Source organism: Trichogramma pretiosum, unplaced genomic scaffold (assembly GCF_000599845.2).
Source record: "Trichogramma pretiosum strain Unisexual culture from Peru unplaced genomic scaffold, Tpre_2.0 scaffold20, whole genome shotgun sequence".
Lineage (NCBI taxonomy): Eukaryota > Metazoa > Arthropoda > Insecta > Hymenoptera > Trichogrammatidae > Trichogramma > Trichogramma pretiosum.
Window position 1 is genome coordinate 2,314,085 of NW_019641696.1, and position 72,089 is coordinate 2,386,173.

Here is a 72,089-nt window from a genome sequence, read left to right on the forward strand (position 1 = left end):
CATTTTCTTTGTTCAGAGTGATAGTTGGACTCCGCTTCAGAATGCAGTCCGGCATGCTATCTATCGAGGCGAAAATAGCCAAACTTTTGCCATCGGGCAAGATTGACGAGCAAAGCCAAATTTGGAGGGGACAAAATTATCAGTCATGTGACTTCGATAAACTCGTTGAATATGAGGACTATGTAAAGCTAACGGAGTTGGTGAGATCGTTCGTCCTGGACGACGTCGAGCTCGGCAACGATTACGTATTGACAGGCGTCAAATTCGTCTACGAAAATGGCTTCAACAAGTTGGCGGCTCGGGGCCATAAATTTAATTTTAAGAACGGAACGATCGACGAAACGACGGGAGAAATTTGGCTAGTCAATGGTAACTCCAAACCCGAAAGGGAATACAGGTATGAATTTCCTTCTGAGCATTAAAAAAAAATCGATTTCACACCTGAAAAGTAAATGTACTTTTATTTGAGTAGCGAATTTTTGCTGGATAACCTAGACGACCCGAATTATACAGGCTATTTTGAAGTCGATTCGCACAATGGAGGCATTGAAAACAAAAAAATTGGTAAATTGCCATCGAAAATTGGAAAATTGATTTTGCTGACATAGCTATTTTAAAATTAAAATTCTCTTTTTAGTACAATTCGTACAACTAATGACGACCAACTCGAAAACTAAAGTGGGCCAAAGTGTAGTGCCCTTCATTCACATATTACCAGTTCTACCAGAACAGTTGCTACCTCTGTCAGGAGTGGGACTGATTCATACGGGTAATAAAAAATCCGCCGGCTATCTGGCCCTTAAGGTCATAGGTTACGACTTTGAACCTCACATTTCACAGCCACGATCTTATAAATCTTCACATGGATAGAAATAAAGAATAAATAATTCATCGAAGGATACATATGATTTTTTTCAGAATTTTTTCCTACACCTACATTCAGAGGCAAAAACTTGTCGTTTTTCTTAAATATTTCAGAGAGCTCTGAAAAAAAAGGTGAAAGGCGGTTTGGTACAATTTTGTTCAAAAAGTATTCTTATAACGCAAATGCTAGAATACAAAATATCTCGGGCTGTACGAGTACTCGAAAAAACTCGACTCGTCGAGTTCGAATTTTTTTCCTCGAGTTCGAGTCAAGTACTCGATTTTTTGAGTACTCGAGCTTTTTCGGGTACTCGTGTTTTTTTCGAGTAAGGAGAAATTTTTTTAATACCCGTACGAGTTCCGTAGCTCCACCGTAGACAAAGAAATAGCGAAAAGTGAATTCAGCGCAGCGAAAAAATCTCTGATTTTTAATTATTTATAGCTAATTAACGCTACCTACCCAAGTAAAAGTAAGGATGGAGACATAATCCGCAAGTAAGGAGACATTATTTAAGCCCACCCCCGATCGAAAATATTAACGTTTAGAAAACATTCCGCTAATTTAACAAGTCTCAGCTCCACAGCAGCAGCAGCAGCAGCAGCAGCAGAACAGCAATTGGCCGCCGTGTGCGTTCGTTAGTTCGTTAAGCTTTGCTACAAGGCAGCAACAGCAGCAGCAGCACGCGGTAGGCGGCAGGCGGCAGGCGGCTGCACAGCGGCGGCAGTTTTTCTTATGCTACTGCCTACTACACTATATACACTATACGTATCACGGCGCAGCTAAGCAGCCGAGCCGTCAGTTATTTCCCGTGTGCGCTGCTGAACGCGCGAGTCTTGATTTTTCGCACGACTCTCTTTCGTATGTGGATTAGCGTGCGATGATAATCGTGTCACATTTATTATGACGTGCAACCCTTTTGTGTTTTGATGTAAAAAATGTAAAGGGCGGGTGTGGTCGAGATTCGGCCTCGTGATCAATGTGAGTAAGTAAGTGTCGGTGTCGCGAAGTGATTTACCTAACTTGTAGATCGATGCAGGAAAATTCTGCATCTCGCTAGTGAGTGCGTTTATTCGCATCCCCATTGGGATTCTTGATTTTCGAATTGATCTACTCCCGCAGAATACGAAGTGTGAGTAAAACCAACAAAATAGTGTCGTTTCACTGTTTAAGCGGCCCGGCCATTCGAAGGACATAGTTTCGTTCTCATTTTTCGAAAAAGGCCACTCCGAGTCGCAAAAGTTCCGAGTTCGAAGATTCAAAAAGCGACAAACGGTCGCGCGAGGATTTTCACGAAATTCGCGCGCCCACTACTACAGTGTGATTCGGGGATTCGTGCCGAGAGAGTCGAACACGACTCATTCAAAACGTCGTTCGAAATTTCAACCTACATAACCGTAACCGCCGACACTGCAAATTGTTGCAAACAGGAGCGCGATCGATTTGCTTACACCGAGTGATCAACGGTAAAGGCCGTGTCTGTGTCTTTGTGCGTGCGTGTGTGTGTGTGTGTGTGTGTGATGTATTATGTGTGAGTTCGCGAGTGTGTAACAATAGCAGGTACAACATATTTATAAATACATAGTGTAAACGAGCTACATGTGTCGATTTTTGCGAATGCACATTACGGGCAAACGCACAGTGAAGTGTGACTTAGCCTGAAAATCGGAGTCTCTCTTTCGCTCTACTCGCAAACTCTTCTCTCTCTCTCTCTCTCTCTCTCTCGGCCACTGCGAAATTCAGCGCTCGAACTTCTCGGAATTTCGTACTTCTCGACGAGACAAATATTGTACGAAGCTGTTGCTGCATTGTCACTCGTGAATCACGAAGATATGCGTAGGTGTGTAATTCTTGTACATCTCATTGGTAAATGCCTGTAAAAATCGATCGAACGTGATTTTCGAAAAAGTAACGTTAAATATCGTCGATCGCGAATACATTTTGCCCAGTATGAGTGCGGTGCTCGTGAATACGAGAAAATAGCTGCGAATTCCTTGCTGTGCGGGAGCGAGCAAAATTTGAATTTCGATCTTGATAGTCGGCATACTGTAACGAGTCCGCGCGACTTTGACCTTGAGAGTTGAGACGCAGAGAGATGAGTCTTCCCGCGCGCATCGCTGCAACAGCACCCGCATTCGCGTTCGCGAATATATCACGTACCATAACGTCGCGAGAATTCGAAAAATAGCTGGAAACGTCGGTTCGCGTTCCTGCGTCGTCTCTTCACCGGAAGTTATGGTTTTAATATTTATAATCTTATACCGACATGCGTCGATCGATTTTCACGAAGAAGAAAAAAAATCAAACGCACGTAATCCATTCGTTCGCGTTGTATCGATGTATACTCGGAACCTATCGACCCAGATTCTGCTGTCGTTTTTTCGTCAACGCGCAATCCCTAAAAGAGCACACGCATTGAGCGACGAACTAAATACAATGTATCATTACAGTTAGTTTTATGCCTCCGACTTATTGTTCCGTTGACTATGCAGACTCCATTAGAGCTTTTTTTTCTCTCTTTCTCTAAACATCGTTAGACGTACACTGTAACGAGTTACGTAAATGATCCTTTTTTCGTTTCTCTTTTCAAAAATGCCATTTCGTCATTCGCGCTCGCGAGACAATGGCAAAAAACGTCATTCTCGTGAACTATGATATTTCTATTGAATGAACTTAATATCAACTCGATAAAAAAAAACAGCGTGTACTTAAATTTTTTTCTACCGTTCTTCGATTTCCAATTTTTTCTTCGGCGCAACATCGTTGACGTTAATAATCTATTCATTACGTACCTCGCGGGCTTTCTCATATCGGTGAAAAAACGCTTATCCCATAATATCGCCAGCTAAATGCACGGAATTAGAAAAGTATCGTGTCGCTCGACGCACCCGACAAAAAACTCATGAATGAGTCCTTTATTAAGTCACTTCTCACACGTTCATCGGTCACGCGTGGAAAGTAGATCCCTTTCGTTTTTTTTTCATTCGCCATTCGCTCGAAGATGCGTCCCACTGATACGTTTCTGTTCGTATATGGAAAGTCGATCAAAATTGATCCTTTGTAGCACAAGCGAACCTTCTAAACGCTCGTCTCGCAAATTTCGGCATACTTATCCTCTCGCACGTGTATAGTACTTTCAATTCTAATTTCGGTACACTTCTTCGCGCGCGCGCGCGGGAGGCAGAAAAAAAAGAATTTGAAACGAGGATCGTTCGTTGATTGTTTTTAATTTGTGCGTAAAAAAAAACACAAAAAAGGGAACTCCAAAGTGCATAATTTACGATTTCATCCGAGTGAAAAGCCAATTAAAACGCCATACGCTCTTTTAAAAAGAATATAACATATCGCGAGCTCGTAATAATACGAACACACACACAACCCACAAAGCAATCATCACATCAGTAAAATGTACAAAAAATAATCTTCCTCCCTCGACAGCTACAGCTCCAGCCACAGCAGCAGCAGCTACAACTTCAGAAGCAGCGACGGCGGCGGCAGTGTCGAAGACGCATCTCCAGCTGGAGGCATATTGCACTGAAATACGATCAGCCTCGTGTGTTGTGTGCCAGAGTGTATTCGTGTTCGTGTTCGTGTGTTTGTGCTGCATTGTAAAAAGTGTCCGTGCGTGTATGTGTGCGCGCCTCTCTATATATGCCATCTCTCGACTTTGTGAAGCGTCGTGCGTGCACGGATATATATATACGTATAAAATAAAAGCGCGCGCGCGCGGCTCAACATTTTCAAGGTGAGATGATGATGATGTATACTGTGTATACAAAGAAGAAAGAAGACGAAGAAGAAGAGCGGCAGTAGCTGCATCCATAACGTAACGCTAAAGCTAGAGCGAGTGAGAGAGAGAAGATTCAATAGGCGCAGTCATGGCTTACGTTGTCTGGCGGGTGCTCATGAAAAAGTACTCCAAAGTACGCCTCGGTCTACGCAATTTTCCGGTGAGTACATATACACTGCACATTTATGGTGTACGCGCAGCTTCGCGGGCCCACGTGCACACGATATATATAGTAATAAAAATATATGTACGTACTCGAACTGCACTTTCACTAGTAGCTCGGGAGAGCTTTAACAGCGTATCGAACTTATGCGCGGACAAGTCTCGCGCCGGTTTATTGCCCTTTACCCTTTTTTGTTTTATTATTCCTTGGCTTTTATTTTTCGTGATACGATGCTGGGAACAGGCGTCATTGCTCGATTTCAAGCATTGTGGTACGTGTGCACGTATATAGGTAATTGACGCTGATACTCCTTATACATATATGCCTTGTCTTTTCTCGACGTAGACGCGCGAGACGTGTGATGAGACGAGAAAAGAGCGACTCCGATAGGACGCGATCCGTACAGTGTGCCGCCTTTTCGTCTTCATATTTTTCCTTCCAGCGGCAGCAGCAACGCGAGCAGCAAATGAGATGATACAAACACGATATACAGACGCGCTTTTAGAATATGTATTATGTATAATATCCAGGCAGCGGGTCTCGGCGTAATTAATTTCATCGCCTTGTTATATACAGCGTTGGATGCATCTGCACGCAACGTCAAGGCGAGAATTTTTTTTATCAGTTCAATTTTTTTTTTGCTTCCTCTCTTTCTCTCGCACGCGCGTCGCTTCGATTGTATGCGCGAAAATGCAAAAAAATACAAGACTCACGGGGTGCTTCCAAGGCAATTTCATTTTTTTCCTTCTTATTTACGATATTAAAACCGTATTGTTTCACGCGCGCGTGTTACTTTGTAAATAGACTTTCGAGTTTATGATAATTTTAATTGTTCAAGATAGTCGTAAAGCTTTTGACTGCAGCAGCGGCCAATTGTTGTGTAACGCAGTGTGTCGCGTTCCGTTGCTTCACAGCTCTTTTCTCTTTCTGCGAGCTGTGCAAATTTCTCATGTGTTCGTCGTCGTAATTTTTTTCCCCCTTTTTTATTTTTCATAAACAAACGCGATGACAGCCTTATCACATTTTTTTCAACGAGAACACTTACATCTCAACTTGAGGTCCGTTTAACTCTAAAAAGACTACTCATAGTCTCGCGCTGATTTGAATAAAAGTCGTGTAAAAAGTAACTGTGCGAAAACAGAGCGCCTCCCAGCGCGTTGCATATATATACCAGTGGTCAAATTCTCATATGCATATAAGTACCCGAGCATCGCTGCACGGACATACAGAGCCGCGCGCGCAAAACGCCTCGGTTTGATTTTACGATTCAACCAAGCTGTTTTTCAAATGCTCTCGCGCGAGCGCGAAAGAGAGCCGTGAATTACGTGTTGCGCTACTACCGCTTAGCACGCCTCAAATCAGATGTAAAATACTCTCTCTCTTGCTCGTCCGCTCGTCGGACGGATGATTAACCGACTGTGAGATATGTGTGCGAAGCGCAGCGGTGCGCGAGATGCAAATGATAGGTGCCCTATGGGAGTAGTAGTAGTAGTAGTTTTATATTATACGCGCGGCTTGTATGCCTTCCTTGTGTGCCGCTAAAGCCAAGGGCTCTAAGACGTGAGCTCTGAACGTGTGTATACGCAGTGCTTCGGGTGAAGAAACGATTAAAAATTCGTTATTATTAGTTGTTTCTGAATCCGAGCTCGCGTTTGTCTAATAGTGTGGCTCGAAATCGAACTACAAATTTTGAATTGACTCGAGTTTACCGCCTACATTGTAAAATGTTTGAACTGCATGCAAGCTCGCAGGACGCACAACTGCGAAATACGCCTGCCTTCATCGGTTACAATTTACTACATTTTCTCACGCAATTGTCCAAATCTATCGGAGAAAATTTGTAACCACAAATACAATTGGTATTATTTTCATCTTAATTATTTTTGAAAAATGAATCCCCTAAAAATTCGAGATTATGTTGAATCAACAATCTTATAAATTATACGAATGTCTCGGTAATCAATTGCGTCGTAGCTTGGGGAATAATTTTACCCTCGTGGCAGCATCGACTTTTACAGTGCCACGTTCAAAATATTATATCATCGTCTGTTAAATAATATTAAGCGTCGCATAAACATAATTTCACATTTGCCCTCGTATATCGGGCGATACGTGTTTACATTATTGCTTATATCGCCACGGGTCTTATTGTCAGTCCAGCGCCTCGTGACGAGTCGTTCGGTTTAGTACACGTTACGACGCCATAGTGTGTCGTTTGTGAGTAGTGCTGTATATTCCAATGGCCGATTTTCAAGATATGCTGCGTGACTTGGTGCAACAGATTAACCTGCCCGACAACATGGAGGTGGAGGAGGAGGTAAGAAGAGACATCGACTCACAGGAATCGTCAGCTTCGCCAACGCCACTTGAAAATGCTCAAAAAATGCTAAGCTACGCTCTGACCTACAACCGAATGAACGATGTCGAAGCAGAATCGACAGCTTCGCCAACGCCAAATGAAAATGCTCAAAAAATGCTAAGCTACGCTCTGACCTACAACCGAATGAACGATGTCGAAGCAGCGCTGAAACTAGGCGCCGATCCAAACTGGGCCAACGCCAAAGGACTGAGACCTCTGCACATCATCTGCAACAGAAAAGTGGACGACGGTTCGATCGAGGAATTCTTCAAGCTCTGCGATGATATGCGGAAGCCGGTGAACGTCGATGCCCCGGACGAATTACTTCAGCCACCGCTGCAATACGCTCTGTTTCATGGACTCAGATATGCGAGCAAATATCTGCTGAGCCGAAATGCCGATCCGAATTGGCGGAACACGGACGGACTGACAGCTCTGCACTTCATGTGTGAGAGAAAGGGCGACGACGCGGACGATTTGATGACGTATCTCTTCGAGATCTGCGACAATCGCAAGAAGACGGTGATGATCAACGCCCGGGACAAGTTCGACCGGACACCGCTGTACTACGCCCTGCTGCGCAACCAAAAAAAGATGGCCAAGCTGCTGCTGAAAAGAGGCGCCCATCCGAATCTGCCCGATAAGGATGGCTTCACTCCTGTGCACGTCGTTTGCACTAGGAACGACGACGAGCTTCTACGATTGTTCCTCGATAATTCGACGCAACCGGTGCCGCTCGACCGTCGGGACAGACTCGGTCAGACGCCGCTGCACTACGCCGTGTCTCGCGGCTGCAAGAGCCTGATCAAGCCGATGCTGGAGGGAGGCGCCGATCCGTGTCTGGCCAACGCGAAGGGATCGACTCCGCTGCATCTCGTTTGCCACCGAGAAGACGTCGACGACGCCGATCTCGTGGAGCATTTCTTCGAGGTCTGCTGCGACCTGCGAAAGTCGGTGAATATCAACGCTCGGGACGGCGCGGGTGGCACACCGCTGCACTGGGCTGTGTATCACGGCCACGCGAGGCTGGCCAAGCTGTTGCTGGCGCAAGACGCCGACCCGAACCTGGCCAACGACGAGGACGAGACGCCTCTGTTCGTCGTTTGCAACCGGAAGACCGACGACGAGAACTTGGCCAAGATTTTACTCGACAGCTACAGATTCGAGCTGTTGCAGATCAACTCGCGGGACAGGGCGGGTAACGCGCCGCTGCTTTTGGCTCTGGCTCGTGGCCACGCGCAGCTGGCCTCGCTGCTGCTGGAAAACTGGGCGGATCCGAACGCGTGCGACCTCGCGGGAGACTCGGCTCTGCACGTCATCGTCAAGCGAAAAGACGACGACCATGCGCTGGTGGAGCGTTTCTTCGAGATCTGCAAAGCCCTCGGGAAGACGGTGCTGATCGACGTCCAGGACGCGACTAATCGCACTGCTCTGCATCACGCCATGTCGCTCGGCCTCGAGAAAACGATCAAAGTCCTGCTGAGAGCAGGCGCCAATCCGAATCTACCGGACGTCAACCGGAAGACGTATCTGCACTACGCCGCGTCGCGAGCTACGGACGACGACGACGGCGCGTTGGCGGATTTCTGGTCGAGCTGCCGCAACAACCGTCAGCCGGTGGACGTCGACGCCAGGGACCATATGGGCTGGACGCCGCTGCACCACGCCGTGCACCGCGGCCACAAGAAAGTGACGGAGTCGCTGCTGAGAGAAAACGCCGATCCGAACGCGGCCAGCGTGCAAAAAGAGACTCCTCTGCACGTCATTGTCGAGCGAAACAACGACGACGACGAATTCATGGAGCATTTCTTCAAGATCTGCCGAGACGTCGAGAAGCCGGTGGAGGTCGACTTCCGGGACGCGTGCGGTCGGACACCACTGCAACTTGCTCTGCGTCGTGGCCACCGGAAGTTGACCGCGACACTGCTGAAAAACGGCGCCGATCCGAACGCGGCCGATGGGACTGAGTGTACTCCTCTGCACGTCATTTGCCAGAGGGACGACGACAGCGAGGATTTTTTGAAACGGTTTTTCGCGCTCTGCAAAGGCGTCAAGAAGACGGTGGAGGTCCAAGTCCACGACAACATAGGCTGCACACCGCTGCACCATGCCGTGCACCGCGGCCACAAGAAGATCACCGCGACGCTGCTGAAACGAGGCGCGGATCCGAACTTGGTCAGCAAGAACACGTCGACGGCTCTGCACGTTATTTGCCAGAGAGAAGAAGACAGCGAGGATTTACTAAAGGTGTTCTTCAGGATCTGTAAAGACGTCAAGGTCGACGTCAAGAACGATTGGGGACAGACAGCGCTGCACCACGCTTTGTTCCGCGGCCACAAGAAGTTGATCGCGACACTGCTGAAAAACGGCGCCGATCCGAATGTGGCCGACAAGGACGGGTATACTCCTCTGCACGTCATTTGCCAGAGAGACGAAGACAGCGAGGACTTGCTAAAGATGTTCCTCAAGCCCGACAAAGACGTCAAGGTCGATGTCAAGGACATGATGGGCTGGACGCCGCTGCACCATGCTACGTCGCGCGGCCACATGAAGATGACCGCGATACTGCTGAAACATGAAAGCATCGATCCGAATGTGGCCGACAAGGAAGGGTATACTCCTCTGCACGTTATGTGCAAGAGAATTGTCGGCGACGGCATTTTCATGAACATGTTCTTCGAGACCTGCAAAAAGGTCAAGAAGATGGTGGAGGTCGACAGTGTCGACAAATCGGGTTGCACGCCATTGCACTGTGCACTGGCAAACGGCTACAAAGCTTTAGTCAAGCTACTGCTGAAACAACGCGCCGATCCGAACGTGGCCAACGGCCAAGGAGATAGACCTCTGCACGTCATTTGCAACAGAAAAATCGACGATGAAGTGATGATGATGTTCCTCGAGTCCTGCGACGAGCTGAAGAAGAAGGTGCTGGTCGACGCCCCCGACCTGACGGGTTATGCAGCGCTTCATCGCGCTTTGCGCTTTAAACTCAAAGGTCCGACCGAGGCACTGCTGAAATACGGCGCGGATCCGAATCTAGTCGATCCCGAAGGATCGCAACCTCTTCTGATCGCATCGAGTACATTGGACAACAACTTGTTGGAGAAGTTCTTGGAGGTCTGTTATGAGTTGAAGCTGGAGGTGGAGGTGAACGTTTGGGACCCGTCCGAGTCGACGCCGCTACACTACAGTACGTATCACGGCCTCAAAAAGGTCACCGAATTACTGCTGATTCTCGGTGCGGATCCGAATTGGTCTAACAAGGAAAAATCCACTCCTCTTCACTTGATTTGCAACAGAAAAGAGGACGACGATTTGATCGATATATTCTTCGAGTACTGCGACCTACGAAACGCGACGGTGCTGGTCAACGTGCAGGACAATTCCGGCAACACGCCGTTGCACTTTGCTCTGACTCGTGGCCACAGACGCAAGCTCCGCTTGCTGCTGGCGCGAGGCGTCGACGCGAACGCGGCCAACGACCAGGGAGATACGCCTCTGCACATCATTTGCAAGAGAAAAATCGACGACGAGGACCTGGTGACTCAATTGCTGTTCTCGAACTCCGGAGCTGGTTCGCCCGTGCTGGTGAACGCCGTGAACCATGAAGACGAGACACCGCTGCAGTTGGCCGCGAGATACAACCTCTTTACGACGCTGGAAGTACTGAACAATTATCAGGACACTTTTGCGGATGACTTGGCCCATATGTATACCTATATATAGGTATGGGATAAGGGCAGAAAATCACAATTATAAAATCTCAAGTTTATAAGTATATTGATAATAATGACAACAGTTTTAATTATGTACTGTAAGTGACGTTTTAATAACTGATCGATGTCTCTTCGTTTTACAATAAGTGTTTCAATTTTATTATATAAAATAACAGTATATCTTTGATATATTTTTAATGTCTAATGTGAATTGGCTGATATTCAGCTTGATTAAAGTATATTAATATAAATCGATTAAAAGATATTTTTTTTATTTTCCTACCATATATTATATAGTATAGATATTTAATGTTAAAGAAGTCAAATCTCGATTCTGCTCTTCATCTCACCGTACAAGCAGTTACATTACACTTGCTCCTCTGGATAGAAGCACGATTCTTGTTCTAAATCACCGACTTTTTTGCGCATAATGCAAAATAAATTTTGAAATGTCTTATTTGTTCCATTTCTTAATTTTATTCTCATTTATCGAGCGATCAAAGTCTCGGCTTCAATTTTCCAGAATTTACACTCATTCCAAATATCGATAGCTTTCGCAGCTTCTTGCTTACAAAGAAAAAAAAGCGATTTTTACTAACTGCACTCGTGATTCACTCGCTCGCGCGTCCGTTCATTCGCAACTGTGAAACGCAGCTGCATCGGAATTATAATTTAACCACCATTTTCTTACACACAATCGTTCTAATCTATCGCACAGAAAGTTTGTATAACTACATGTAAATATAATGAGATTTTATTAAGATCATTTTAGATCGCACACAGCCGACGGTGGGAATTGACCTTTTCCATTCTCCTCGGTAATTGCTGTACACACGCATGTAAAATCCCGCACGCACAATCATGACTCTTGTACAGAGCTTGATCACTTTTTTTCCCCGTAACTTATCTAATTTTCTTTTTCCACGAGTCGCGCGAGCTCGCAAATATAATTTCGTCAAGTACGAGAACTACCTGGCTGCCGCGTAGTTTTTGCCGATTTAGCATTCGTTCTATATATAAATTAAATGGTAGGCTTATATAAAGTTCTCGCGCCATTGAATCGACGCGACGACGATTCGCGGAAAAAGCAGCACATCCTCGTGACGATTCAATCGAGTCCCTACTGCAGCAGCAGCAGTAGAAGGAAAGAAAGAAAGAAGTAAAGCGCGAACATATTCAAAGAGTGTGACATTACAAAGGCCGCTACTTTGCATATATGTACGGCTATCAAAATATTCTAAACTTCAAAGGACGAGGTGCCGCGTCGCGACACGCTTATATATCGGAGAGCTGTGTGCAGTGTGCACTGCTTGAAAGAGAGAGAGAGAGAGAGAGAGAGAGAGAGAAGAAAATAATGTCTCCGGGTCTTGCGTGGCTGAATCGGTGCTAAAGGCGCATGAAAAGGTACTACTATATATTTGCAGCAGCAGCAGCACACAAATACATAAAAAAAACGCTGAGCGTGTTCCCGCGTGGCGCGTGCATATGTAATTATTACATGCGCGGTTATAAGCAGCAGCAGCGGCAAACAGCCTAGGTCGACTATATAATCAGCAGGTATATGTGTGTGTGTGTGTGTATAGTCACGCACACGCGCGTTCTATATAACGGGATTGTCCGCGCGATGCACTTACATGTATGTGCGAAAGATGCGAAGCTGCGCACAGCGCGGGAGGTGAATTAAGAGCCGCGCTGCTACTGCTTGCACGTGGCCGATTGAAATTTCTCTCGGCGGCAACAGTCCTCGAGAGAGAGAGAGAGAGAGAGGAGCGATCGATCGATCGAAAATGATGATCGCTTCTCGACGATCGCTAATGTCTCTCGCTCGCTCGAGAGTCACTTGCCCGCGCTTAAAATGAGTCTGACCCAGTTGATCTTATAATGTACTACGTGCAGTAAGCAGAAGAAGAAGAGGGCAATACGTGTATTATTACGCGCTACGTCGTGCATCCCTGTAATACCATATCCTATTTTTATCGGCGGACGCAATCGGCGCCGCGTTCCGCTTTGCTGAGAGATCCGTACAACAATTCACTGCACCGTATACACTTCGCGCACTTGCACGGTATGTATAAGCCTCGTGACGCTTTGCGAAAAATTACCCAAGATTTGATACACCCTACATAGGGATTTGATCGTTTCAAATTGATAGCCGCATGCTTATGGTATAGCGGCAGATTCTTGTATTTCTCCTGTATTACGGACGCGCGCGCGTACCTCGTGATACAATGCCGCCTGCCCGCCGTTTTTTTTTTTGCAGTAAGATCCGTTGCGGAATTTGGCCAGACCGATTTCGATTCGCGAGCCATGCTGCCGTCTTTTAACGATGATCCGGTTTTTTTTTTAGTCGAGTGCGAGATTCTAACTCGTTCTTTTATATACAGTGCGTGACGTTTTTCACAGAATCCGAGTGATCGCTATTTACACTTATACTGTTATTTCTTCCGACTATCCGATACTATCAGATCTTTTCGAGCAAATCGCGTGGGCGTAATTTCAAGAAATTTCGCAGTGATTCGGTAATTATCAATTATTTCGCCAAACAAATGTACGAACAACGAACGTAAACATTGTCGAGTTGTTGCGTGTCGAGGGCGCCAAAGCATAAAGTACAATACTCGCGTTCCATCGGAGCGACTTTCTACATAAAATAAATCAATAATTTATTTGTACTTTTCTTTGTACAAGATTATTAATTTAAAAGTCTTTTTCCGGTTCGCATATCGTTGACGTTGCATTACGCTCGCAGCAGCATGCGGCAGGAGCAGTGGACGGGCCATATTTTGCCAACGTCGCGCGATTCATACACGAACCGAAAATGAATACGCGGCGCGATATTGCCTTACAAGAGTGTTACATTCATTAAATGTACGTGTGTGCGAGGCTTCCTGCGACGAGTGAATGTCGATGATAGTATTTAAAATCGACAAAAAATCGTTAACACACTTTAATCGCCGTTCGTTCTACTTTCTCAATTTTTCTGATACGTTCGAAATATTTTCGTGTGCCGCACATGTGTGTGTGTGGCTCGATTCGGGAATGCATGTCCTCGAATTGGTGATATATTTATGACGCGCTTGGGGCCCGACGAGAGTCATTTGTAAGAGAGTAAACACGTGCTAAGGATCAGATAACGTTCGAGCTAAAAGGTAGTCTCGTTGCGATGGAAAGAAAGAATAAAAAAAATGTTCGAACGCAAACTAAAAAGGGTATACTATCAAAAATTATAATCTGATTTAGTGCGTGATATCACGAGCACATTTCTCGTCCATCTCATTCGCTGTTACGCGTCCAATTCATTGAATTGCGGCGAGTCTAATACGCGCATCGCTACTATACTATAAAATCGCATGTTGTGCCGCATTAGAGGTGCACACCTAAGAGCTTCTCTTTCATGCGCATATAAGAGGCGGCGGCATCGTGACCGTGAACCGTCTGGCTGACCCGTACGTAGTACGACACAGAAACAACACACACAAACACGCACACACACTCACACATACGCAACAAAAGCTCACAAGCGCACCCATACGAGGCGAAAGAGTAGCCTTATACAATATAACTCCCTCTCTACTCTACTTTCTGCTGCTACATCGTAAATTTACCTGGTCTGCGCTGCGCGTTCCACCTTTTTTTGTGTCCATGCACTATGCACGCACGAGCCTGTGAGTGTATGTGAATCGGATCGCGTTGCTCGATGGTGGAGAGCTCGCAGGCGGTATAGGTAATAAAAAAAAAAAAAAAAAGGAAACGACAACGACGCACCTATCGCGCGCGGGGGTAGGGTTATCCGAGGAAGGAAGGAAGAACGCGCGGCAGAAAGTATATTGGAGAAAAAACAACAATATTACGCGCGCCGCGATTCGATGAATATAACTTTCGGAATTTATTATTTATTTTCGAACGAGAACAAAGAAATTCTGGAAAAAGAAGGAGCGATAATGTAAACAAACGGGGTAATTGTTTCGTTCGTTCGTGTGCGTATTATAAATGCGTTCCTGCGTTGTTTATAGGCCTTGAGATCGACGCTGCAGCTCGTGTGCGGCTGCTAGCGCCGCAACGCCGTAAAGTTGTTCCTGTTCCTGTGTTAACTTTTACTTTCGAGTGTTTGCAAATACCAAACAGTCAAAATCCCTTGGTTCAATTATTTTCGCGTGATTTTTTCCCACTATGATTTAGACTTATAAAATTTCTCGATGGTAACATGCTCATTCGCTCGAATAAAACATTCGAAAGCTGTCGTTAATTCGAAACACGTGTCAATGTTAATATCTCCAACCTCGAGAGAGCACCGTATTCTTGCGTTCGTCGGTTATGAATAGATAAATCTGTGTTAAAGGCGTACACGCGTATAACGTGTCATTCGTAGCTTTGTGTTCGAGCCGTTAAAGATCCACGAGCCGGACAAACGCGAGACGCGTCCTACAACACATGTGCATACGCAAAAAGAGCGACATAGCCGCGCTGCGCTGCGCAGTTCTGACATTTCTTCCTCGTTGCGCAAGTCACATGCAATTGAGAGCTTTATTATTAGATGGACCTAGAACTACTTGCGAACGATCGCGGAAAGAAGAAATTCTCATCGATTAACGATCGTGTGTCTATGTACGCGCACGACATCCGATGACACACGCCGCGAATTCAGTGAGAAAAAAAAGACTCTTAGATTGTTCTTGGCCAATCGAACGGATAGTAATTTTAAAGAGCGTATATAATAATAGTGTATACTTTGGCAGCGCGTGTGACCGAGGGCACGCTACACAGAAGCTTATGTAATTTTGCTCTCGCTTGGAGTAATTTTCGACTTCGAGTTGTGGTTTTCTTTAAGTTCTACTAACGCACACACATAAACACGTAGAGAACAATATACGAATAAAAAGATTCGAAATACGTCCCAGTCAACGTGGCGGCATTCGGTCGTACCGACGAGAGAGTAATCGAAAAAGTTTAATGCCTCGTTACGTAGAAATCCGGCCCGCAGAGATACACAATAGACTTTTACGAGGGCATTTCGTTTGTGTGTGTGTGTGTGTACTATATACACGTCGTGTGGGCAGGAGAGCGATGGCAAAAACCGTCTTGTCGCGCCTCGTTTTAGAAATTGGGAGCCCATTGCCCCGAGTCCCTGCCCTGCCCTGCCCGGCCCTCCTCCTCCCCCCGCGCGAGTCTTTGACAGCGCGGCACGAGAGAGAAGTCAGCGAACTCTCTGTTTGTGTATCACGAGCAAGCATAGTAGTTATACACATTCGGGGGCAAAAAAACTTCGATGCAATGTGCCAAGACTCGTGTGCCGATCTGGTAGCTGGAGAGGTATAATATTTTCTCTCTTTAGTACTACTGGGAGATAAAAAATGCAATATACCAAATAACTTGGGGTAATTGTAAGTAACGTATCGTTTTATTGCATCTCTTAATTGACGACGATAGGAGGAAAAAAATTATTTAACTGGCATACTACAGTATACAAAATGTTGTGTTGTGCAAGCTCCTGATTAAATCAAAATTTGTCATTCAAATTTGTTTCTTAGAGTACATCGTTTATATTCTATTTATGCAGTGGCCTTCTTGCACATTTTTTACTGCGAAGCTCTGTTGCGCAATTGTCATTCATTTGAACGGCAGATTTGCAGTAAAATTGTCAATACTGATTTTGTAGTTCGACTTATTTTTGCTACTCGAGAATCCTCAAAGTAATAATTCAATTTTAATATGTGTCACAATGAGTTTTAGGCCAAATTTATACAACATTTTTTATCGTTTTACACAAAGCTAGACTTATGTATTTTTTTTCTTTTTTCCTCGCAATTTATTAGTTTTATTTACGGCTGAATCCAAGATTTAATTAAAAGGTCTTACAAGTCTTCAATTGCGATAACCTTGAAAAAAGTATAGAAAACAGTTGCTTAATTAGGGTATTCTTAATAACAGCTATATAATCTTGCAGATTACGCGACGTAATCGACTGCAGTATAGCTATTCTAACTGTATTCGATCACTTTTGATATTTAGCTTATACAACTGCGTATTTATTACGCACTATGAAATGACCGAAATTGTTTACATTTCATTCCTTTTTTTCTGTCCAAATGTCTCAAAACTCATTAGTTATTTCTAATAAAGTACTAGTAAACAACTCAAAAAATATAATTTGCCACATATATTAAAGCTCAAAAACGACATTCAACTTTAACTAATAGAGCGATTACGGTCGATCACAGAGCAATGCAAATCCTTTCACCTCGTCGACTATACCTCTGGTTAAATATAAACATTTTTCATGCCTCTTGTGTTGCGGTCGCACTCGCGTATATACAAACTATAATACATATCTATTTTAAAAAATTTTTCTCTCCTTGTTCTGCTTCTTTCCAAGGTGATTAACTAAACTATATATATACGCGTGGAGCCAGTCACACACACACACGCACACACTCCCTCGCACATGCCGTTTCCCTGCGACCCGTGCCTCGTGCAACGAGGCCGCTGCTGCTACAGAAGAGCGGATATCAAACGCTTCCAATTAATTAGAAGCGAAAGTTGAGTGAAATTGTGCAGTCACTTACTCGATTTTTCCACATACTTTGTACAAACGGCACTATTGTTTAAGTACAAAGTGGATGTACAAAAAAAAAGAGCGAACGACGACAGTGCTAGAGGAGAAGGACCCTAATGCGAGTTATGCGACAGTTTCTTAGCGTTTCAAATACTTGAAATTCCCTTTCGACGCACCGTTTGCTATACTGTCACTGAAATTTTTGTCAGTGCCCAATTGCATTTTTAATCCTCTGGTAATAAATAATAAAAATATCTTGCATTTGGTGTTTACTTATCGATGTTTATATACCCAGGTTATGGTATAGAAATAACCGAGATAGCAAGTCTACAGTAATCCATACAATCAACTACAGGTATAGGTACTAAAAAGTCAACTCACTTCCCATTAACATGAGCTGCTCGCGAACACATGTTCCTTCGTTTTATTGGTACCAGTAGTATGATTTTCTTTGGAACATTGAGTGAGTAATCCAATTTTTGATAAATCCATTTGGTACTATTAGACGGTAATAAGAACATATATCCTTTTTTAAAAAGCGATAAAAGCCTATATAGCGGGAGCACTTTATGAGAGTTCTCATTGACTGATAGAGTGACGAGGTGCAATTTATCAGTTTTGTATCAGTTTTTAGTTTATTATCTGGGAACTGCGCGTTTCAATCAAGTTTCTCATGTAAGGTGTATAGATAAGTTGCAAAATAAAAAAGGTGGAATGAAAGGTACAAGGTGACTGATAAATAAAAAATTATACAGATACTCATCCCACTTAATTGTGTAATAATTAACTGTTCCCATTCTTGAGTAGCCATAAATGCTCTTAGATTCATTCATTCATGCATAGTATGAAGGTAATAATCAATTTAATACAAAGATTTACAGTAATGACGCAAAAAATATAATAAATTGTTTAATTACTAGAAAATAAAAATACATACTAAAAAGCGAACTATGACAACAACAATCTGCGCCAGTAGAAACTGTGCTAGAATCCGCATAGCTACCCTATACTACTAGTCTCCGACGCTAGATGGCAAGTAGCTTTATCTGCAAGTGGCAAAGTAAAAATAATCGTATAAGTGGTTCGTCGGAATGGAAAGAAACTTTAATCATCGACTGTGCTGCTAGAATTTTTTCTTTCCGTATTATAAAAAAGAATTATTTTTCTTACATTAAGCTGATTATTGCAGCAAATCATAATTGCCGTGTACACACGAAATTCAGGAAAATTAATCATACGGCCAAATTTCTGTATTCAATTTTTTGTCAGAGAAAGTCGGAAATCACAAGCATTACATTTGCGCGTCTTCTTCAATATCTCTTCAGCAATCTCTCGCGATTAAAAATGTATCAAAATGATTAATTAAGGAGTGCATTCGATTCGAATCATATATTTCAAGCAAAAGATAGTTTAAAGTACACAAAATATTTGAGTATCGATTCGGTAACTTAACATTTCGATTTTTTCAATTAATAATAATGTTGAAACAATAGTTTTGATATAATTTAAAAAAATCCAATTTTAAAAAAAATATACCTAGATACTATCGCTCGACATCAAGAGACAATATATGAGAAAGGCGCTTGTTTCTATTGAGAAAACCAGGTTAGATAAGCCCGATTTTTTCCTGCAGTTAACGCGTTCTCGTGCGCGTGTCATTAGGAAATTTATAAAGTTATAATAATAAGTGAAAAAAGGCTGAGTTCGTGCAACACGCTTTTGATGGATACAAAATAGAGGTCATGGTAAGTAACGCCGTTTTAATTCAGCATCTCTCTGCGCGCGCGCGCGCGATCGTCTTGTAATTTGTCGTGTTCGAGAGAGGTGATATAACCCAGAGCTTCACGGAGAAGAGGGAGAAAATTGATAGAAAACAATCAAGCCCGTAACGAGCGGACATTGATTGTACTCGCTGCTTCTGTATGTGTGTGCGGGTCGATTGCGCCACATCGAAGTCTCAATGCCTAGCGATTAAACGCGTCAAGATAATTAGAGGGTAATGCTTTTTATCTGAAATTAACACGCCTCGATTGTTGTTGAGGCTTCCTGAGGCGGCGCATGCATACCGCGGCGTTAGAGTCGTGATTTCAAGAAATAGCTGTATAACATTACCATTTCCGTTGTGCCCCCGCGTGCATAGTGTATATAGTGCGGTGCATGCGACGCCGCCGCGTGCTACTAGCTAGCTACGTAGTGCAATTATCAATTCTACTTTAAGCTGAAAATTGCTTCTGGATTGCTTGTGCCTGCAGCAGCAGCAGCAGCAGCATTGTGCGCGCAGAAAAGAGCAATAATTATCGCACAATGGGCGATTCTTAGCTCGGGCTGAATGTCGTACTTGAAAAAGTGTGTGCGCGTTCTTGAAAATTACGAGAGACGTATTTACGCATACATAACAGAGAATTTTAATAATTACGCCCCGATCCAATTTCGCATTCGGAGCCGCGTGCGCAGTGCGACGCTCGATCGGATACGCATAAACAAAGCTGCACGCCGCATTCACCTGCCTCCTCGTCGATGTACCCTTTATATCATTTACCGGGGCAAACATCTGCTCGTACATGCACGATTTTCACCGATGCACAAGCCCCCGCGTGCACTCGATGACTCATATACGCGTCACATGCGAGCGTTTATTTTCCGTCGACGTTCTAGTTCAGCGGTTTTGGGTGCGCGTAGTATAGGGCGCGTGTGTGTAGGCGGCTGCTAGTAACGACTTGTTACACAGCTCGAATTATCATGGGGTAGTTTTACAAACGATTTTTACGGCCTTTTTTTGATCAAACAAGTCAGTGAACAACTCGTTAAAATTTCACGAGATTTACTCATATACCAAAATCTTTGACCAAACGCTTGGGGGTGTTGTCAAAATTTCATCAAAGCCATCTATCGTATGCATAGTAAGTTTGAATGGATCGATTAATAAAACTAAAATTGAAACTTCTGAAATTCAGAAAAAATTTGTTTTAAGCTTGTTAATGAAATGAATTAATGAAAAACCATTACTTTAATCGTGAAAAATAGATCAAGACTAAAAAATGAAAAAAGACGATTTCTAAATTTTCGTCTATGAAATTTAAACCACGAGCCTAACTCTCATAAAAACAAAACGATCGATCGATGCAAATGATTTTTTTAATATAGGTACCTTTATGCGCATTCTCTTCGAAGTACATGAACAAGAAACAATAGCCTATAATCACCACAAGTAAATACTGAGTAAAATCTAAACGTTGGTAAAATAGATCTACGATAACCGGTGAAAGGCGTGCAGCCGACGAGGCTTCAGCCTTTTGCCGCCAGATGACTCTAGCGCAATGATAATTTTGCGACGCTTTCATGCGATGTGCTTTCTTTCTTCTCGCGATCGTGTGCGATTAATTTTTTGTTTTTACTTCATTCGTTTGTTCGAGAACGAGACGTTGAGTGTGACGTTGCAAAAAAAAAAAAAATAATAATAATTTGTTCAACGACGCGACGTCAAAAGAATTACTTCACACTTTGCTGCAAATACAATTATAACAACAATCGCATGTCACGGAGTCAACACTATGTACGATTTCGTAATCGATATTACTACTCGTGTACTCGATAAAAAGTTACACTTGAATTATATGACTGACTTTGCGACGTTCAAGGTTTACGATGGCAAAAAAAAAATAAGCTTAGCAATCGGAAGTGAACTTTTTCCTGCAAAGCTAGTTTCCCCTTGTTGTTCAACCAAAAACACTCTATTATCCGCTTATTTATTTTACTGCTACTCTCACCTTTCAAAAACAATCAACTCTCTCTCTCTCGTTTTGAGCACTGCACATTTCCCGAAAACGGTTGTGTACAATTTGTGCGAGGCGAGCGATCGGCGGCGCCGGGCGGGCGACCTTAGCCTTGAATCCTTCCTACAGTAGGCGCTATACAGAGGTTGCGCGCGCGCAGCAGCAGCAGCAGAGCTTTTTATGCACACGCAAGCCCTTATCATCCTCGCGGGATCTCTCGTCTCGTTCTGGCCTGCGCTGCGCGCCATACACCTACACTACGTACATACACACAACCCCCTCTGCGTTTATATACACCAAGACATCGTTAAAACGTGCATATATATATATAGGCAGGTATAGGTGCTGCGTATACGGCGTATACTCAGCAGAGGCTCTCGCGTGCATTTATCACGCATGCCCAGCAGTAGCGCGCACACACACAGAGACACACGAACGCAATATACAGGCAGAGGCGCGCGCGAGCGCGAGGTCTATACAACGACGACGCGCGCCCTGGGGAGGATATACGTAGTCGGCGAGGCGCATACAGCAGCAGCGGTGGTAGTAGTAGTAGTAGAAATCGTCGTCCGTAGTATAGTAGCGTTGTACCGGCAGCAGCGCACGGTAGTAGTGTGCCGCAGGAGACGCTGTACTGTGTGCTCTCCGTGTAGCTCTCTAGCCCTCTCGCTTTTTCGCTCTCTCACTCTCTCCTCTCGCCGTGTGATACGTACTACGGTACGTTAACGTTAACGTTCGCGTTTTGTGCTCACATACTGCCTTCGCTCGATATCAATCCATTATCTCCCCAGAACTGTCGCTTGTACACGTCTTTGCTCGCGAGTTCGGCGAGTGGCGGCTGTTTTCTAGAGTTGACAGTTCTCGCAATATTTTCTGTTTACATTGAATTCTGCGTACTTACGCGTGTGAGTGTGTGTTCGTGTATTTACGATTTTTAGTGCAATAAGGTGCGTATAGTGCGCGCGTGTGTGTTGTGCATCGCTCGTTGGCAAGGGCTTTGAGCCGGTGCCAATGTTGTACACCGGCATCAGCAGCAGCAGCAGCAACAGCAGTAGAAACCCCTGAGCGCGCCTATCCTGTGTCTGAAGCTTTTCTGTCCCAGGCGACTACGCCCCGGCGCCTTCAATTTTTCGAGGCGACTCGACACTGCTCTGCGACTGTTTTACAGCAACGACGCGTCGATCGAGGTCAAGTGCATACAGCAACGACGACGACGACGACTACTTGTGAGCGAGACACACGTGTGGTGCCTCGAGGCTCCCTCCGGGCATGTGACACGGCAGTGACACAAGTGACAACAACCGGCGCGACGAAATGTATTTTTTTGCATCCGTAGCTCGCGCACGGATGACGCAAGAGGAAGAAGTAGTAGGAGCCAGGGCCAAGTGAACCTGAATTTTGTGCTAAATATACGGATGTTATTGTTTCGAATCGAGCTTTGTATTAAAAGGCTTGCTTAGCTCGGTGCTGCTGTACGTGTTTGTATACTGTCAGGCCAGACTGATGGATAGTCAGACAGAGAGACGAGACGACGTTGACGGCGCGCACGCGGATCTTCGCTCTACTACTATATAAATGCGCCCACGAGCCCACGGCAGTAGTGAGTTGCAACGACGCACACCACTACTGCACATCACGCAAACTGAATAATAAACGACGAGATGGCACGAGACTTATTATCAGGCCTATTGCAGCGCAAACTGTTTTCCGATCGATACCGCGCAGAAAAGAAATCTTGGATGAGACCCCACTGTACGGGGCAAGAAGTATAATATCACATACAAAATCCAACCCCCCCTCAGAGTAGAGTCTGTCTGTCGGGACACATCGGCTTCTTTTTTTTGTGCCACTGCCTTTCGTCGTCGTCGTCTTCGCTTATACAGCATTATAGAATATATATATCACGGCGCTTAGGAGAGAAAGTGAGTGGTGGTGCCCGCGCGGGTGTGTGTGTGCGTGCTTCGTATATATAACGTGTGTGTTTATTCAATGACCGACGAAAATGTGCAAAAGGGAGTGAAAACGGAGGGGAGTGAATCTTTTGGGGAGTAGTAGTTCAAAAAAAAGAGAAGAAGAAAAACTTGGCATTTGAAAGAGCGAAAAACAAATTTTTTTTCTCTCGTATACCCGAGTGCGAGTGAGTGCGAGCAAGCAGTGTGAGTAATAAGTGAAAAATCTCAGGTAAAACATTGAAAATGAGTCACCACTTCGACTGGAAGCTGCTGCGACGGAAAAAGGTACGTGCGCCGACGACGACGACGAGCGTGTCTATAGTAGTATAGCAGGTAGTCTAAATGCTTTTGCATACGTTTATCCTCGAATCTCGAGCTGTGTGCTGCTAGCCCCTCGCATTAAGCTGCGCCGCTGCTCTCTGACTCTGTGTGTACCCGAAAGCTCCTCTACTCCTCGCTAATATAACTCTCGTTAATTCTTATTTGCACGCTGCTGTGTACACATCAAATGACGCACGTATTTTATGCACGTATATATTATAATGCACCGAGAGGGGTGTGGTGTACTCTCTGTCCGTGAAATACTCTGCACTTATCAAGTGCTTAATAATTCAGTTTATGGATCAGTCATGCGACGTGCTGCCACATGCGTATAATTTTTTGCCGAAAAAACTTACAGAGTGAATATTGTTCGACTCTACATAACTCTCGGCGCAAAGTTCGATGCACTTTACCGCGTCTAGAGGTGCACGACTATAGCTTCTGAGGCCAATTTTACTATTTAACCTCTACGGTATATACATCGAACGTAAAGCAGCAACAAAAAATTAGACCCAGACGTTTCTCAAACTCAACTATCGCCCCGTAGATTAAAACATTTTTACACTACATGCAAACATGCTATGCTCGGAAAAGCCGGCAATTTCCGATTAATGATCGATCAGATAGTTCAATCAAGATTATGTAACTCGCATGAGTCTGTGTGTGTGTGTGTGAATGTGAATAGGCGCGCAATTGAACCATCGTGCAGTTGAGCAAGAAAAGGTCATGCTGATGGAAAAGCACTATGGGGCACACGATTACGAATATTGCTCGTTTGCTGCTGCTGCTCTCCTAATTCGCCATTGCCCTGCTTTTTTTCACCTGTGCTCAGGCTACCGTATATACGTATTATAAGTACGTACAAACGATTTTCTTCGGGTCAGTAGGCGCCGCTGGCTAAACTGCAACTACGCCACTGTACATGTTACACTATTTGTTTATAAGCTCGCGAGAGCTCTACTTTTTCGATCTCATGTGAACGTAATTTCAGATTTTCGTGACATTTTTTACACGTTTCACGTATAAGTAGGCTTCCCCCCGAGTCGTGGCGTGGAGTAATCCTGAAGTTGTTTCTTCTTGAGACCAGCTGTGAGAAAATACGTAATAATATTTATATTGTATCGCGGCACACACTCGTGACCGCGGCGCGCGCAAAATGTAAATTAGCTCGAATAGCGAAATTCTTGAGGCACAAGTGTGTGCGTGTCATGCAACACAACAGCATATTATATGGATTGTTGATTCCGTAATTATTAATTTCATTTTTTCGTTTCAAGGAATCGCTCGAGATTGCGCACGAGCTGCACATAGAGTTTGACTCACGCGTGAATTACTTAGAGCCATAGAGTTGAAAGGTGAAAGGAAAACAATTTGTTATTAAGTATTCCAGAGCGAAGTTAATCTTCGATTATCGGTAGATAGCCCTATGCTGCGCATTTAATCAATGTAGCATGTGCCTCATATACACAGCGCGGATGTATTTTTAAATCGACGTATTACAAAGACTGATTAAAATTAATAACGCGGCTATCGGGAGAGTTATTACGAGATTTATCACCGATTATCCGTTTTTCATCATCATAATGGCGCTTGAATTATTTTTCAATCCAGCGCCCGCTTGCACCGCCTGTATATAATATACAGTTTCACCAAAACTATGCAACTTCGGCGGAGAATTCGAATGGGGCTCGTTGCAGGCGGCGTAACTGTACCCTGGGCTTTTTCTCTCCGAAACGTACGACGATCAATTTCCCAATGGTCAAAGCTAGCGTTGAGTTGCAGCAGCGGCATGTATAGCTGCATCATCATCTGTAAATATTCTCTTTGCGGGAAATAGCTGTCGGTAGCCACTGTCGGTAGATCAATCAGACAACGACCAAGACGACGATGACGACGACTTGGAGGAGGGAATGGAATTTATAGCGAGTTGTAAACTCTCGGTGTTTATGAGGTACTTATTATATCTCTTACCCCAAGAGTGCAAGCAGATTCTATTTTAAGTATAAAAGGCTAGCCGAGCGGAGCTTTTCAATCGGCAGCGAGCGCGACACACTATATCAATATTAGATATAGGCAAATACCTCCTTTCCTCCTCGGCGCATCATCGAGCACTTGGCGCGCGTATAACGTTATCGGCGCGAAATTACCTGGGCTAAGCAGCAGCAGCAGCAGCAGCAGCGATGTTCCTCTCTCAGCACATATACACACACACACACACGTATCAGACGTAAAGCTCAAAATTCAAAGCGGCATAAATTTGAGCTCGCCCGCGTAAAAGATAACGGATTCGCGCACAAGGGCCTGTGCGCTATTACACGCACGCGCTCCCACGACACGCGCCCGAGCCAGCAGAGATCATTATGCACTCCGTACACACCACGTGCCAAAGAGGAGTATTAAGAATTTACCTCTCTCTCTCTCTTCTTTTTATTTCAGAGTATGATCCTCGCGATTATCATCGCGCGGCGCTTGTGCTTGCGTGCATATCGATATGTAGGGGGATCGAGTGAAGATTTTTTTTTTTGGACTCGTACGATTTGAGTAGTGGTACTTTAAACTCGAGCGCGGCACAGGACGCTCGCGCGCGCGCGTATAATAATGTATAATGGCGTCGAAAGTTAAAAAAGCGCAATAATGTATTTTCCGTACGCGCGATATGTTGTGTGTATATGTACGCATTTTTTTACCATGCGCACACGCACACGCAGGAGGTAATCAAATAAAGAGAAAGTTTAAGAACCGAAGAACAATTTTACGATATATACGGCGCGCGCGAGAGTTTGCAACAAGGTTTTAACGCATAAAATATATATTTATAATCCTATTTCTGTTACAGAGCGTTAATGCCGATATAATAGAAATATGCGTTTTGTGTAGGCAAAAATTAATAATACACATTTGCCTAGCGTATTTATAAGTAAACAACTTACGCAAGGCTAAGAGGAGGCAATGAAATTATTGAAATTAAAAAATTCGTGACTGCTATAATATATAACTGCAACAGTATGGACTATGCGTCCGTTAATGTACATACAGGGTTCACCTGTGCAGCACAATAACCCTCAAGTAGGACGATCGAAGATCGGCCGTATATCAGAGTACTTAGTATAGCCGTATAGTAGCTTAGCCATCGGCCAGCTTATGCGCTGGGCAGGGGCTGCGCGTACAATCGATGAGTCGCCACACGCGCGAAGAGGAATACAAAGTGGCGCTCGTTTATGTATAAATATAAACGCGCGAAAGGGACTCATTTTTTTTTCATTGCGATCGGAGAATAAATGTGTATATCGTGGCACAACTAGCCCATTTTTCCACTTCCTGCGTATACGTGTGTGTCCTGCTTATATTCCGCATTCGAGCGCGTGATTTACTTTAGGGATGACCTCTTTATTCCTTATGTAGGTGCGGTAAGGATTAGGAGCGTATTGGATTTCCGTGTTGGTCAATGTTTATGTGTTTGCGTTATACCTAGTGCATATGCACTGCCGCACAGTTTAGTGAATAATGGCGACACTCTCAGCGAGGAAATTTAATATTTGTTTTTAGCAGCTACCGTACGTATATAAATATACCAACACACCGTAATTATTTTTCAAGATTGGGAAACGAGTATTTCCCGGATCGTGTATATATTAGCCTTGTCTGTCTCCGTTTCCATCGATGTACGTACGAGTGAATCCTGCGAATTCGATAAAAGCCGGCAGAAATAGGAGGAAACGCAGAATCGACTCTTACTTTTACATTTTTTTTGTGCCTCTTTACATCGTGCACTTGAAAAACATCGTCGTACACCATTGTTATTCTCAGGTATGCCATCGTCGTCTTCCTTTTCATATATTCGACTCTGTCCTCCTTTGTGTACGTCGAGTTTTACGCCCTTGGTGTTGGTGCGTTTTACCCTTGCTGCTGCCGCTGTTGCTCTTCTCTTGTGACAAAAGCACAGCAGCCCTCTCGTGTTTTTCTTCTTTTTTTTTGCGGGTGAATGTATCCCACCGCGAGCTGTATTATCTCTGAAACACAAAAATTGAGGTTCAAGAGCAGTAGTAGTGCATGAAAAAACGTCGCAACGAAGAGCAGTTGCCACTGAATTTATGCCAGACCAGCGAAATCGACGCGATATAGAATTTTCACCTGCCGTTAAAATATCGCCTTTTGAATTTCATCAGCGCAGCTTTTTGTGATTTTGCCTGGAAAATAACGCCACGTCGCGCGTTCGTGTATACACAGCATGCGAGTTTTTCTTGGCTTCCAGCCAGCCAAGATTGGCATGTACTTTACGTCGCCCGGTTGACGACTACGGCTACGACGACGACAGTCTCGAGGTTTGTAATGAAAAGCCCAAAGTAATGTCATTTCGCGTAGATATAGCACACATTGCTGCTGCTGCTGCTACTGGAGCTGCGGTAAGCTTCTAATACATCCGGTCTTCGTCGCGTATAGAACGCGGGCTTTTTCTCTCTCTCTCTCTCTTTCGCTCGCTCGGTTTGTAGCGCTGATTATCCTCACTATACTCTGAAATGTAAGAGTCGTCGCGTTATTTCGTCTGAATTACAGTCTCGTACTCGTCCGTCCTTCAATTTTTTCCCCTCTCGTCCGCTTATTTTATATCCTTTCCTTTATTTTTCATACTCGCGTCGCGTCGAGCAGCGGTGCAGTAGCGAGGTAAAATTTTCAGCGTCGAAAGTTTATTACGCGCACGTACGAGTGCGAGGGACACATAAAGTCTGGAAAAGTAGAAAAGTCGAAAACGCACGAGAGCAGCAGCAGCAGCAACACAAGTACGGCTTCGGTCCATGCATTTCGGAGCTATACTGCATAAACAATGACGCGCGTGCACGCCCTTTTCCTCGCTTCATTTGCACTTTTTCGCAAACGTTGCCGAAATAAAGAAGTCTCAACACCCATCCTCTGTATTGTATACACAACGTATATCCTGCTATTATATGAGTACGACCAAAATTCGTCCTGCCGCTGCCGAGAGAGAGAGAGAGAGAGAGCTTTTAACCCTCTGCCTTATCGTATACACCGTCGGTGGCGGCGCCGGCAGCTCCTCGGCAAAGTGAACGAGAGAGAGAAACGAGATATACGTGCGGGTATAGAACCGGCGCAGCAGCAGCAGCAGCAGCTGTAGCTCTCTCGGAAGAAGGGATACGCCTAATAGCGGCGAGGGGTTGTGTAGCAGACTCTATACAGTCAATAAAACATAAGGGCCAGACTTGTGTGTGTGTGTGTGTGTGTGTGTGTTGCTGAACTTCGAGGGTTTGATAGTATAAATTTCGAGAGAGGTCTAATGTGCCGTGTGTTTCGTGGGAGCCGCGCGTATATTACGCCCAATATTACTCGCAGCGAGCTTCTTGGAATCGATCGCGACTATTCCAACTGCACTATATCCTCTGCGAGTTATTGCTGCGAATCTTTATTAGCACAGTTGCTCGTAATAATTCTCTCTTTTTTACACATAATTTTCCTGCGCATCCTCGGTACATGATGCAAAGTAATTTATAAATAAACGAAGATGAGCTGCTGTTTAGCAGCTTGCGCAAAGCTGTGCTGCTTTGTGTACTCGCGCTCTAGTTGAGCCAGACACGCTCTCGGACACTGTATATATTCTCTTTGAAGGTGTTTTACCGAAGGATGAGCAAGTGCTGTATAGTCACACATATACACACACAGGTGCTCACACGCGTATACGTATATAGGTACTCCACCTTCCTTCGACTCTGCTTCTTGCTTCCATATGCGAGAGCGCGCGGCATTGTGTTTTGCGCCGAGATGATTTTATTAGAACTCTCGCTCTCGTTAGACCAATCCTCGCGCTATAGTCCGATTATGCTTTGCGAGGCGTGAAGGGCTCTGCTCTGTATATATATTTTTTTTTATATACCATGTAATAATATAATAATAAAAGCACGAGGCTCGTATGTATAGCGGGCGTAGATGCGAGCTTGCGTCGATGGTTTCCTGGGTTTTGTTTTGTGCTGCTCTCGCGTGTGCTCCTTTACTATCGATTCAGCTAGTCATTTTAATTTATAAAAGATTAGATCGCGCTGTCGACGCCACCGATTGAAAATTTTCTCGCAGCTTCGTTCTTATGTAGCACCTATTGAAAGCGACAGGCTTCGCACCCGCTCATTTAATTCGAAATGATAAAATATGAGCGATTTTTTTGTTGTTGCTCGCGAGAGAGCAACTGCTGCTCCTTCTCGCCTGCGGGCAGTCGCGCCCACGCAATAATATACCGAGCTTGTGAATGCGCGACTTCCACCTTTTTGCCGCTGCGAAGTGCATCGTAATCTCGTTCAACTTTATACGAGGCCTTATCGCGGCTTTTTTATCTATAGCCGCTTAATATCCCAGTCACACATTGGAATATGTGATGTGCGCGTTTAAAGAGTAAAAAAGAGAGAGAGAGAGAACGAGAGACATACATACATACAGTCTCGTTTTCGACATGCGGACCGTACGTAAACTGTTCATATCTCGGAGTGTGCCTGTGGCTTTGGGTGAAATTTCGGGCTCGAATTACACAAACGTAGTGTATCGCACGTACACACTACGAGAGAGCGTCTGTTGCCGCTGCGAAATGTCCAGGATTTGTTGTATCGTGTGTGTACTTTCATTTTTTTTTCACCTTTTTTTTTTAACTTTTTACCTCGGTCTCTCTCTATTGCACCGTGCATGTATTCATTAATAGTTTTTGTTTACGCATGCACGTAGAGCAACGCCATGTTATCGAATTTATTGTCTCGATTTCGTTTCGACAATACTCATACACGTACTAGCTTTATTTTGTCGATGTCTGTGTTTTTTTTTATTTTATTTTTTTCAAAACGGTTGCGGCTGCGTTACATTTGCGATTTCACGCGATTGCAGATTTTTCTTGTGGATAAAGCAATGATAAACGTGTACGTTGTTGCATAATTCGATGATTTTGAATGGTCGAAAAGACCTTTTTTTTTCTTGATATGAAATTCGCACTTTTACTTCCTGTTCACTTGTCGAAAAAATTCAAGTATAGGCGTAGAAATAAAATCCAACCAGACATCTCTGATTATTCGGATACTATAGTCTGCAAAAAATAGTATTGCGTGCCCTTAATGTTTGCTCTTAGCCAGAAATATGAGCTTGAAACGATATTCGTTTTTTACGACGCATTTGCCGGAGATACAAAAATGACTTCGATTTATTTAAGCCTAGCGAGAAAAAATAAAAGACACACAAAACCGCGCCTACCGAATAAAACTTCTAACGACGGCGCCGTGCGAGCAATAACCAATTAAACGCGCGGGAGTTTTTTTTGCGCGTAAAAGATACCTGCACGGAAGTAGAAAAAAAAAGAAAAGAGAAGCGCGCGAGAAGAGATGAAACGTGCAAGAAACGAAATAAACGTCAAAACAAGAGCGTGTATACGTCTACATATGCGTATGTGTGTATATGTGTGTGTATGTGTACGCTTGGCGCCCGGCGCAAACTTTACTTTTCCGCTGATTAAATCGCTTATATCAAAACTTCTCTTGTGTTCGCTCGAGCGAGGTACAAGCCCAAGCACAAGCTGCTGCCTGCTCGGGCACAGCCGGTGCAACGCCCCCGCGCGTCCAGTACATGAATGGCACCCACCGGTCGAGAGAGATCGATTCGAGTCTATATACAATACTGTTGTCTACGTACATATAGATACAGACTTATATACTACTCTATACCCTCGCAACAGTCACTTGTTACTCTATTATTTTTCACGATTTCCGTATAATCATAATACTCAAGTTTATTATTGCTCGACGAGTAGTGAAATAATTTTGACCAGAAAATTAGCTGTCATCGAGCGCTGGTATTATTTTCCCACTGTTTACCTTGAAAAACGTTCGTCAGCGAGAAACTTGAAGTTGTTTTATTAAAGATTCCATGCAGCTCTAAAGCCTTTACCCTCTCTAATAATAGGGGGTTGCAGAACTTGGAGTTCAATAGATAACCACTCCAATCTGATTTCACGTATACATTGTAGTATACCCGGTAGAACTGTTAAACATCGATATAACTATCAAATGCCGAAAAAATAACCATTTGAAATTTTTATTGACTCTTTTTTGAGATTTTTCTGATATGATTATGTTAAAAATATAAAACGCATTTTAAATGACTTTAAAACGACCATTTATTTATTTAAAAAAATGCAAACTAGTTTTTAACTACTTCAAATACGATAATACTATTTTAACTCTCCACCGCTAGATGGCGAGTACCGTAATCTGTAAGTCTGCAAGTGATAAAGTCAAAATACAATTATATAAGTCGAATGTGTCTTATGGGTATCATGATACATCTTGTTGAAGCGAGAGTTGAGCTTTTTTCGTCTATCATGTCGGCGTAAAATTTTTCCTACTCTCATTCTTTAAAATGTAAAATTAATTTTATAAGTAATCTAACCACCCACGTACATAAGTACGCATGAATTTGTGTACATACGAAGAGTAGCGAGCCCTGCGAGCTTTATTAGCTACTGTATTATGGTGTATACACAAGGGGCGTGCGTGACTGAGTCCTTTTTGTATATTCGTACATGTTTATGCATATACGTATACAGCACATATATGGTATAAGGGAAATAACCCCTTGACTAGTCTGGATAGAAGCTCATTATGCAAAAAGTGAAACGTTGAAATTCTTGAATGCGGAGTTAGTCATTCACGTACGTATGTACGCAGAGAGAGAACTTGAAAGCTTTATTAAAGCTCGATCGACCGGTAATGAAATGGACTCTGCGCGTTTCGCGGGCAAACAAAGTATTTGTATTGATTTTGCTTCTGGAAAATCGAGGGTGAAACGAATTCGTTCAATCGTTTGTAAAATGAACTTGTACGGAGCGTGTACGAGCCAAAGTCGCGAGGCTATTTCCGAATGTAAATAAACAAGCTTGCAAAGTTCAACCTACGGCAGAGAAATATATACGTTCACTCGCTCTCGCGTCAAGATTATTTCCCGAGAACTCTGTATTGCCTGAAAATTATAACAACGGATAAAGTGCGCGTGAATTATCAACACTGCCCGCGAGTTCCTGTAATTTTATACTAAATCGCGCGCAAATGATTTCCAGCAAACACTCTCGCGCTTATAAGGGTCGCGCATCATTGGAATCGACTTCCGAGCTTGGAACGATTCCGTTTGAATTTTCGAAAATATCCCGTACGTAGCGTACCCGCGTATTCGAGACTTGACAGTCGTTTTTTTCCTCGCCGCGCCACCGCATCGCCGAGTGCTTATTAATAAATAGAACAAGCCAACGAGAGCCGGCGCGAGTAACGCCTTCCTTCGTGCAACAGCCGTATGCAACGTTGCAGTTCTCTCTCGACACGTACGCGAGCGAGCCCAACGGACTTATCTTCATCTGTTGCAGATGCAGAGAGACCATATGCATGTGTGTACGTATGTGCAGCTTTGATCGTTTGCGCCTGATAAAGGCTCGCCGCGCCATACACGTCCTCGTCGATTATATATTATATAGAATGTACCTACTTGCGCCGCTGCTGCACGCCGAGACTCGGTAGAGACACACGGTTACGTCAGCGGTAGAGAGCCACCCGCGTATACACGGTATAAATCGCGCCTCTTTTTCTCTCGCTCTCTCTCTTTCTCGCCTGTGCACTTCGATATAAACTTATGGTACATGCGAACGAAGACTTTGCACGCTGATTAATGCTCGAACGGTATCGACTCTTTATGGGCTTTGCATCGCTCTATTTACGATAGACGCTTGCCTGTGCATAAGTCAATGCACATAACGCACGAGCTCGTCTTTATGTACACATTGTGTGTTCTTCGTGTGGATTAGTTGCGCGCGTATCCGTAAAAAATTGAAGGTTACGCATAATGTAACGATCCACATTCGAGACGCAGAGGAAACTTGTAACGAATTTCGCTTGTAACTCGGTTGACGATCGACGACAACTTATTTACTTGCAAAAATCTCGTATAAACTTTTCAATTTCTTTAAAAGCTCCTGCATGATTGATCTCTCAATTAACTTCGAGCGTCGAGCGATGCAAAAATTTTTCTAGTAGCAGTAATACCCTCAAATGTATAACCTCTGCATAATGTAGGCTTCGACATGGTTGTATAAGTTTCGGAGTCTCGGGCTTTTCGGTCTTTATGAAAATTTAATTTCATCTGGCTTCGAGACACAGCAGCGCGTGCAATTATGAGAGGAATGAGTATTATCCATCTAACCTTGGCGTGTAGAAACATAGCGCCATAGGATGATAAGGTTTTCGAGAAGAGTTTTCACATATACTTAATGCAGATTTAACGTAAAATCAGACATCAAAATTAAAGTGAACTATATTGAATTTTATTTAAGGTAATTTTAGATGAAACCTTCGTTGGAATAGAATTCATAAGTACTAATTAATTTTTTTAGCATAAAAATGTGAAACAAATGGATAGTGATACATATTGCAGTGTTATGGCATAACACACATCTGACTTATATATCACTGTATTTTGACTTTGTCACTTGCAGATTTACCGGTGAAGGTACTCGCCATCTAGTAGTGGAGACAAAAACAAAAAAAGAGCAAAAACAATAAAGAATTAATAATAGATAAGGATGAAGGTACTCGCCATCTAGTGGTGCAAACAAAAACAAGAGGAAAAACATTAAAGAAATGATAATTTCATACATTTTGATTGAAAATTAATGTTTTAATACTGACTTTTTGCGTCGATGAAAATTCAGTCATAATGAAGGCCAGTCTCCGCCACTAGATTGCAAGTACCTTCGTTTTGTAAATCTACAAGTGACACAAAGTCAAATTAATTATATAAGTCGAAGCTTCAAAACTTGATCTATCATCTCTCCTGCATGACCAGACCCCTCAAACGCGTTTACACACTATACAGCAATAGAAGCCAAGAGAGTAAAAAAAAGAGTCGCGAGCGCTTCAAAAGTGAAACCTGAAAAAAACTCTCTCGAGCAATTCGAGGACTCTTCGGAGGGCTTTTGTGTTCTCGCTAAAATATGCAAAAGGCGCGAGTCGAATTTACCGTCGAATAATATATATAGGCGCGCTCCGGTACGCGGCATGTATTTTCATTCGAACTTTACTTCGTGTCCCCTTGGTGTATATCGATCTTATATGGTATACGCGTGAGTTTTTCAAATGAAGTTTTAATAGAGTTTCTGTCGATGCAAATAAAAACGAGAGTATGCGATTGACTCTCGTGTTCGCGTCATGTGAACGCGTATTTTCCTCGTTCCATTTTTTTATTGAAATATGAGTTGGTATTTTTTAATTTAAATTTTTGCTCAATTTTCAAAGCAGATACGGTTTTCAAACAATGTGTTTGTCCTTTTGTAAAATCAGAATGTAGATCAATCATCGTAGTATTAATCGAAATAAAACAAGAACTTTATTAAATATGTTGAATGAATGGAAATAAATGTATGTTTTAAAAAGGCTTGAAAAAATTATTAGGTAAAATAATATAAAATAAGTTATACAACCTAAACACGATTAATTAACTTTCAAATATTGAATAAATTCTGAACTTGAAAGTAAGCTTTAGTTAACAGTAAAACGCGAAATTGAAATTATTAGTCAAATGTTTATGTACACACAAACGATGTATTATGCGATAATGTAACGTACATTACAAAGTCTGCGTTTGATCTTCGATCCCACGCGTATCAACTGCCACCGGCACTGCATTACTCTCTCCCCAGTGGCTAAAATTAAATTAATCTCGGCGCGATCGTACATCACGCGCGCGAGGAGCTTTTTTCTGCCTCGTTGCGGCGCGTAAGAAATTGATTAATTTGATAATTCGCTTGACGTTCGCGTCTGCGTATAAAGCAAGATTTCATCGAGTCAAACATTGTAAAATTTTACCGCCATGCTGATTCTTGAGTCTTGTCAAATTGTAACGCATTGAAAAGTTATACATATATTACTCGTGAAACTTTTGCGAGGTTCCTCGCGCTTGCAGCTTACTTATACAACTTCATTCCAGAGATCGTGATACCTTAAGAATACACATACATAACGTTTGTCTACGTACAAATTATACCGTTGTTTCGTTGTATTTGCCTCGAGATACACACTTACTCACACACACACACGCGCGCGCACAGAGCAAAGGAAGAGACTACAAGGGAGTAATAAGACGAGAAGTACGATCTGTATGAAAAGTTTTCTCTCTCTCTCTCGAACTCGACTGTGCGAAAAGCTTGTCTCGTTGCCACGCTCACATATATAGCTCACATACACATACACACACACAATGTGTATACACAAGTGAGCACATATATAGCCTACTCGTCGCAGAGAAACCACCCTAATCCTCTCTCTCTTGCAAGGCGCTGTCTCGCGGCGTCTCGCGAGTAGTTCCATTTCCGGCATACTGTATAAACGATGGCCGCGCGCCGCGAGTACAGCACATTATATACCATGTTGCAGCCAGTACATAATATAGGCAATCCGCGCGCTTTTATAAAACCAAGAGAGCGAGAGAGAGAGAGAGAGAGACTGATGTTTCACTCTTGGCTGAGCGCGAGAGAAGCAAAACGGTAAAGACGTACACACAACGATATGTGTATGCGCCAGAGCTCGCGTTTCTTGACCCCCGCTTGTGTATGTACGACTTATAGCTCACTATGTTAGCGCTGCTATTCGCCCGTATCTATATATGTATACGTGCAAGGCATGTGAATCGCAACGTGTCAAATTTCTAATCGAACTAGCAGCCATTACATGCCCTCGTCTCGATCCCATAAGCCCCATAGCAGCAGATTTGTCCAAGTTCGCGCACGAATAAAAAAAAAGTTTAAAGCTCTTTTCCGCTTCGATGGGTGTAGTGCGCAGTGCGCGGCTAATCTCTGATCGATTCGCTGAAGTCGGTCTCGCGTGCCGAACTTGTAACAAATGACGACAAAATGAACAATTTGTACATAACAGCCGCATAGTGCATTGATTATACAATTGTTTTTTTTTTTATATTTGAGCATATTTTCATTCATTATTTTTTCATTGTGTTTCAGGTAATTCCAGCCGATCGTCGTGCCATTACCGATAAAGAGAGCGAAACTTGGACGAACTCGGAGCCGGAAAAGTCGACGAACGACACGACGACGCTCGACTCCATTAAAGCCAACGTCGTCGAGGATCAGCCATCGCCGCCGAAAGTCGAGTCGTCGACGCCAGACGAACATTTGTCTGGTCGAAATCACGAGACTCGCAAGAGCAAGAGCAAGAGAGTGAAGAACTATTTGAGGCGTTGCAAGGGTGCACTGACCAAAGGCGACGACTCGCATTCCTGCGAGCGTAAAAAATCCGACCAGCAGCAGCAGTCGGGTAGTTCAGCTTGGTATGTAGACGATAAAAAAGATTCGGTGGAAGCACCACCTCCTCCCGCTGCTCCCGTGGAGACAGATCCCAGCTTAGTTAAAGAAGCGAGCAGCGGTAGCACCAGCGAGTCGCCCGAACCACCGCCCAGGGCCGACTTGGGAGATGAAATCAAAGCCGAGGACATCTTCGAACTTTGCAAACTTCGCAGCGAGAGCAAAAGCTCGCTGCTGGACGATGACGACGAGAAGGTAGTAGAAGATTACTCCTCGTCGAATAATCTCGCCGATAACGTCGAAATTAATCGTAACGTCGAGAAGGCCGATGATACGACATCGAAGCCGTTGCTGCTGCTGGGGATTGAGAGCGACGAAGAAGTGGTGGCAGTGGTTGCTAAGGCTGAATCCGAGGCTGCCGAGGCTGAGGCTGACGGCGAGTTAAACAAGTGCGACTCGAGCGACACGCTCATTGCCGAGCAGGAAGAGGAGAAAAGCGAAGATAATTCTGGACCTGCCACACCCACCATTATACCGCCGACTACCGTGGTGAGTTTGAAATTCTCTATTACTTTACTACGGTGGTGGGTAAATGCGATGTAAGCCTCGTGGCTGGCCTTTAGAAAAGCAAAATCGGCGCTGCTCGCGCGTAAATTTAGTCGCGTTAATTCGCATCGATTCGTTCAATTACACTCGTATGTATATAAACGGCGCATTACAGCATTTTTTTGCTCGCCTCTAAAATTTTCCACCGGTATTACGAAATAGTTTATCGTCGGCCGTCTTGCTACGTCGATAATTTCCATTAACACCTAGACGAAAAAAAAAAAATTCGCAAAAATAGAACTAAATGCGCTGCTCAACGATAGGCGCCGATATAATCGGGTAACTTTCACCTCATGCCTATCCATTATCTTTCGAATTTATTGCCCCGACCAGATAAGCGCACGAAGCTCGTTGTATGTATATCGGGCAGTAAATAAAATCGCGTGCGAGTCCGAGCCGCTCGCACAGACTTTCGTAATCCACGCTGTAACAGGGTCATCTTCCGAACTATTTATCAGTCAATTTTTATTAACTTTATGTACGTGTGTATATGCAAGCTCATCCGCGAACAACACCGGCGATTGGAAAACAATCTACGGCGCACTACACGATGTGTATTTGTGCAATAAAGCTAAGGAGAAGAAATTAGCAAGTCAGCTGTTGTTGTTGCACTCTCCGCATGCGCCGGTGGTCTCTTTGACTTAGTGGCTCTTGTAAATATACAGCATGATCCAAGGCTTTATATTATTATGATACGGTTCCTGTGTGTGTGTGTGTGTGTGTAGCGTACACGGCTCTCTTGTAGATCCGCGAGGTTAGACTTCGGAGTCGCGAACTTGCACTTTGCTTAGTTACATACTCTGGCTCTGTGTACACACATACACATAGACACGTATATATACAATACACTAGCTGCCGTTTCTAACAACGTTCCAGAGAAAGAGAGAGAGAGACTTTGGCAAAGCTGTGTTTCGCGCAGCTGTGTAGATCGCGGAGATGCTGTATCAAATACATGTATGAGTGTGTATGAGGGAAGAGAAAACTCGTAACTTCATCATCTCTTCGTGTGCTTTCGAATGTTGATCTATACGGCTAATTTTTTTTTTGCTTCCTTCTCGCTCTGTACGATTGATTTTCGTAATTAATTATATTGACTCGTCGAGAGGTATATACTACATCTCGTATACGGTACGGTCCGTTGCTGGTAATTGAAAAACGACGAGATCGGCTTATCTTTTTAGATACTTGACGTATGTGTTGTATGTATGTATCGTACGAACTGCACATTGTTGTAATGCGCGGGTAATTAAATATTTCAGGTAGTATAAGTCAACGAATGCCAGAGACTCGGCAAAAGAAGGTGTGCATGAGAAAAGTACGTATAGGTCGTGCTAATCGTATCGACCAACTCGATCGATTTGGACTATATATTATAGCAGCGAAACGCGGGGCAATGCCAAAGGCTCAATGACCCTCGGTGCATAATGCGCGACACAGACTTTGAGCACTCTTTTTAACTTTCATTACGATCTCCTTGAAATTCGCAAGAAATTGAAATCAATTGTCGCATCTCTCGTATAACAAGTAATGCAGGAGCACGACGGCGTTGCACCGGAGTCGTTAAAAAAGCTCCCGTGCGAACGAAACAAGCGCGATAATGACTCTCTTGGCTCTTTTCGAGATATTATTACGAACGTTAATTTTTCCACCGCCGCTGCACGCGTGCGTACCGTTCGAAAGGAGAATATCATTGCCATGCGTGCGTTATTAAATGACGCGGACCGGCAAGAATGCAGTTTGACAACGCGAGCGAGCTCGGGCGCATATATACGCGCGCCTGTATACATAATACGCGCGCTCGCATGTGCACACACTCCGGCACGCACATTTATAAGTAAATAATAATCGTAGGCGAGCGCGTACTCTACACCGTGGCGACGACGACGACGACGACGACGACTGATAGCTATTTGTTTTTCGACGGATTATTGATGATCGCGCGAGCGTACTTAGGCTCTCATTATTGTCTAGCGGTACATATTAAAATTGTACTTGTCATATGTATCTCCCTCTGTCTCTTTCTCTATATTAAATAGCATAAATCGAGATTCCAGTGTAAACTCAAGAAGATGTTCGCGACGAATTTTTACAGCTCGAAAAAATTTCCAGAGTTTGTTTTACTTTCTTATCAATGGACGTTTGGCTGTAAGCTGGTGGAAGCTTGTGTATGTCTATATGCTGTAGGCAGCGCCGTGCGGGCTAAGAAAGGAGTAGAAACAATACCGTATACGTGGCCGGGAGACAAGAAACTCGCGAGTAGTAGTGTACCATTGAGAATCGGACGCCGCGAGAATGGAAAGCGAATATCCTCCGCAAAATCAACCTCGAACACGTCGATAATTATACACACATACACACACATCTTATACATCTTTGAGAGAGCCTATGACATTCCACATCCTTTGCCGAAGCTGGTCATTAATTTAGCTCACAACTCTCGTTATTGTATTCGCAGCTTATACACACACGCACGGGTGACTTTGTATCGCTTATTGGAACAATAGGCACATTCGATTCACAATATCATCGGTAATTTATTATTCTTTTGCATCTAGAGTCTCGAACTCTCCCTCTCTTAAACTGGCTCGTCCTCTTCGCAGCGTCTGCTCCTGCTGCTGCTATCTATATTCATGTTGATTTTTTTTTTGGATAAATTTCGAGCATATCAACGGTGACGTTATTTATCGGCCATAGTATAGACCGTAATCGCGCACTGCACGACTACGAAATTTGGCCTGCGGACTGCATGTATCGACCCGACCTCCGCACGCATGAAAGTGAGGGTCACATGGCATATACTACACGTAAATGGAAACTCGCTCGCAGTATAATTCACTTCCACGGGAACTGGTTGAAGAAAAAAAAAAATAGTACAACAATTTTACGCGCTCACGATGAATATCACGATTTTTCTATTCCGCGCTCGAGACCTTCAAAGGCTTTTCCTTTTTATAATTTCTTTTTTCCTTATTTTTTCGTTGAGTGAGGCAGTGCTTCCGGATGGCTTCTATATGAAATCTATATTGCACTTCATTCTCTTCAGAAGTTTTCAACGCACTGCGTCGCGCGACGCATCCCACATTTTCGACGTTCAAAGGACTGTGAAATTCAAAGATTCCCCCGTGAAATGCCTCCAAGAGACGTCACTATACTATTTACCCTTTTTTCTTTTCTTTTTATTACATGTCTCTTATTACTCTTTCTCTCTCTCGGGCGCCTCGCGTGCGCAGTGCGCTCGATTTCATGTGGCGCATTATTATTACGAAACCCCCGTTATTCCTTCGCACTTTTCGAATCGGTTGCTTCACACGTACAAAGCTTGCGCTCGCCCATTATGCATCGCGCGTGCACACACACAGACACGAAAAATGTGAAACCGATCGTGAGCAAACTCATGAGAGAGATTTATTGTCGATCGTCGCGGTAATGATGGCTCGGGGAGTTGCTGCCGACGCTGACTCTCGTTCATAAGTCATTCTCATTTGACGCGTTCCACGTTGTGCTGCTGCTCTCTTACAAGCAGCAGCTACTCGCGAGAAGCTACACATTATAATGTTGTCTTATCAATGGCACGGACCTGGGCGCAAACTCAGTTCGCGCAAACTCGGAAACGCCCTCGTCAAACGTTTTTTTTTTTTTGCTCGACTCCGTGCGAGAGATGGAGCCTCCGATTATATATTGCGAGAAAGTGCACAGCGCTCGGCGCGCTCAGAATAGATTTTTTTCTCGCGATCTGGCTGTATACCTAAAGACGGAAAAGCTTGAAACAAGATTTAGACGTATCATACGTGCGATCGATTATCGCTAATTGACCAAAAAAACAATTTATTATTACCCCGCGCATATAAAGCCAATATTATGCTCGCTATAAAAGCTGCTGCAACCACCACAAAGAGCTTTTCCGCTCGATAAATCCTTGCCTTAGCTCCGATCATCGTCTCGCTGCAATAGGCTAATACGCCTGTGTGCGATGCTTAACAACGTCGATAAACAACATCTGTATAAACACTATAGACGTTCATCTTTTCTAAACTCTGCGCCGACCTCGCGGACATGTCGTGCAAATTAATTCCTCGCAAATCATCGCCGCGTCGCGATTCGATGGGAAAATTTCCTGTCCGCGTGTAAATATCTCGCCGAGCGAGAGAGAGAGAGACAATTGTTAATCGATTGATCGACGTTGATTTTGCAGCGGGCGCGCATCATGCAAGGACTTCGGCCGCGGTAATCTTGAGCAATTTGTCGAATTCTCTCTCTTTCTCTCTCTTTCTCTCTTGTGAAAACTGGGCGCGAGAGAGAAGAGAGGAAGGCATTCTCTCTGGAGGCATTCGTGACTCTCACTTTCGCTCTCGCCTTCTTTTTCTCTTTCCCTTCTGCGGGTTACTTTGCGTTGCTGATGCGCGTGTACGGTATAAATTATATCGTCCAGAGACACGTATTAAATTTTTAGTTTATTTTACCATTGTTATACCACCATTTACCGCCACTGAAGGTCAAAGAACTTGTCTGTGAAGTCCAGTCGTTATTTTTTACGGGAACGCTCCGTTTTCACCCTCTATAGTATTGATTTTTCGTTCGTTCATGCACGAATTCTGTGGATGAAATATGATATTCGTTTTTCCAGTGATATGTCAATCAATCGAGAATGCATTGGTTAAAAGATATTTCTTTTACCCGCATCAGTCCCATAAATTTATTTAAAATTCATTTATGCTGTCAAACGTTAGTTGAACTCGCGAATGCAGCAATTTTTTGATAATTTGCGCACATAGGTAAAAATGTTACACATCGTTGTTACGAGGCGTGGATATTCAGCAGGAAAATCGATCTATAGTCGTTACAAAGCCGCGTGGTATGAGAATACACGAAAAAGATTCCATGCAATTTCAAACTTCTATTACAGTTGATGGCGACGCGACGACGATGATGAAAAAATAACTCGAGGAATTTCATCAGCATAAAGCTACGACAGTGATGCTCTCGTTGGTTTATGAGGACAGTTTTCGAGGCCTCGCGCGCGCGCGTCGCTAGCTCTGTGAGCTGTTCCGCGTCATTTCACACAATAAATTGCATTCGCAATCCTCGAATATCTATCTTTCTAATCGTGACTCTCTGGATTTGTGCTCGCCATCCGGAGAAAGTTTTCGAGAGATTATGAGAAATGGTCTCACGATGGCATCATTCTATTATGCCCCGAAAGCCGAACGTCTTGGACAAAAAAGAAAGAAAAAATGCGACGCCAAAGTCCATTACTTACGACGGAAGTGTATTCAAACTGCACATAATGATACTTACATGCTCGTGAGGAGGACACAGCTTTTACAATTCATAGTAACAACAAAAAATGAATTATTTGGCCAAATTTAAATATAACGATTGTGTACGTACAGCTAAGCCTGAAAAAGAACAGATTCATAATTTTCACTGTCATAGAAGAGATGCTGTATCCTTAAACCCCGAGAACAGTAATATATATGTGAAGGGAACTTCTACCATAGTAGGCAACAAATGACCCTCGTACCTTGCAGATATAAATTTCTTCGCGCGTTATCAACGCAGTTGTGTGTGCAGCGAAGAATGCACGCAGGCGACGCCGAATATTTCGCGTCTCTTCCGGAAGGTTTAGTCTTCTTTTCTCTCTCCCTGAAACATCCCCCGCGTTTGGCCTTTTCGCGCTCGAAAAACGGTACACAACTCGGAGAGAAACGTGCAAATGGGATTGTGTAGCTTCGCCTCGGTGAAATTCGCCGAGTAGTCGTTTTTTTCTTTCTCGTATATAAGAGGATTATCTGCTTACGCGGCACATTTAAAATGCGATATAAAAGTTAAAAAGTTCGTAAAACATAAATGCGTCTTTTGTTCGGTGAAATCATGACTCTGGAACAATGTTATACTTGCATCCGCCTTCGATCCCAGTGTCAAAACGACGAAGCAAAGTTCCATCGCGATAATTAGTTCGCAAACTCCTGAACAACTGCACGAAACTACATCGAGGATTTCATTCATTGCGGTGCAGCAGCAACAAGCCAAAGTCAAGTCAAATATTCAACTAGCCACGGCGCACGGTGGCAATTTGGCGGCTTCTATACGTAGACCTCTGAAAGGACTCAAAATATAAAAGCAACAAATGCACGACTGTACCTTAAACTGCTGATGCTGCGCAATCAGAGCACTCACACATACACACAACAAGGATAAGGCTTTAACCCGACGAGCTGAAAAAGGAGTCGTGTACGTAGTTCTTTGTACTGTTTTGCGGCGGCGGTAACGCGACACCGTCGTCCTGTGCAGAGCACGGTATACATATATGTGTCGACTTGTCGCCTTTTCTTTGGCTTTGCCCTCGCTTTCCCTAGGCTATATCAATGCATGACACATGTGGTGCTATATAGAGCGCCCTTTCCTTCGTCCTCTCCGATATACACATACCAGAGTTGCGCGGTGTGCGGTACATACACGTATGTATAACGTGTACGTGTGTAGAGCCGATGAAATCGATTTTTCCCCTCTTCTCTCTCTTTCGTCTCATGGTGTGTGCGTACATGTTCGACGCACACAAGCGTGCGCTGAAGAAAATATACGTTTTGTGATGCAAAAAAGCTCGACTCTCTCGGATTTTACTTTCGGTTAAAAGCGAGTAATTTCCGCGTGTATATTTATTCCTCGCCTCTCGAGCAGCGAGCGTCGAATGCAAATGACACGCTGCGCGCGCGAATAAGCGAATCCTTTCGCGCGCGTGCGCTGTGTTTACACTTTCGCTTGTGCGGGCTTGTACGCGTGTATATACGAGTGTGAAATAACTTGCCGAAGATTCGCGCTTATTTTTTCGTTAAAAGAGTAAAAACGACTTTTTCCGTGTGGCGTTGAAAATGACTGACGGCATAAGTATCGTCGATAATTGACGAATGCGTTCGTCGCGTGCACGCCTTCGATTGCGTCACGTTTGCCGATTATAATATCGAGACATTTTCACGACCATATAATTTGAAGAAATTAAAAGTGCGAATGTCACGCTTTTCAAGAGGACTTTTCATTATTCGTAACACCCAAATTTAATACACAAAAAACAAAGTAAGAAGAGTAAAAAGCATACGGACTCATGCCACCTCGAAACAAAAGACGAGAATTATCCGAAATTTTTTTTCTGTCTAAAGATCATCGTCCCTACTTTTGCTTCCGGAGCGTTGCATAAGAGCGCGCACGAGCTTTATAATACCGTATCGTCGATTGCGAAAGAGTCACCACATTACACACAGATAGATACGGGCGCAGCTCGCATATGGTAACAGTAGGCTCTCTTATCCGAGTCTTCTCGGTAGCAATCACGATCTCGCGCAAATAATATATACAGAGAGAGAGAGAGAGAGAGAGAGCCCCGCTATACGATCCGCGATTTTGTCGCCTCTAGTCTATATGTGTATGTGTGTGGCATTATGTAGTGACAAGCAATTAAAAATGTCCCTCTGTGTGTTGAGCCGCGGCGCACACACACATAGGTTGACACGCGCCGCTTCTCGATATACTCCATATACTTTCATAGACAGTATAAGTCAGGGCGTCAATTGCCTATTTCGTTCGGCCTTATCGTCGCCATTGATCGTCGTGCCGCGCATTATATACATTGCGCGCGCGCACACATACATCAGCCCTTCGACTCGCGACTCTGATCACTTTCGCTGACCTCCGCAGCTTTAGATTATCATGAGGAAATTTTCTCGCTTGTACAACGAGTGTTGTTGCTGTTGTTGCCCGACTGTGTCGGTGTTGTACTTTCTTTCGGGGCTTTCCAGAGCTGTTATATTTTATATAAAGAATATAAAATGACCCGGTCGTAGATAAGGTCGCGTCGCCCCCGCGACGCAGCTCTCGAGAGAAAGAGAAACAAGTTTTGATGTAATGTACTCAGATAAGATTCCCTTGCGGTTGCGTAACTTTAATAAAAGGATCGATCGTAAAAAAGGTGTAGGAGAATCAAAAAAGAGACGCAAGTTACACGATACAATATCGCGATCTTAAAATCTCGAATACGCGCGTAATTTTCTTCTTTTCTGTCTGCGGCTGGCCGGCTGCGGCGCGCGACACGCCTCCTCTTGACCCGGAAAACCGTTAAGTACAAATGTTATTGCGTATTCAACTTTTATAAATTTGCCGATATCCCCCGTGTGTTACCGCTTGTTTTTATTTAAAACGTTGACACCTTATTATTACATTGGCCTGCGGCGGGTCAATGTTGCAAAACTGCACGCGGGGTCTCATGTATCACATGCACCCGCGTACCACGAAAAGCTCTATAAGAATTGTTACATACATCTGTATCTGAATGCATTCATACATACAGATGTCGATTCGGTTACTACTGAAAAAAATGATTTAAAAAAAAACTTCTTATTTCAATTATTATGGCTATACTATACTTTTTCCGGCTAAATGACATAATCGCACAGCTTACTAACATTACTCGACTAATGCGCTCTACCATTTGAGATGGGGGTATTTTGAAATATTGCAAACGCGTGGATCGATTTCGAGGCGCGTTTCAAAATCCAGCAGCAGCAGCAGTAGCAAACTCGGCGCAATAATAACGTGCAGGCGGCGGCGCGCGATATTGGAATCCTACCATAAATTCGCTACTCTCGGCTCGTATAACTTCGGTAGGCATGATCCCCATTTATACGTCGAGAAAAACAATAAATTCAGCAATTGATCCCGGGACCTGAACAACGACTTTATAAATACACATTCGATGTATACCGACCGTTGGCTGCTACCGTGTCTACCCCACTTTTTTTTGCTCCTGCGCACGATCCTTTGTCGCGTCCATTCAATACGATCTTGACTGTAACAATTCCTGCGAGTCGAGAATTACTCAAGACGAAATAGATATAAATCCGCACAAGTCGAATCGATTCATGTGTCGTTTCAATTGAATTTCGGTGTCGCGATCCGTTCAGCGGCGGCGCTGTAACGTGTCTGACCAAACCGATCCAGTACTACTTGAAATCTAAGCGGTTAGATTTTTTTTCAATACCGAGGTAATTACCACGATTTAAAGTACACTGTAATTCACAATAAGGATTTATTGAATACTTATTCTTCCCAAACTGAACGCCGTAACTTTGAAAATATCTCTAGTTCTGTGAATCTTGGACGACCGTCGCGTTCCTTATCGCTTTTCTCGATCGTCGCACACACACACGTACTCCGAAGAATTTCCGCGACGACCAGCCTCGAGTAACGAGTGCGCATATCTGTGTTGTGTTAGCTCGACGTATTTTTGTGCCTCTCCTACCGCGCGGATAGTGCGAAATGCGTTTTCTATAGACGCCGGGGGGAACCTCCTAACTATATTCTCCGCGCTTATCGCGCGACAAGATCTCTCGCGCGAGCGAGCAAGGGCCATTATAAATATCGCGGCGCGCTTGGCGCAGTGACAAATTTTTCGTCGAAAAAAAGGCCAAAAAGAGAGTTCGTGTAGGTGGCGAAATAGCATAGCATAAGTAGCTGCGTTACAGAAGCAGCAGCTGCTGCGGCTTTCTTGCATTTGAGATTTCGCGCGGTCCTCGCGCGCGCGCGCGGGTGAATTAATGGCAGCGCGGAGAAAGAGAGAAAGAGACTGTTTACACAAATACACGCGGCAGGTTGTTTTCTCGAGAAAGTCAGGTGTTGCCGTTGTTGTTGTTGTTCTATCGAGTGTTTGTGTATTATATTATACACACATACATATAATATAGGCTCGCGATCGCGTTAAGAACGTGAGTAATGAGCTGCGATATATTTTGCCATTTTTATACCGGAAAGTGTATAGTGTAACATGTGTGTGTTTAAATTCGAACGAGGAAGCTTTTGAACGAGCAACATGCCGCAGAGATATATATATTTTATCGAATCTCAATGTGGCATGCACCGTACATACCCACACAGATAAGACATTTTGTACATATATCGCTTTAATTAGCTACTTTTTTGCTTTATTTAATAAATACCTATACCGATTGACATATTTATTTTGTACGGCGAGTTTCTTTTTGTCATTATCCTTATCTATAACTAGGATTTATATTCGATATAGCTATATGGGTGCATTAAGTTTATATAATAAAATCAAAAATAATTTAGGTCTCTCTATTTTTTCCCTTCGTTAATTTAACAACCATTAATGCGACTAAAGGCGTATATATCTAAAATCAATTGCCCCTTCGGCTTGCTGCTGCTGCCGCTGCTCCACCTGATTAATCTCGCTGCGTGTGTGTGTGTATTATTATACACACTGCATATAAGCGCGTGTAAATTCATGCAACAAAATAATTCGCCCACGAAGGCGTATTACGAGCTGGCCGCGTGTATTCGTGCGCGCGCGCCTATGTCTGCGCATTCAAAGCGTCGTCATTACTCAACTCTCGCTCGGGCATATGCTCGGGCACGCATCGATGATTAATCAGCGAGAGGATTTTGCCGATTATTATGACGACGACGACGTGCCTAGAGTCGTCCGGAACTTCTCTCTCTCTCTCTCTCTCGGACGTGTGTGCGAGCTTGTACGTACATACGTATGTTTGCATTGCAGAGCTCGATTGTTCTTCCTATGCACTGCTGCTGCTGCTGCTGCAGCGATAGAAAAGGTGTTTGCTTACGTAAGGCTCGCATATGTGTATATATACGCTACATTAGCAGCGTGAATTATCGTTTGCCACACGAGAGCGAGAGCTGCCACTATATATATGTGTGTATATGAATATATGTATGTACACCCGTATTTACACAGCGCAGAGTGAGAGTCCAGACCTGATACACTCACACATGCATATAAGCTCACGCTCGAGCGATCCGTGCACGGATGAACGTATGATTTTGTTATTGTATGCGCGTGCGCGCTCGATGTCTTGCTCTAAATCATACGAAAGTATTTTTTTTTTTTATATTCGTTCGTTTTTTTGCGACTCTCCATCCCGCACATACAGCGTATGCACTATACAGTTTCGAGAAGTAGGAGGAGGAGGAGGAGATGCCGAAGGAAAGTCGGAGTCGGAGTAATGATACGGCTGCGATCGCTGCTGCTGCAGCCTTGAGCTACCCAATGAGCGGGTCGATGAACCTCTATCATAGATGTGTGTGTATTTATTTATACAAGCGTGTATAATATGGCTTAATAACTCGTATACAATGCAGTGGAGTACATCTCGTGTATTAGTAGAAACTAAACTGCCAATTGGAAATTCAGAGAGACCGATAGCCTGCGTAGAAATACTTGATAAAGATAATGGCCTAATGACTGATAAATGACCATTTGAAATGCTTTAAGATAAATCATCATTATTTGATTTGTTTTTGAAAATTTTTCTTACAAAGATGTTACAAATTTTATAATGATAATCCATGATCTGAAAATAACGAATCTGACTTACAAAAAAGTTTAGACTACATCAAGCCTCCTCCGCTAGATGGCGAGTACCTATATACCTGTACATCTGCAAGTGGCAAAGTCAAAGTAATTGCATAAGTTAAAAACTGGGATGCATAAATGGGTCTCTAGGCTTCGTCGAATAAACCGTGCTGCCAAGCTCACGGATATTTATCGGCTCGCGCTCGGGATTTTCTCCATTTTTGCAGCGCGTGGCTCTCTCTCAATTTGTTTTGAGCGAGCTGACGCTAAATTGCGGGCGTGTGCATAACGACTTCATTGTTTGTCGAAAATAAAATGTGTTCATCGATACGGGCCCTTGTTGTTGCTGTTGTTGTTCTCGTTGTTGCACGCAATATTCGAGAGTGGCACGCGCGCCGCGCTCATACTTACATATACTTATTTCAAAACATCAAATTGTTCCTTATCGTTGAGATATAATATTTAAGATTTAAAACTCGCTGATTGCTCAAGTCTATATAATACACATTATTTAATTCAACTAAATTGAGATATTTCACCGAGTGGTTTATAATTTATATCAACTCTTCGATCTCGAGCGAACTATATATCGAAAACATTAAATCATTCTCGACTCGATTATAATTGAGTGAATATTATATGTGCGCACTCGAAAATAGTCGGCATTATTATATTATCATTTTTAACGAAGCAAATCAAGGCCTATACAAACATATATATCTATCCGCGGCTCGATCTCGATACATACGTCTCTCGGCTGTGTGTGCATTTATATAGAAAAACTCGAGCTCGCTTCCTTCTTACTTGGAAAACGTTGCGGCGTTCGCGCGCGTGCATATAAACGCACTCACTACTGCTGCAGCAGATCACTTTCGCTGCGGCGATCGCAATTGATTACGGCCGAGCGTATAATATCGTCCGAAATGCAAATTTTCCCGTCATGCGTGTGCGCGCACAGGCGTATATATACACGCATGACAATGGCACGATGAAAGGGAATCCTTCAACTATATACAAAGCTTCGAGAACATGTGTGCGCACGTGTATGTACGTCAAAAAATTGCCGCGTTTACCTGTCAGTCGACTCTGTTGTGTCTATACGCTACGGTTTTCTTCTTCCTGTTGTTTCTATATGGTATAAGTACACATTATGCGCGTACACATATGTGTACCGGCCATGCCGTAATCGACAATGCTTTTACAAATCAAGGAAGTTTTGATTAACATACACACACACAATTCTCCCTCGAGCTTGAGAATAATAGCCCGCGAATTTTTCCCTCGATTTTTCGAGCTAGAAAAGCTCTCGCAAAAGCGAGTGGAAAGTCGAGCTGGGGAGTTTTCGTTACGCAAGAGAACTTATAATGTGTATTTTAACGAAAAACTTTTGAGTACATGCACACGCGATCTCTTGACACGATATTTTTCTAAAGCTTTTTTTTCGCGTTCACCGATAAATTATCATTAATTACAAAGCTACTCATACGCTTAAAGCAATCGATATGCCAGAAGAGTATCAAGGTTATTATAAAATCTATTGCTCATATTTGATAAGTTCAATCGATGTGCTGCAGCTATTGTAGTTGCGCGATCAGCTTGAAGCTACACTTTCACAATCGTTATAAGATCGTGCTCGAGTACACGAATTTTTTTAATTCTACGAATTCGAACTTTCGGGTTGTACAATTTAACGACATGGCCCACGGATGCGAACTCCGTCGAATATCTATACGAATCTTCACTTATCGTCGGGGATTAATCAGGTATATCAATTTATCGCCGCTATAGCCCTCCGGTTAACTCGTTATAAATCTCGGCATTGTTTGTCGGCTAGCGCGATTTCCAGCTGGAAAAGTGGTTTAGCTAGATTCGAGTTCGACTGATGTCGTCTATATACCGCAAAGAAGCATACAATTTGTTGGCTACGCGTTTACTCCTTAGCGCGATAAAATATGCTTCGAATATGCAAAGAAAATGAAATAAAATTTTTTACGACAAATATAAAGGCGCGAGAGCAATAAAAGAGTCCGGAGCTAGCTCATTCAATCGAGAAGCGGCGCAAACCACTTAGCAAATGAAAAACCAGTGGTTACGGCGCGATAATATATATACGCACGTATGCAGCGGTGGACTAATCTAGAAATAGATGGACGTGTAATGAAAAGAGCATATATAGTACATAGTAGTCGGAGCGGCGACAAGAGCAGCAGCAGCAGCAGCAGCAGCAGCGATGCCCTTCATCATGACCACACCCGTTTCGCCATATAGGCATGCATATTATATGGGCGCCGCAGTGCTAGTAGTAGTGGTAGTAGCCGTCACCTTAATGCCTTCCGCGTTTAAAGCGATGAGTCTGTGCGCTGTGCAGAGTACTATACGTTGGAGGGTCCCCCCCTCGCCTGCCCGCGTCAGTCAGTGAAATCGAACGCGCGCGCCATATCGTCGTCGTCGCATAGCGATTGTAATCCCTCGCGATATTGCCACTCGAGAGCAGTACCGAGTACATAGGAGGTTTGCTGCATTTTTATCTATACGTATACGCGCGGGCGAGGCGGGATATAATAAAAGTCGATGCGGAGGCCTGATGTGGGCTGCACCGCGCGAGAGAGAGAGAGCAAACTATCTGTATGCATGCGCTGATGCCGTATTATTTTTAATCGAACTTCGTATTGATGCGAGTGAGTGGCGACGATTAGCGGTATTTATAAAGCGGACCGGCCGCGATCGAGCCATAAAGAGCATTTCGGAACACATATATTTATGCCTACTGCCGGATATTTGCATGGCTTTTTTTCTTTCTCTTTACGACATTGCTAAAGCTAATGCACATCTGATTTTAAATCGAACGTTTATATATTGTTGCCGCACGAGTTATTATAATTTCAACTGCACAGGTGTATATGAATTTCTCTCAGCGCATATTTATCAAAAGGAAATTCACCATCGTCTGCCTTTTATTTTTTAGAAAGTCGCACAAAAGGCTTACACTCGAGCTTAAACCTCGTGCTTCATAAGCTCGGGTGAAAAATGACGATCCCCGTTGTTATAATCAAGCTGTATAGACGAGATTACCTTGTATTACATGTGGTGCAAATAAACGATACATTGTATACGATATAAAATGTGCAGTGGTCGCTCCGAGTGTCTATCGCGCCGAGAATGGGATGCCACCCGTGGTATATAGACGACAGTGACGTACGCGTATGTATGTACACGAGCGTCAAGTACGACTGACGGATAGCGATCATTTCGAGAATTGGCAATGATGTTTCGCATTCATCATGCGACCTAGTCACATACATTTTCTAAATTGAATCTCGTGTTTCTCCAGCCAGGGGGGGCGCGCGTGATGTTTTCGCAGGCAAATTTTCGGGTAATTAGAAAGCACAAGTGAGATAAACGTTAAACAAAATAATTCATTGAGCGAATAAATTTATCATTATATTGTTCATTCTCGATAATACATCATCTTCTACGTCGATGCCACACGTCAATGACACATTTATAATACGAGTATACACATAAGAAATGTCTCGGATCATGTAAACAATCGTTGTACCTTGAGCACATGACCGCACGAGAGATTCATTATTCCATCGCCTCGCCGCGATCGAAGTTGACCAAACAAACGACCTATTGGCGTGCAGAATTTTTGCAATTCATCGAGCTCGCTCCGTTTATAATATTGACGTCGGCGAACGTACGTACATACGAAATGATAGCCGAGGCAATTCGAGGGGGAGGGAAACGTTTTATATATATTGTATCACAGAGGCGCCCCGACAAGAATCTCGCGCGGCACTCGGGAGAAAGTGACGGTGTCTCAGCTGTTCGGCGCTGCTCTCTGTGTTTATATTATACACACAGCGTCTTACGGTATAATGTGTATGTGTGTATATGTAACGAAGCTCGAAGGTATATACATATATGAGCCGAGCAGGCGCTAGTCTCGAGCGCCTTTACTCTTGTACCTTGTGGAAATAAAAAAAAAGAAAGAGAAATAAAAAAGGATCTAGAAGGAACTCGTTCGCACGCGTCGGTCCTCTTGTGTTCTTTCTCCGCGTGTATATACATATAACAGCAGGCTCCGGGCTTATCGCAATTCACAGTCTTAATGACGAACAGCGCTCGCCGCGCTCTATGATGACTTTTGTATAGATATATGCTGTATATATATACGTACGAGGCACGAGTCCTCGAGCGAACCACATATATACAGTGTTATGGTTATAGGTATATGTAATATTTCATAACACACTTTGAAGCGTTCATTTGTTTTTTTTTTTTTAAGTTCGCGAAGTTGAGTAATAGTTATAACGTTAGAATCGAATTAGAGGAAAAATCCATGAATTAGATTATTATTATGTTTCGCTAGCAAAACGAGACTTCGAGCTTTATAGTTTATAGGATCGCAGTTTACATAATTTATGGAAATTATCTCGAAATTAAGCGATATAATTACGAGCTGGAGAGTAAATTGTTATATTCTTAGGCTTTAAAAAGTTTTAATTGCGATAGAGAGCCCTGAAGAACCCTGAATTCGTGCAATTGAAAGTGTACGATTAATCAATTTCTAGCTCCTTTTTATTCCTGCACTTGATCGATACAGTTATATTCTCACTCACCCTCAATGTTATTATACCGCTCTCGTCTTAAATTCATCATCGTCAATATAAAGTCTTCGCAAGCGAAAAGGAAGCTCCAGACTCTCTCTCTCTCCCGAAGTCAAAAGAAACAGATCGCACAATTTGTAGTGTACAGTGTCGGTGGGGAAATACGTAAAAATGTATTTACCTCGTCACATCGAGCGAGAAACACCCTTCGTTGTCGTTCTCTCTCTCTCTCTCTCTCTCTCTCTCTCTCTCTCTCTCTCTCTCTCTCTTTCTCTGATAAGTTTACCCTCATTTTCCGTGCCTGATTCATCGACGCAAGGCGACGGATCCAATCGAGCAAACGGATCCGAGAGATGTAAATGAATCGTAAAGAGCGAGAGACTCGTTGGTGGATGTCTTGTATGTCTTGATAAAAAAAAGGGCGATACCATTAGATGACGTAGGCACAGTCCACTTCGAGATACTTATATACATACAGGAGGCGCAGCTCAGAAAAATTGAGTCGCGCTCCGCAATAAATCGAGTTTCGATAAATCAAATACATGCGGGGGGACGAGAGAGACGATGGAGATCCTTCGGATGCGATATTTCCTTATATTCCAGTCGCGCCTCACGATATACGAGAGAGAGAGAGAGAGAGAGAGAGAGACGAGATGGAGAAATTTTCGTATGTAGTATATATAATGTATTTACATGTACGAGTATACAATGTGTATATGTGTGCACTGGATTGTTGCATTATTATGCTAGTTGCTCCTGCTGCTGCTACTGCTGTATACAGTATATAATGCACAAGTCTCTTCGCTCAACTTGTACCGTGGCGTGGAGCAGTCTAGAATACGACAAACGCTCGTTTATCATTTTCTACATTAGCCTTGACAATGAATACATACCCGGGGTACTTAATTAATTGCGCGTTTTCAGGGGACCTTTCGCTATTTCTTACATATAGTAAATCGTTACGAGGGGATACAAGCAGTCACGCGGACTCGTTTTGAAATAAAATTTTCGATTTCGAGCATGGCTAGTTTTCAAGACAATTCGACCCATAAGTTATGTATCTCGAGTTTTTATATATCGAAAGTAAAGGGAGCACACCGTCGAATCTCGGTCATACGGACAGTATCTCTTTGAATATACCCATCAAACGATCACGAGTCAGTACACAATGTCAAAGCCCAACTATATGCATAATGTACACGATGTATTATAGCGAGCTACAAACACACGAGATGATTGTTCTTAGGATCAGTTCAGCCGTTCGTACTCTCTCAAACATTATTATAATATGCGGACGAGCAGCAAAAATCCGCCAGAGCAGCATCGTCACCGCCGCGGCGTATTTATCCCAATGTCTTTGCCACATGGTTAACGTTTTGACTTTTACAGTTTATACTGGGCCACTCATAATAATGGTATTATATTAACTCAACAATGAAACATAACATTTCGCTAGAAGGACTGTGTATGTGAGTTCATGTGCGCGCGTTATGTCTCTTGTTTTATGAATATACAAAAAAAAAAGAAGCGCAGCAACAGCAGCAGCAGCAGCAGCAGCAGCAGCAGCGACGAGGGAGAAAGTGATAAAGGGACGTCTCGAGGTATTCGTGGAGGTAGCTGCTTTTGTCGGGGAGAGAAGATCGTGATCCTCGTGGCGACCGCACTGCGTATAATACAAGTATATATTTGAATCGCGAGAGAGAGAGAGAGAGCGAGATGAGATGCGCACGAGGAGAGGCTCGTGTTTCCGAGAGGAGCGCGTGTAATTAATGACGCTGGAGCGTCATCGCGCGCAGTAGTAGTTGTACCGCTTGGCATTTGTCAATTGTTCGCGAGCCATCAGATGATGATGCCAACTCTTGGGGGGGCTGTTTACCCATTCCTCGGACCAAACTTCATTTTCCACAAAGTGTTATTCGTTATTATACAAGAGCGACGGATCGTAATAATTGTCTATTTTTGAATTTCGCTTCATCGATCAAACGAGCTTGTCGCGTCGGAATTTCGTGTTTTCTCTGCGCTTCATAAAAAAAAAAGTAGTCACACGCGACAGGAAAAGGGTTTTCACCTTTTCACGCCCATCGAATTGCGCACTGTTACACGACAGTAATATAGCCAACAAAGGACCCTAGATATAACAACGTACAACTCGCGCGGAAATCATAAGCCCCGCGCGCGCTTATAATCCTGTAAAACATGCTGTACGTACGAACACTAACACGTGTATCGCGAGTTCCATCCTTGATTTCGATTTCTATGCTGCGACTGTGTGTGCGTGTGTACGTACGTATTCATTCGGCGCTACACGCCGATAGTATCGACTTATACGTGTGTTATGTCGAATCGCTTGTTTCCTCGCTAAAAGCTCGAGCGGAAAGTGCGCGCCTATGCACAGCTGCGTTTCCCTCCCGCAGCGCCGCAGCGCAGTTTAAATGTACCCGCGAGGATATACATCTGCAGATATATAATATTCCTCTCGTTGAAATTATTAGCTTTTTCGCAGCTGATATCATCATTATATACATATTATAACTCGTACACATATATATTCGGAGCTTGTACAGTTAATATCTCGAATCCGTCTCTATCTCTCTCTCTTTCTCTCTCGCCGTATAGCAAATATACTACAACTAAACGTTCGCGCGACTTTCATTTGTCGAGTATTTGGCAGCGGAATATTATAAATACACGTACGTGGGCACGCTGCGCGTCGAAAGCTGCATCATCGCGAGTTCCATCGGCACACACACGTGTATGTACGTACACTTGAACGATGATCCGCTGCGGTTCATAGCGCAGCACAGCTCCGCACCCCGCGCGCGCGCGATATAAAAGGAAAAGCGCCGCTGCAAGAACTTTTCGGCTGACACGTATGTGGTGTGTGCTTTAATGCTCGTGGCGTGAAAATCGATATGCCCCGATCGAATCCGTTGTAAATCCCCGTGTGCAATTTACGGCTTCAAACGTACATTACGGAATGAGCTAGCGGTTTTGTGAAATGATGAAGCTTCGATGCGCGCGTGCCGCTGGGAACACGTAGTTTTATTATCAGCCGGCATAAATTACGCATAGGAAAACTACGTGATTGGCGGATAATCATCAATTTGCCATAACTCACGATGCTTTTTTTATTACAATACCCCGCGCGCGTCTTATTAAAAAAGTTTTCTAATTTTTTCGACATCCACGACACGCGCGCTGCGGTATTAGCGGAATCGATCTATTCGCGGAGAGAAATTTTCGATATTTTTTTTTTCAAACTACTCGTTTATAACCTTATCGGCGCCTGCCTCGTAAAATATATCTAAACAAAAGAGGCCTTTGGCGTAAATACACTCGTCAGCTCTTCGATTTGGAGCCTTTGAAAAGGCCGACCTTGTCGTTGGTGTGTTGTGTGTGGACAAAAGGCCGTAAAAGTTGAGCGTGTGCGATATTTGTATAGAGCTGCCGTAAAATGCCCTCGAGATCCTTATCGCGCGCGCGGCATCGTTTTTGTGCGCGACCCGAGGTTCCCATTTGTCCTCGCGCGCAGATCAATCGGACCGATATTTTCGGTGCACGTGTAAATTTCCGAAAAATAACTGATATAAGTTTACATGATTTGAAAATTATTTTGATGAAATTCAATCGAGTACATTTGATTTTTTAATACTATGTTTACTTAGTATATCATTCTACATAGACAATGATTTTGGTATCGCCAACCACAAAACTTATATACGAATAATTTGACTTTACTCCTTGCAGATTTACAAATAAAAGCACTCGCCATCTAGTGGTGAAAGCTAGCTTCAATTATAATTTAATTTTCATAAATTTTTTGGTCATTTAATTCAAAAAATTAATCAGTGTTAATGCTTTAATTTTCAATCAAAATATACAAAAAAAATTTTAATTCTTTTCAAAAATGTGTGTATTTGATGGTTTCTTTTTAAATTAAACCAGTAATCAATACCGATACATTCATTTTGAACAAATGTTTTATGTAAAACTACTTTAAATAAATTCAGTATTACTTATTTAAAATGTCTGATTTTACATTAAATCTACATTAAATTAGAGTTTTTTTTTCAATAGCGCATAGAATTGAAATCTTATTTTCCCATGTAATAACGTGTTGGTTTTCAACTTATTCCAAAGTCCCATAACGATCAATATTTTTCCAAGTCGCGATTAATGCTTATGCTGGAAGTCGTACGAGCGTAAAAGCTACTTTAAAGCATATCGTTAAAGCGTTGAGTATGTATCATAATTGTCTTTCATTTTATTAAGCGTAATTTTGTAGAAATGATAAGTGCACCTTGTCTGGCGTATTAAAAGTCTGATTGTTGCATTGGCTTTATCACCTAATATTAAACTTCTGTCTTGGGCTTAGACACAGACCATAATGGCAAGTATTGTATGAGAAATAATTTGAAGTTTCTGGCCCATTAGTACATAGGTAAACCTCAAATAAAATGTAGCTCTTTTATAATATACGTGTGTGTGCGCGCGAGTGTGTGCAGCTCTCAAAGCCTATAATAATCCGCGTATAACTTTCACTCCTTCGTTGTTAACTGCAGCGGGCAATAAATTTTCTAAAAGAAAGAGAATGAGCGGCGGATGAAAAAAAATAAGGATCGCTTTAACGGCTGCGCACATCGACTTGTGTTTCACTGGGTCATCGTGGCAGCAACATCAGCTACGGCCGCGGCGGCGGCAGCAGAAATACCGCATAGAAAGAGAGAGAGAGAGATCCTCCAGTTCGTTTTTCCGTTACTATTGTAGGACTGCTCTGCGCACGAACGTGACCGCTGCACACACGAGAGAATATGTATATACACGAGGAAGAGAACGAGAGAGACCCTTATTAACTCGAAGCGATCGCGTATATGGGTTCACTCACTGTCCCTCAGGCCTATATTAATCGCATTGCCGTGCAGTATACCATGTGCTCGCGCGCCCATAAGACGCGGACACTGATCCGATAAGGTGATCGCCGCGTAAGTGTGCATGTGTGTGATATGCTTTCAGTATACATAGATGTGTGGCTGAATAAAAGAATATGGATTTATCGCGATTTTTTATTAGTCGTTTGGGTTGGAAAATTTTTTATCGCGTTGCACAGTTTTAACGGCGTGCACGCGCTAACGTGCGTCATTTAGCAAGTCGTTGCATCGTGATTCGATTTTAAGTCGACGATAGATAACAGCGAGCTGTCGTTCAAGTTACTTCCTCATTCTCGTATTAGAAAAATGAAGAAAATTAGTGCGAAAATGTTGCTGCTGTTCGCTTTGTGTATTTTCGCCATAATTTTTTCGACTCACTGTCACGTGATACACCCGCCGGAAGAAACTGACGACCCGGGGCATCCTCGCATTCATTGCTCGGATATAACGGTCAGCTCGATGGTTGGAAAAATTTTGCTGCAGACCAGCACCAACGAGCCCATCAATCGTATGGTCGACTTTTGGATCGCGTCGAACAATCACAGACACGCGGTGAAGATTCTCTCGAACGACTGGCCGGAATTGGGCGCTTTCAATAGCAGCTCGTTCGATCCGACGAGAAAAACGGTCATCATCATTCATGGCTACAAATCGGCGGGCTCGGTTTCTTGGGTCATAAACATGAAGGAGCATCTGTTGGCTGTCGTGAGTAATTTTTCGACGCTCGTTGATCAGCGGGCTCAAAGGCTTTACGCGAGTGCATTTTATTGCATTATAGAAAAAGCGAAATGTCATAATAGTCGATTGGAGCGACAGCAGCCACCTCAAAAACTACGTTAACGCCGCGCGAAATCTCGAAATCGTAGCCAGGCGCATTCTTCAGTAAGTTTTCTCTCGACTTCTGCAGCATATTCTGTGCCCGGCGAAAAATTAACCTTGGCCACCGCGCGAAAGTTTCCTCTATCTGTTGAAAGCCAAGCTGAAAGGTCAGCCGGGCAAGCATCGCTGGAATCAGCTGCACTTCATCGGTCACAGCTTGGGCGCCCAGATGAGCGGCATAACCGCCCACCTGCTCAAGAGTCACAATTACTTCACGGTGAAGAGGATCACGGGTCTGGATCCGGCCCAGCCCTGCTTCAAGGGCGTCCATCTGAGCCTGCGGCTCGACAAGGAGGACGCCGAGTTCGTCGACGTGATTCACACGCAGACCGGCAAGAGGGTAGCCGGCGTCGAGCCGCTGGGACTGCGCGAGCGAGCGGGTCACGTGGACTTCTACGTCAACAGCGGTGTCAATCAGCTGGCCTGCAAAGTCCCGAAACTATGTGAGTCGCCCAGAGACGAGGATGTCATTCTCGATTCAATCGCGTAGATCCACTTGCAGGATTGACCAAGATGATGTGCAGTCATGGAATGGCTCACAAGTACTTTATCGAGTCGATGGCTAATTTGATAACCAAAAAGGACTGTAAGTTTTTGAGCTACCCCTGGGATGGTTCGTACGAGAGTGCTCTGAAAGCAGCTAATGACGCTCGGAATAATCATCGGTGTGCCAATTGTCCTCTAATGGGAATAGAGGCGTCGAAAACTGGATACTTGGGAATGTTGATAGTTTTCGCCGGTAGAGAGGAGCCTTATTGCGGTAAACATTTTTAGGCAAAAAATCTAAATTTAAGCAATTTAGTTTAAATCGTATTGATCTTTGAATTTTTTTACAAGAATACGACAAAGAGAAAGACGTAGACGCAGTATTACGAATGATTCAAGTGAGGAAATAATCTCGATTTATTCCACCATTTACGAACTGCCAATTCATCCTTCATTTTCATTTTCCAGAAAATCGAGGATCCCTTGGACGATTCCGACATTTTCAATTGAAAATTAATCGATTTCAGCCGGAGAACGTCTGGCACTCAATAGAGAAAAAAGCGTCAGTGACATTTCGTGATGTATCTATATTCAATAGCTAAAGCAATAAAACAAGGAACAAATGACAGTAGCCATTTATAATTCGATGGCAGCAGCAGCGGCAGCAGCTGGAACGTCGTGTTGCTCGATGTCTTGACTAATTGCCACTCTATCAACTTGGCAATATACATATAAAACTGCTCATCTTATCAGATCTAAGCGTAAGAGATCGACAACCCGCACCCTTCATAAAGCTAATTCTACAAATGAATGCTATATAGCAGCAGCAACAGCAGAGCCATTAAGCAAGACGACTCAATTCCAGTTCTTCTTTTTTTTCTGTTTTGTCGTCGTTGTTATGTATAAACATTTTATATGTATTGCATCAAAGCGACCATAGCTAAACGACATAGAATTGCCCGCGCGCGCGAGATTACATGACAGACCTGTTGACGAAGGAGACTACTACTACTACTACCATTTGCATTATATACATATTCGCAAATGGATATTTTATCGTATGCAGATTATGACTGAAAGAGACCGTATAAGCCCACAATACGTTTCTATGCTTACATTTTTCTTTCACGCTCACACCCGTGTGACCCGAATCCCACGGCTAAACGGGGAAATATCACATTGTCTCTATCCTATACGGCTCAAAAGCCTATACTACTACAACTACTACTAAGACTCCTGTTGTCACGAGCTGCAAAACGTTTTCTTTCTCTTTCTCCTTAGTGTGTGGATATATAATATAAGACTGCACACGTAGAGGAGAGACTTTAGCACCGCTGCTGCTGCTGGCCTTGCACCGTAGCGCGCGTCGCGTTGACGCCAACGCCATATACTATACTCACTATACTATATTCGAGTAATACTGACACATGCAGTCGTGATGCGAAAATGATTTCCTGCCTAATATTCTTTTCAGAGAGAGAGAGAGAGAGAGAGAGAGAGAGACAGAGAGAAGCCGTGTGCATCGTCGATTATTCTTATTGCAGCATTTCGCGAACTAGGCTTTCCGAGGGAGACAAGACTTCAAAGGTACAGAAAAAAAAAACACTGGTACACGCTGATGAGACGCGAGCAGAAATGTTAGTTTGATCTGTTGAGGTGGTTCGAGCGCATTGTTACAAGAAACGACGTTTTCGAATGAGCGATCGACACAGTTTGTTTTGCCATTGTCGTGTGTCGCGCGTCGAAGAGGAAAATTTTTGGGCTTTCGAAGAGTGGGCACTTTTTGTTCTCGTACAGCATATGCAATTTCGTAATCGATACCAGCTGATGACCCTGCTGTCAAGCTGTACACGACGTACCGTACCGTTGAAGTTGGTACAATATCAGATGCTCCAATTTCGGAGTAATCAAAAGGGAGAGAAAGAGAGACTGTGTCAGAGCAATTTTCGAAAAATTTGCATCAAAATTTCACAATTGATGAGCCTTGACGATATTCAAATTGATCCTTTCGATCCGTTATTACGCCACGAAATACGAATAATAATACACAGCACTGCAATGAAAAAGTAGATTCTAATGACTGTGGCCGTATATGCATTCTAAATCACTCCATATTACAAGAGCTGTTGTCGCTGCTTCTACGTTTAACAGAACATCCCTCGGTAACGGTAATGCGTTTTAACATTGAAACGGAAAAGACACATATCCGCGACCTGTAAACTAAATGCCTCGAGACGCGATAAAAATGCGGGCAGAAACGACATTATATGGTATATACGCAAACACACAAAGCGATTGTCGTCCGTTATGTCATTAATCAGAGTCACCTCTCTTGTCTCTTTCTGTGTGTGTATGTGTGTGTCTGTTCGAGTTTAAGTGCATATATTGCACATGGGAGAGAAGAGAGTTTGGTCAACGAGTCGCAAATCGCACCGTCGCGAGAAATTAGCGAAGAACGAGTGCCGCGCGCGCGGCTTGTTGCGCTTGTTACACAACCGTATAAGGAGAAGAAGAAAAATCTCTTTACACTCGCGTGGACAGCTCAATCGTAGATGTACGTGTGCTGCTCGACGTATTTTTTCGAGAGTACTGGGAAAATTTGAATTATATTTTAAAATTGTCTCCTGTGTGAGGAAATCAGAAAGCTTCGAAGGTAACGCGCGGATTACGTCAAGGTTGCGATAAATACTCTTGAATATAGTTTTTCGCTGCGTTCATCTCTGAGTGTCAAAAGGTGAGTGCAAGAACTCGAGAATTGCCTCACCCAAGTACGCTCACTACAATATTATAATTGACAGTGAGCTCGTCGCATTTGTGTATCAAGCGACTTTTCCAGTTTGCAACCGATCGAGAATAAAATATAAAACCAATCGTCATTAAAAATTGACAGCGATAATTGATGGATTTATCGTAGCAAATATATACATGACTACTAGGCTGAAGTTACGTACCTACCCGTTCGACTTGTCTACTTTTCAATTTTCAAGTTTTACTCTGCGATCGTCTTTTTTTTGACGATCGTAGCATTGGAATAAATTGTATTTAATTGAAACAATATTATCCGTGGAAAAGGGGAAAAAATACTAAGGCAGTTAAATCATCAGTAGCTTATTTACTGCGGGTATTAAAATTAAGTATAATAGTTATATGCACATTTATTGAACTTACCTAGTGCTTGTGAATAGAAAGTAACTACATGATGTAATGCAAATGTTCAGTTGAATTGGTTCTTACCGTAGATTCATCATTTGTGGATTAGAGGATTAGACTAATATAACTCATAGAATTTACTTTTTGTTAAAAATGTTTGCCAATGGACTATACGTATGAACCTGCAGGTTTTTTCATGAAAAAATTTAAATTTTAATCTAAATATGAATGTGATTTTTGTGCGAATAGTGTTTTCTTCTATCGTTATCTTCAAGTATCTAATAGCGATGTCAAGAGGAGCGCTACCAGTGGCACAAAAATTTATTGGTTGTTTGAACTGTTACCAGATAAACTAGCGCACGTGTACATTCTTCGTAAATTTGTTCAATCTTAATTATGACTTAATAACCAATAAACGATCATTTGAAAATTTTTTAAATACATCAATAAAAATTGGCTCGTTTTTGGTGATTTTTCCGGATGTTTTTGCCATTTTAAATACGATAGTACAACTTCGAGCCTTCCCCACTAGATGGCGAATACTTTTATCAGTAAATCTGCAAGTGGCAAGGTAAGATGAGTTTTATAAGTCAAATGAAAAATTCATTTTGGTCTGAAGTAAGTGTGCTGGATGTAATGAACTTATAAGCATGTAAAATGTTCAAAGAATACAACAATATGAGTAGAAAGTGAGTATTTACACATTCGCCTATTCTGCATCTGCGCGGCTCTTGCCGCATATGCATCTCTCAACAAAAGTCATATTACAAGCTCGGCTCGAGCTAGAGACGCATATTATATGTGTATTCGACCGATGTTTAGATCGTCGGATAATAATTGTTCATTCTTACGCTCTAAGTACGCATATGCATGCATGTTATACGCAGCAGCAGCAGGTAGAGACTTCGAACAATGAGATACGTAGGTATTTAAAAGGTATCCTCTCTTTCTTTTGGCGTTTTTTATAATTCAATCACTCGCGGAGAAGAGAGAAAAAACCGGACCATTTATTTTTTTCTTTGTTTGAAGCTTTATAAGCAGCGATTAATAGAAGAAGAATAGCATGTATCGGGTTGTGATATAGTAGTCGCAGTGCACGAGCTTCGAGTTCGTACAATGGCTGTACCACAACTACTCAAGCTGCTTTAATATACGAACGTTAAGAAACGAAAAAGGCCAATAAAAGAAAACTAGGATATATGTGTCCGTACGTGGCAGTAGTACGCAGTATAATACGTGCATATACCGAGATTTATTCGCGCGCTCCTACAATCTCAAACTCACGAGCTGCTGTGTGCACTCACTACAAGAAGACACTATCCGCCTCGCGAATCGAGTTCGAGCGGAGGGGAAAAAGCCACAAACGAAATATCTCTAGATGACAAATAGCTTCGACAATGCTGTACTTACGCTCTGAAGCGGCGAAGGAGGCAGAGCAACCCTTCGCCTGTCCCTTTTTTGTTGCTCGTATTATTAAATGCCCACATACGGATCGCTGCTGCTGCGCGGTTATGTTTCGAGCATTTTCGCGCGCGCGCGCACACACACACACACACACACACACGGGACACGACGACGACGAAACGATCCTATTATTGTTACCAGCGGCTCGGGAGATTCTCGGTAAAACGCGCGCAGCTCGACTTATACCGATCCGACGATCTCGATATAGATTTTTTTTTGTAGTAGACTTGAATACATTAGAGCGCGGCCCGGCGCTCGTGATACTGCGCTAAATCGCGGCGAATTCCGCAGTGAAAGTAAAAACGAAATCTCTTATACGACCTGCGTCGGAGATATGGTTGTTTAATGTGAAAATTAGCATCGACAATTGTGCCTCGTACACGCTCAATTTATTTATTTGTTATTTTTGGGAAAATGTCAGAGGTCGTGTTATTATTATTCAGTACTTCAGAAAGAATATGGCACGTGTGTGTGTTCTTGACTCTCCATGCTCTCTCGCGCGAGTTAAACGCGAATAATACACGTTCATTTTCGTAAAATAACACTTGTCCACCGCCGCCGTTCATAATAACGCAAACACGCGCGCGAGTCGTGTGTAAGACAAGCAGTCGCATACCCATTCGATTCCTTGTCACAAAGCACATTAGTGCCACACAGTGCAGAGTATTTATTCACACGATACCGAGCTCGAGAAACACACGCGGAGGGCATTATTGTAGCGTATGTCGTTCTCTCTGTCGAGGACTACAGTACCTACTCGCGACTTCATAATATTGTTGTTGCCGCGCGCTGCCTGTTTTGCGGCACGTATGTATAGAAGTTTACTTCTACGTATATGCGAAGAGAGTAAGAAAGAGAAGAGAAGTTTATACGTATATGCGCTCGGGTAATAAAATAGCGAAATATACCCTCCTCCCTTTAAGATTCTCTCTCTCTCTCTCTCTCTCTCGCTCTCTCGAGTTGTTATTATAGCCAGCGTTGCTGCCGTTGCCGTTGTTGCTGCTGCTGCTTTCTTTATATCTTCGCGTTGCTGCTGCTGCTTACATTAGCATGAAAAAGCCCGAGTCGACAAACTGAACGCCCGAGTACTTTATTAAAAGGCTATAATGCTTAGCGCAAAATATCAACGACGAGGACTAAGACTATATCCAGGAGGAGGACGATGTTGCCAACCATTGCTGCTGCTGCTGCTGCTGCTGCTGCAGTTGTGTACACGTATGCACTTTGCGACAGGCAGCTTTTACAGATTTTTTTTCACTTAAAGCGGCTAGCTCGCGTTTTGTTTTTCTTTTACTTATATCCACGAAAGAGAAGACTAAGATCCACGAAAACGAAGTAGTTGAGGACCGAATTTTTTCAACATTATTTTCAAATCGTACCAAAGTTACATGTATCAGTGTTTTTGGGGCTTTAAGTGAGTATTTCTCACGTAAGAACGTAGGATTTACGATTTTGAGACGATGAGATTGTACAATGAAGAACCTCAAATTTAATGCAGAATTAATTTAAAATCAATAATTAAAAATAAAGTAACTGATACTGCCTGAATTTTATCCATGCAAAAATTAATAAAACTTTCAATACTTACTCAAGTTTGAATATTTTGATTAAAATTTAAAAAAAAAATTCATGGAAATTCAAATCTCCATAAATTAGTTTATACAATGTAAATAATTTTCTTCTCTTAGAATAAATTATTGTTATTAGCTTATTTAAAATTAAGTATAGATATCTTTTAGAATTAAGACATATCATGCTTTTATTTTTTATAAACATTAATAGCCACAACCAGGCTAAACTTTTTCAATTTTGTATACGGAATAGTGGAAACATGTGCGCCTGCTTTACCATCATTATATGTACAATTCTAAGTCGTGCTGCGCACGCATTTGTAACCATTGACAAAATAAAGACTTATTATTAAACCATAAAAAAAAAAAAATTTGACACATACGGGCTAATTTTGCAGTAGTGGGAGAGCTCTACGGGTCTTTGCATAGAGCGCAATTCTAATCTCGATTTTTTGGCCACGAGAGAAAATTATTGGTTTTTCTCGAAGAATCATAGTTGTATATCCTCTTCTTGACGTCGTTCACATGATGTTGAATTCTTGAGCTTTCGCGCTTAATTAATGAGCGCGTCAAAATGCGTACAGCAACCGAGCCGAAGAGTAATCATTAATAATGTATGCGATTTCGCTGCTGTGCATTCTCAAAACTGCATGTATTTTATTTATACAGTTGAAAAATTTTCGTGAACTGCAACGATGCATTGAAGGAATTCTCGGCAATTCTTGAAAAATTATATTCACTTTTTATAAGAAAAAAGCACAGGCTCAATGCTACACAGTTTTCTGGCTCTGCTTGTCTCTCTTTTTTGCGCTCCGTCCAAAAAACAAAAAAAGTTCGCATGGTATAGGATAGAGAACGAATCGCGAACAATGTCGCGATCTTTTTGCCCTCTGTAACGACAGCAGCAGCACCGGCACCAGCAGTAGCAGCAAAGAGGCGTCGTTCTGGACGAAAAAATATAATATTATACTCGGCGTGAAAGGCAGGTCCTGCATGTGTGTGTATTATATTTATAATACACGTGACGATGCGGCGTGTGTTGTACCTTTGCTCTCTCGTACAATTTCACTTTTACCACCGGCGCGCGCGCAGTTATACAGTGTGCCGCACTGTGCATTATATAGGCGCAGGGGTTACTACAGTACTATACTGCTGTATACGCCGCTGCGTGCTTATCCGAACTTTACGAGCTACAAAGTATAAAATGCAACAACCTGCGAGTCTGCGAGTGCGGGTGTCTATATATGCCTCTGCTCGCATGCCATACAACGCGCGGCGCGACTCTGTGCGCGCTAAGCTACATCCGGGGGGCATTATTCACCCGACCTGCCATTGCGGGCTCGAAAATAAAATTTAAAAAAAATATCCCTCTTTTTCCTCTCAATTTTTGCATTTCATATCACTCTGCGACTGCCGGAGTGTATACTATTCTAAATCAGTCGGTTGATTTTGGCGTATGCGCCTCGATGTGTGACGCAACAATGCCGCGCCGCACTCTGACATTCGATTTAGCCTTCGCTCGGCGTAATCCTTCAAATTGCTTTTTTGTTCGAGTTCAAAAAATCAGGTGCACAATATGCGTTGCGCGGCGCGCTCATATATATGCGCCACGCGTCCGTCATATCTCTGAAAATCGCGACGCGTCGGAATGATTTCGCGAGGTTTCTCGTTTGGAAACTTTCTCGCGCGTTCGCTCTCGAGCTTCCGCGAACAAGAAATGAACGATGGAAAAAAAGCAGCGGTAAAATTTTTATTGCCTGCACCGAGTGTCACAATTATTTATTCGAGTCGATCTTTGACGCGTGTGCCACACGAACGCGACAACCTGACACGTATAACGCGTCGATGAATTGCATACATACGCGTCGATTGTTGTATTTCGAGCTCTATGCGCTAGCTGTTGTTTGTTTCTGTGTGCATTACGAAATCAAGGTATCTTGGCTCGGAAACCTTCGAAAATCGAATTATGTATATTCTCTATTCTCTGTGGTAGCCTTGCACCCATACATATATACGAATACAACAGACTTAGTCACATGCGTGGGAGGATACCGTGAGTGTATACAGATATACGTCATCTCGATTGCGTTTAAAGAAAGAGAAAAATTAAAGGTCCTAATGTGCACAATTCATGATTACATTGAATAGTATCTATACTTGGCACAATAAATGAAAATAATAAAGGGGATGTTTAACTTTCCATATTACGCTACTTCGTGTTAAAGTTCCTTGTTTTTTTACCACTCTACGTTTGAAATAAAAGTAGAATATTACCGATGGCTAATTAATGCAATTATATAAATATTTGCATTATCGCCATTTTTAAAAAAGAGCTGTTAAATAGCCGTTTAATGAGTTAGCTCGGATAGTTGACTCATCGATTATATATGTCGCACCCCTGAACCCGCATCAGAAAAATTCTACTTCGGTTGATATGTAATGATTTAACAATTACAAAGGTATCTATTTCTGGTATCTTATCATGAAGTTTTGTTGTCAAGCTTTCAATTAAGTTCTTGTATAATTTTACCTCGTCTCAAAAATAATTAGTATACTCGTACTCTTAAAGTGATATGCATGCCTCTTGCGTATACTCACACATGGATTTCTTTTTTTTTTCGTTAAAGACGTTCAGCCAGTACAACCACTATGTACGATACTGAACTTATTTAGTACAATCGAATGTAAGCGCTAAATCCCGGACATACTCAGGAATGGCACTCAAAATGCACGAACGTCCGGCGCTACTACCTCCCTCGCGAGGAAGCTCGCCCGTGCTATATACGTACGAGAATTTTTCAATGCCTTTGACCTTTGGCTCGTGCAGCAGCAGCAGCAGCAACGAACGTATGAATCGAAATGAGTTACACAACTATATAGGTAGCAAAATTTATCGAGGCATAAATTTTCGCTCCATTGGAAAATGAAAAATAACCATCTCTCGCGTGTATGTGTTTGTGCGAGCTGCGTAGTGTGCATCGAAAAATTGTTTTTCTCGATAGTGTGAGTGTGTTTATGTGTGTAAGTATACATGCGGTACAATAGACACTGCGCGAGAGCTGGCTATAACACCGTGTGTGTGCACTTTTACTTATTCAAATAATCTCTCTCTCGAGACCTCGCTCGCGCAGCTCGAGTACATATATAATACACATACACAGTACACACGTCATATTACAAGCTCAAAACGCATCTCTCTCTCTCTCTCTCTCTCGGTCGCGAATTTGCAAAGTCTCGAGCAACACCTTGCACGCCATGGGTTTCAATTGTATTTTCGTGAGTATCGTGCGTCTCTCTCTAGTTGCTCACACTTTTGCGACGACCACTACTACTGAGCGCGAGCGAGAACGAATCATAAATATGATAATAAGTCACGACGAACGACTGTATGTGTGTAATGTGTATACGGCGACGATTGCGATGACGACGACGACGACGACTCTTCAAAAGGATCTCGCGTAGAACCGAAGAAAGTGAAGTCGCGCAAGTCGAAAATGTATGTAACACAAGCACACATACACACAAGTATATAATACGCGTTACAAGTACAAAAGTCGTCCTCTCTTGGCTTATAAGAGAATATTATTATATGCATATACCGCACTGCACTTGGCGCTTTAAAAAAGCTTGCGAATTTACACCGGCAGCAGCAGCCTCACACAATATAAACTTTTACTTTCGGCCGTGCTCGCGCGTGGCTTACAACGACTCTTTGCACTGTGTGTGCGTGTGCGCGCGCGAGCCTAAAAATGTTATACTGATAATAAGTCACGAGCAGCAGCGCGCGGCCTCTTCGCATTATAACAACGCCGCACGGCTCGATCGCGTATACACACACACATACATACACACATAGGCGCATGTGGTCTCTGATCCTTATTGCATACAACGGCTGCAGCAGCAACGACAACGACAACGACAACGATAACAACAGCAGCAGCAGCAGCAGCAGCAGTAACAGCAACGAGAGAAAGTAATAGTGCCGGAGGAGCTTGGCCGGCGCAGTTTTGTTGTGTAGTACCAAAGTCAATTTTTATATTCTCTCGTTTCGTTTCTTTTCGTCGTCGACGTCGTTGTTGCCGCTGTTCAGAGTGCAAATCGGCCGGGCGCGCGTAATAATCCTATACCTATATACACATAAGCACGTGATTCACGGTCGTGGGAGAGAAAGGTCAAGTGCAGCAGCAGCTGGGGTATTTGCATCCGCGGAATTCAGCCTCTCTTATACTGCGTTCGTATAACATAAGCTCGCAGCAGCAGCAGCAGCTCGTGAAAGAGAGAGATGATTTATTGGCTGTGAAGAATATCTACGTGCTGATGCTGCCGCTGCCGTCAGGGAAAATCGGCCTTATAGGAGCTTATTATTAGCTCTGTATAATACACAGCACAACGGCGCGCGATTGGCTTTAACAAGCTCGAATGTTGTGTGCCGTGCATGAGTTTCGAGAGAGGTTCGCTCGCGAATATTGTTTTAGAGAGAATGCGCTGCGCCATTGCGCGAGAGATAGATCCGATTTTTACGGGGGATACTTTGATCGACACGCCGATTATTGGATAGATTAGCCCGCGCGCGTCGAATGTTTTTTCGGTGTATCTCTTCTCGTTCTTGCCGCAACGTTATATTACTCTCGCGCCTTCGCGCGCAATCAATAAGAGGTGTGAGAAAGTTTTCCTGGGCATGATAATTGCGAGTGCCCTCGCACGTGTCACGATGTATATATATACATTTTTGTGCTCGGCCAACCCCGCGAGCAGCAGTTTCTCAACAGCTCGTGAAAAATCTGCAAATATCATTGCGCGCACATTTGAAAATTAGATTTTCGCGATATTTTTCAACTCGAAACGAAACCAAATTACCTGCAGATTGCTTTTGCAGTTAATCTATAAGCAGACGCATCTTCCGCTTTTACAAATGTAAAAAAGAAGCTATAGAGAGCTGAAAATTCTAAAGCACCGTATAACACATATCATATAGGGGGGCCCTATTTGCTCAAGCATATAACTTTCCGTGTAAATACCTTATTTCTTTCTCCCTCTTTCCCTCTGTGTGTGTGTGTGTGTGTTGCTTGTACACGCATTATTGTGCCGATATCAATTCGATAACCTAATCGATTTACGATGTATCGAATATACGAACAAACACACACGCATATATTTACGGTAATAAATCTTGAATTTCATATCTATCACAGTATATAGCCAAATATACCTGTAATTCAAGCGCACTGCTCGCGTTTAGTGTGTGCTTGTGTGTGCGTATAGGTGCACAAAGCACAAAGAGAGCCAGAGCAGCGGATCATTTCACAATCAACCGTGACCCCCCTCGCGAGCACACACACACACACACACTTTTATGTGTAGTACCGTGAAAAACCAGTATTCTACATTATACATTATCGAACTAGAGAGAAAACAAGAGAACCGCTGAGAAGTGCACTCTAGGCCAATATACACAACGAGTTTTCAATTGCGAAAAAGCTCGCGTGTGTAACAAAACAAATGTGAATTCAATGATCTAACAAACTGCCGCGGCTGTTGTTACTGCTGCTGCTGCTGCTGCTGCTTTTGCTGACTCACTCGCAGGAGCGCGAAAATAAAGACAAATTGAACAGGCGCCGCGCTGACAAATTTTATTAAGCGCGCGCAAACTTTCGTGTACGGCGCACTTGGACTAATTGCCCGACGACCATAAGCCCGCGCGTCTGCAATAAGATGAGGACCTTGTTTAAATGTGACTTGATGACTTTGTGCGCTGAGATGTTTGTGTTTGAGCATGATGGAGCGCTGCTCCCTTATGCCGATGCTCTGAATATAGCTTGACGTTTCTGTTCCACGTGGTTTTTCTTTTGTTCTTTTCCATTAACTGCATAAAAATGCATGGAAAGTCAATCATATACATTACTTTTAATGCCAAAATGATAAAAATTTATTTTAAATTCGATTACAATTCCTAAAAGAAATTTAATGGAATGAAAATTTATTGAAAATTCAATCAAAATTTATGCTAGCATCCACCGCTAGATGTCTAGTATCTAGTGGTGCAGCTATGTAAGTGGTAAAATGAAAACAATATTATAAGTCGAAGCACGGGTTTAATGTATTCATCCTGGGCTTGATCAACTCTTTCTCTACTTACGATACTTTTCTCACACATATATCGTTCTTGTGAAAAAAAAAAAAACAAAATGAAAAG

General features: G+C 43.2%; 3 protein-coding genes across 4 annotated transcripts; all 3 read left to right on the forward strand.

Annotated features, from left to right (window-relative positions):
• The first annotated feature begins 4,610 nt into the window (after nucleotides 1-4,610).
• LOC111694338 (protein shank-like) lies at nucleotides 4,611-37,422 on the forward strand. The gene is made up of 2 exons (XM_023462123.1): nucleotides 4,611-4,812; nucleotides 36,520-37,422. Exons 1-2 carry the CDS (start codon nucleotides 4,741-4,743, stop codon nucleotides 37,420-37,422), a joined length of 975 nt encoding a protein of 324 aa, XP_023317891.1. The 5' UTR covers nucleotides 4,611-4,740.
• LOC106659427 (serine/threonine-protein phosphatase 6 regulatory ankyrin repeat subunit A-like) lies at nucleotides 6,937-11,151 on the forward strand. Of its 2 annotated transcripts, XM_023462057.1 has the most exons (2): nucleotides 6,937-10,364; nucleotides 10,474-10,576. In XM_023462057.1, exons 1-2 carry the CDS (start codon nucleotides 7,055-7,057, stop codon nucleotides 10,491-10,493), a joined length of 3,330 nt encoding a protein of 1,109 aa, XP_023317825.1. In that variant the 5' UTR covers nucleotides 6,937-7,054; the 3' UTR covers nucleotides 10,494-10,576. The 2 variants fall into 2 exon arrangements, with proteins under 2 accessions (XP_023317825.1, XP_023317824.1); XM_023462056.1 differs by having other exon boundaries at nucleotides 6,937-11,151.
• Nucleotides 37,423-58,630: 21,208 nt separating the features above from the next.
• Nucleotides 58,631-60,321, forward strand: LOC106659408 (pancreatic triacylglycerol lipase-like). Its single transcript, XM_023462080.1, has 6 exons — nucleotides 58,631-59,051; nucleotides 59,125-59,228; nucleotides 59,301-59,668; nucleotides 59,716-59,985; nucleotides 60,063-60,109; nucleotides 60,180-60,321. Exons 1-6 carry the CDS (start codon nucleotides 58,653-58,655, stop codon nucleotides 60,219-60,221), a joined length of 1,230 nt encoding a protein of 409 aa, XP_023317848.1. The 5' UTR covers nucleotides 58,631-58,652; the 3' UTR covers nucleotides 60,222-60,321.
• The last annotated feature ends 11,768 nt before the right edge of the window (nucleotides 60,322-72,089 follow it).

Coding starts and splice junctions, on each gene's coding strand:
- LOC106659427 (XM_023462056.1), top strand. CDS start 7,055: ATGGCCGATTTTCAAGATATGCTGCGTGACTTGGTGCAACAGATTAAC.
- LOC106659408 (XM_023462080.1), top strand. CDS start 58,653: ATGAAGAAAATTAGTGCGAAAATGTTGCTGCTGTTCGCTTTGTGTATT. Junction 59,986..60,062: donor TAGAGAGGAGCCTTATTGCG/GTAAACATTTTT, acceptor TTTTTTTACAAG/AATACGACAAAGAGAAAGAC. Junction 60,110..60,179: donor CAGTATTACGAATGATTCAA/GTGAGGAAATAA, acceptor TTCATTTTCCAG/AAAATCGAGGATCCCTTGGA.
- LOC111694338 (XM_023462123.1), top strand. CDS start 4,741: ATGGCTTACGTTGTCTGGCGGGTGCTCATGAAAAAGTACTCCAAAGTA. Junction 4,813..36,519: donor TCGGTCTACGCAATTTTCCG/GTGAGTACATAT, acceptor ATTGTGTTTCAG/GTAATTCCAGCCGATCGTCG.